At 33.8% G+C, this 72,089-nt stretch overlaps 3 protein-coding genes across 6 annotated transcripts; 2 read left to right on the top strand and 1 right to left on the bottom strand.

Annotated features, from left to right (window-relative positions):
- Positions 1-2,969: 2,969 nt before the first annotated feature.
- Positions 2,970-3,958, bottom strand: LOC105775262 (uncharacterized). Its single transcript, XM_012597790.1, has 2 exons — positions 3,363-3,958; positions 2,970-3,165 (listed from the first exon to the last, which is right to left on the bottom strand). The coding sequence occupies exons 1-2, from the start codon at positions 3,956-3,958 to the stop codon at positions 2,970-2,972; spliced, it is 792 nt and encodes a 263-aa protein (XP_012453244.1).
- A 16,993-nt stretch (positions 3,959-20,951) lies between these two features.
- LOC105778404 (protein SEMI-ROLLED LEAF 2) lies at positions 20,952-24,756 on the top strand. 4 transcript variants are annotated; one of them, XR_008189851.1, is made up of 8 exons: positions 20,952-21,112; positions 21,219-21,293; positions 21,858-21,973; positions 22,065-22,120; positions 22,718-22,811; positions 23,488-23,535; positions 24,074-24,146; positions 24,391-24,756. XR_008189851.1 is itself a non-coding variant. In XM_012602091.2 (6 exons), exons 1-6 carry the CDS (start codon positions 21,110-21,112, stop codon positions 24,454-24,456), a joined length of 402 nt encoding a protein of 133 aa, XP_012457545.1. In that variant the 5' UTR covers positions 20,954-21,109; the 3' UTR covers positions 24,457-24,756. The 4 variants fall into 4 exon arrangements, 2 of the variants coding, with proteins under 2 accessions (XP_052477882.1, XP_012457545.1); XR_008189850.1 differs by lacking the exon at positions 22,065-22,120 and having other exon boundaries at positions 20,954-21,112; XM_012602091.2 differs by lacking the exons at positions 22,065-22,120; positions 24,074-24,146 and having other exon boundaries at positions 20,954-21,112.
- Positions 24,757-44,398: 19,642 nt separating this feature from the next.
- Positions 44,399-45,693, top strand: LOC105778694 (protein RADIALIS-like 3). Its single transcript, XM_012602450.2, has 2 exons — positions 44,399-44,864; positions 45,436-45,693. The coding sequence occupies exon 1, from the start codon at positions 44,616-44,618 to the stop codon at positions 44,856-44,858; it is 243 nt and encodes an 80-aa protein (XP_012457904.1). The 5' UTR covers positions 44,399-44,615; the 3' UTR covers positions 44,859-44,864; positions 45,436-45,693.
- Positions 45,694-72,089: the final 26,396 nt, after the last annotated feature.

Genomic DNA, 72,089 nt, shown 5'->3' on the forward strand with positions numbered 1-72,089 from the left:
CTTGGCTGCATGCAGGCCAACTTCAACACTCCTCCTTAGCTTGCATGCTACTAACTCCCATTTTAGCTCTTAATTCCTTGAACCTTGACACACAAAGAGGCTTTGTCAAGATGTTAGCAAGCTGATCTTCAAAACTGCAATGAATCAATTTAACTTCTTGACATTGTTCCATCTCCCTAACAAAATGAAACTTTATCTTGAAATGCTTGGTTCTTCCATGAAACACTGGATTCTTTGCAATTGCAATAGCAGATTGGTTGTCACATTTGATCTCTATTGCTTCCCTTTGGTGTAGATTCAAGTCTGCCATGATTTTTCTTAGCCATATAGCTTGATTAACAGCTCCTGCAGCTGCCACATATTCAGCTTCCGAAGTTGATTGAGCAAAAACATTTTGCTTATTCGAACTCCAACAAAAAATAGCTGAACCAAGGGTAAACAAATACCCTAAGGTACTCTTCATATCATCTATCAATCTAGCCCAATCACTATTAGCATAACCAAGTAGCTTCATGCTATCAACCTTGGTGAACATCATTCCAAAGCTCAGTGTACCTTTGATGTACTTGAGAACTCTTTTGGCAGCTTGGAAATGCTTGACATTGCAGTAATGCATGAATCTAGATAGCAGACTTCTAGCAAATATAATGTCTGGTCTAGTGGCTATCAAATAGAGCAATCATCCAACCAAACTTCTGTAGGTTGTGTTATCTACCTTCTCGAAATCACCTTGGCTTGACAGCTTCTCTGCAACAACAACTGGTGTGCTTGTTGCCTTGTAGTTCAGTATGGAGAATTTGTTCAGAATCTTCAAGGCAAAAACATTTTGACTCAAGAAAATTCCTTGCTGAGTCTGTGACACTTCCATAGCAAGGAAGTAGGACATCTCTCCCAAGTTTGACATTTCAAACATGTTTTCCATTTTCCTTTTGAAATTAGCCAACATGGCATTGTTTCCTCTTGTCACCAGCAGATCATCAACATACAAAGAGACTATGAGCTATGTTTCCTCACCTTTTTTCTTCACATATAAGGTTGGTTCACTAATGCTTCTCTCGAACCCCAAGCTAGCTAGGTAGCTATCGATTTTGTCATACTAGGCTTTTGGTGCCTGTTTTAAGCCATACAAGGCTTTCTTCAGCTTGTATACATTATCTTTCTTGCCTGCTACTTTGAAACTTTCAGGCTATTCAAAACATATCTCCTCATCAAGAAAACCATTGAGAAAGGCAGATTTTACATCGAGTTGATGTATCTTTCATTGCTTCTGTGTAGCCAAAGCAACCAACAACCTGATTGTGTCAAGTTTGGCCACTGGTGCAAATGTTTTAAATTAGTTAATGCCATACTTCTGACTGAATCCCTTTACTACCAGCCTTACTTTTAGCTTGTTCAAAGTTCCATCAGCATTCTGCTTGGCTCGAAACACCCATTTCACTCCTATAACCTTCCTGTTGGCTGGTCTTGCAACTAGCTCCCAAGTCTAGTTCTTGTCAATCATGCTCATTTCATCGAGCATAGCCTGTTTCCATCCTTGTTAAGCTTCAGCCTATTTAAAACAACTTGGTTCAACAGTAGCCACATCTGCCATCTCTTATATTTCAGTCAATGGTCTAGTTCCTCTAACTGGCATATCATCAATGCCCATTTCAAGGTCATTTTGATCAGCTTCAGTTTGATCTGTCACCTAGTCTTCAATAATACAATCAGGCTCATTTTTATCCTAATTCCATCTTGACTTTTCATCGAATACAACATCCCTGCTCACAAAGACTTTATTGGATAAAGGGTCCAAGATCCTATAGCCTTTCTTAACACTACTATAGCCTACCAGGATGCCAGGTTGAGCTTTTTTAGCCAACTTATCTCTTTTTACTACTGGGGCATGTGCATAGCATATGCATCCAAAGACCCTCAGGTGAGCAATTGAAGGTTTGAACCTAAACTAGGCCTCAAATGGAAACCTTGGTTGGTAGTCTGTTTTGAAGATAAATAGCAGTGTTAACTGCCTCAACCGACAAGGTCTTGGGCAAATTCCTCTCAAACACTAAGCATTTGGCCATATCCATCAGAGTTCTATTCTTTCTGTCACTGACACCATTCTGTTAAGGTGTGTAGGTGTTGGTGAGCTGGTGCTTGATGCCTGCTTCATCACAAAAGCCTTGAAACATAGCTGAAGCATACTCTGTGCCATTATCAGACCTTAGTGTCTTAAGCTTGCATCCAGATTCAATTTCAACTGTAGCCTTGAACTTCTAAAATACTAAGGCCACTTCTGACTTGTGCTTTAGGAAGAAAATCCAGCAATACCTCGAGTAATCATCGATAAAAAGGATAAAATACCTGTTGCCATTCAAAGACTGTGTCTTCATAGGGCCACACACATCAGTGTGGACTAGCTGCAACCTTTCAGAAGCTCTCCAGGCTTTGTTTGAAGGAAATGACAATGTAGCTTGCTTTCCTAGCTGACACACTTCACAGATATCTTCTTTCTTAACTGATTTGGAGAAGTTTTCAAACAAGTCCTTTTTGGTCAGCTGAACTAGTGACTTGTAGTTGGCATGACCTAACCTCTTCTGCCACAGCTTAGATTCTTCTAAAATAGCTGTGTATGTATTGTCTTAGCTCTTGTTCCAATCCACTACAAAACTTCTCTCAGCCATGGTCACTGACATGAGTTTGGATCCACTTAGATCATTGATCAGGCATTCATTACATTTGAACACTACAGAATAACCCTTTTCAAGCAACTGAGCTATACTAAGTAGATTTCTGTCAATTTTAGGCACAAACAGGACATTAGAGACAGTTTTGGTACCTATAGGAGTGTCTATCAGCACATCTCCTTTGCCTTTTGCTTTAATGAAGTATCCATTTCTAATTTTTACCCTCATTTTGAAGCTTCTATCAATGTTCTTGAAGATAGTAGCATTAGGGGTCATGTGGTTTGTGCAACTATTATCAATCAGTCATCCTTTTGTGGCTTTTCTTTTGGCTACTGAACAAGATACTGCAAAGACTTGTTCTTCTTGGTCACTACCTTCTTCTGCCACTTGAGCTTCAGTTCTAGGCTGTTGAGGCTGGTTTTGCTTCAGCTTACCTTTGTTTCTACAAACTTTCTCAGAATGACCCATCTTTTTCCAGACTTTCCACTGCACATCAAACCTGAACCAATAGTTTACTTCTGGATGACTGAGCTTTTTGCAATATGGGCAAGGTGGATATCTTCTTCTTGCTCCATCTCTTCTAGGCTTGTTGACTAGGCCTTTTTCCTTTTGTACCTAGAGAAGCTCGAGCCGGGTCTGCTCTTGGCTTAGAAGGCACCTTCTTGATGCTCTTCCTGTCTGCTAGCTCTTCTTTACTCTTGAGCATAAAGAGCATTGATCAGCTCAGTCAAAGAGATTCTAGACAGATCTCTCGAGTCTTCAAGGGAAGAGATTTTGGCTTCATATCTCTTAGGTAAGGTTGCAATAACTTTTTCCACTATTCTTGCTTCACTGAGCTGGTCCCCAAGCAATCTAATACTGTTCAGAATAGCCATAATCCTGTCTGAGTATTGCTTCATTCTTTCTTCTTTCTTCATCTTTAAATTTTCAAAGTCCCTTATCAAATTCAATAGTTGTTGCTGTCTCGTTCTTTTAGTCCCTTGAAACTCCTCATTCAGCCTATCCCAGGCTTGCTTTGGTGACTCACAAGCCATGACTCTTGTGAAAATTACTTCAGACACATTGTTTTGGATGCATGACATATCCTTGTGTCTTTTGATTCTTTCATCTGTGTGCTGCCTGATCTGAGCCATATTGGGATTGGCTCTTAGAGGTGCTGGTTCAACATCCGAGTTGACAACCTCCCACAACTTGAATGCCTGTAGGTAGCTCTTCATTTTCACTACCCAAATGTGGTAGCCTTCACCATTGAACACTGGTGGTGGAGCTGGAGAGAATCTGAATGAAGACATAGTTTTTAGACTTGAAGAATGATAGGTCCACTAAGAAATAAGCTCTTGATACCAATTGTTGGAACTAAGAAAATAATTTGAAGAAATTTGACAGAAACTTGAGCTTAAAGGCTCGATCTTGTTGAGCAAACAAACAGAATCAACTAAGGCTTTTGAACAAAAATGCTTGAGTAAAACCAAAAATGAAGAAGAATTCTGATGATTTTCATTAACCATGAATTGAGGCATAAAGCCATTACATATACCAGTCAATAAGCTGGTCAAAATGAGACAAACATCACCTAATCATTAACCTAACTCCACCAAATAGCAATGAAAATTGATAAACATAACTTGCACACATAGGTAAGGTGATTTATCAATCTATCAGCACCTAATCATCAAATATGTTACCAAATTAGTTCAAATCTAACTAAGTTACAAAATATCAATTAAAGTAACAAAACAAAATGAAACACAACAGCAGCATGTGCTTCAGCTACAACATGCGTGGCTCAAGCAGTCCTTTTGTTTCTTGGTTGCATGTAGGCTAACTTCAACATATTCAGATACGTATTTGACATGAATCTCGAACACCGATACATGAAAATATATTTATATATAAAGAAATGTCATAAGCAACGTTTTGTAACTGCCAAAGACCAAAATACGAATACTTCCATATTAATATTATAAATAACTTCGAAGAATATGCATTTATGAACTACTAGAAGTCACTATTTTGGCTAAAGGGAACGACTACTAATTTTTGGGAATTTGGAGATATAAACCATTATGGTCATAATTGGCCATTAGACCTGTTCGATTTCTACCTCTTTCAATGGGCTATAACATATGGAGTCTTCACTTTTTTTCCAAATATAGCTCTAGTATTTTAAACTTATTTCTTTGAACATTTCATTGTTCATTAAAATTATATTTTGAGGTTTGGGCCTCAAAATTAATGTAAATTTTGTCAAATACATAACAAACCATGTTCGAAATCCTATCCAGAATCCATGCAACACGGTGGACAACAAGCTGACATTCATGAACTAGACCTAGCTTGTTAAAAATAAGCAGCTTTACTCTTATTCTGTAGTAGCTAAGTTATAAGCCAAGTTACTTTAGAAAAGGGATATCCCCCCAAAGAAATGGAAAGTCAAAGCTGGGTCATGTGATAATGAAGAATGAAACACTTGGAGGAGTGGACAATACAAAACCTTATAGGCTTTTGAATTTTAACAACATCTTAAGAGGCCCGAAAGGCTAATAAGCCTGCAGGTTCAAGACCAATATATAGCTCTAGAAGATAGAGGCTAAATGAAAAGAAAGTACACATTCTTGTACCTTTGCTTTACTTGTTTTCGATCCCATTTGCTTTGAAGAAGCTGCAAAACAAAGTGAATGGTGCAAAGCTATGGAAGAGGGGCTGATGGCTATATATATTTTGGATTTGGTAGATTTGCTGAAAAGGAAGAATGTTATTGGACCTCCAATATGTTTGTTCAGGACCAAGTACCATGTATATAGAAACATCCAAAAACACAAGGTTGATTTTAAAAGGTTATTCTCAAGCATCAACTTTAACGAAACCTTTTCTCTTGTTGCTTGTTTCGAAACAGTGAGAACTTTTTTAGTCTTAGTTGCTTAATTACATTCATCAATGTATTAATTTGATGTTTCAAATAGTGACTTGGAAGATGAAGTTTATATTTATCAACCTAAAGGTTTTGTTGTTAACGATAAAAAGATAAAATTCACATGGTGAAAAAGTGTTCTATGGATTCAAGCAAGCCCTAAAGCATGGTACTTTAAATTGATGCTTATTTTCAAGAGTATGATTTTGAAAGAAGTACCAATGAGTACACACTTTACATAAAAAAAAGTAAAGATGATATTATTGTGGTATGCTTTTACGTTAATGATATTATTTATATGGGTCCAAATAAATCTATTGTTGATGATGTGATAGAAAAAAAATTTAAGATGCCTGATTTGTGTTTATTGAGATGTTTGATTTGGGTTTATTGCATTACGTTGATGCAAGTGATCTTTTGAATAAGTTTAATATGGTGAATTATAAAATCACAACTACATTTATGAATATTAGTAAGAAGTTGTGTTGTGGCAATGGTGTTTAAACAGTAAATGTCACATATTGCGAAAATCATGTTAATAGTATAATCTAATTGCCCTTATAAGGTTAGACAATGCTTTCTCTGTCAAAGTTGTGTTAAGATTTATGTACAATCCAAGCAAGCTTCACGTTAGAACTTTTGAAATATGTTAAAAAACAATCGAATATCAAATTTCAAATAACTAGCGTTATAGATAGTGATTGGGCAAGTAGCAATGGAGCAATTGTGTGGAGTTCAAAAAAGCAACAAGTGGTGGCCTTACCAACATCAAAGGCTAAGAAAGTTGCAACAACTTTTGTAGCTTGTGAATGTAACACCTTGAAAAATTTTTTTGATCAAATTTTGCTCAAGATTAGTTTGATAAAATTTTTTAAATAAATTATTTCAAAAATTTTGGATGGAAGGATAGAATTTAGATTTTTTTGATAAGGATGAGAGAGGATGAGTGCGAAAGAGGATTGTAAGTTTGTCCAAGTCACGAATTTTACTTAAGATTCCAGACGTTTGAAAAAAACTTGGATTTTGACATAACCTAAAATGCAAACGAATCCAAGTTAGATAAAAAAATTAAATAAAACAATTAAAATAAATAACTAAGATAAATAAAACAGAATAATAAATCAAATATTAGAACAATCAAAAAGATAATAAAGAAGATAGATGAAAAAGATGGAACGTGGCATGTAGATACCCTAAGGAGCCTTGGAAACAAGAAGGATCCACAACCCCCTTCAAACGACTCTAATCTCCCCTCCAAGAAAGAAAACTTGGCAAGAAAACTCAAAGAAAACTTAAGAAAAATTCTTGAAAAAAAAACTCAAAGAGAATTTATTAACTCAAAAGAGAAGTTGTTGAATAATCATGAATTGATTTGTGTACAATAAAGAGACCTTTATATAAACTAGCTAAATATATCCAAATAAAACTTTTAAGTATACTGAAACTCTAATTACCCTAAACAAGAAGTAGTTTTAAACTAAACTTTTTTATTAACATATAACTTTTTTTATTAACTTAAAACTCCTAAATAACTTAAAATACTTAAAAAAATTATCCGAAATTCAGAATAAATAAATAATAAAACTTAATAAATACAATATTGAGCTTGTATATAGAGGTGCTTATGGGTCAGGCCTGACCCAACCAAAATTTTAGGCCCGTTTGCTAGGCTCGGGCCCGATTCGACTTGAAAAATGGGCCTAAAATTTTTTCTAGAGGTGATTATGGGCCGGACCAGGCCAGGTTCGGGCCGGGCCTAGACAAAATTTTAGGCTCGTTTTCTAGGCTTGGACTCAGCCCGACCCCAAATATGGGCCTAAAAATTTGTCCAAGCCCGGCCTGAAAGAAAATTGCTAAGCTCGAGCCCGACCCGACCCATATTTGATTAAAAATAAAAATATATATTTAATATATAATTCGGATTAAAAGTCCAAAAAAAATATATTTAATAAAAAGTATATTTGATTAAAAATAAAAATAAAAATAAAAATAAAAATATTTAACATATAATTCGGGCCGGGCCGGACTGGGCCCGGGCCAAAAAAAGTCTTTCCCGAGGCCCGACCCATTTTCTAAACGGGCCTCATTTTTTACCCAAACCCATATTTCGGGCTTATATTTTTACCCGAACCCTCCCATTTTTTGGGCCGGCCGTCGGGCCGGGCCGGGTAGCCCAACCCATGATCACCTCTAATTTTTCCCAAGCCTGACTTGAATAAATATGCTAAAACCCGGGCTCGGCCTGTCCGTATTAATTTTTATATTAATTTTATATAATTTTTAAAAAAACTATAATACATAAAAATGCTAAAAAAATTAAACTAAATGTTTTCCAACAAATTGAAAAAAAAATGTATACTTAAATAACACTAAGATAGGTGCAACTTAAGAAGCAAATTCCTTTAAAATAGTAACAAAATTAACAATAAAACAAGAGTTATACGATAATAAAAAAATAGTAGCAACATAATAGTGAAATGGTAGCAAAATAGTGGAAAACAACAAGAAAATAGCAACAAAACAATAAAAAACAAGAAAACAGTAAAAAACAACAATTTTTTTCACATTCGGGTTGGATTGGGCTGAGCTTGGGCCAAAACAACCCATTTTTTGAGCTTATATTTTTACCTAAACCCTTTTTCTTTTCGAGTGGGCCTTCGAGTTGGGTGGCCCGAGCCATGAGCAGGTCTACTCATATATAATAAAAATTAATCATGAAACTCAAACCCAATATGATTTAAGCTCGAATAAGAAGCCTAAAACTTGTAAGTTCAATAATAATCTCGTCTAGAAATTTTGCTCACACAATCTTCACTAAAACGACCATAACTTGAGCTCTTGAACTCGAAATCGAGTGATTCAAAGTGCATTGCGAAGTTAAGAGATAGATATTCGATCAATATGAAGATATATGGGTCTATAAATGCCTAAATTCCTTCAAAGAATGCACCACAAGTTAAATGATTATAACATGGCTAGGTGTGTGGGATTGATTGGGGTCCTTTAAGTGTAACGCCTAAGGTTGTTAACATCTTCCACATGATCTTGTCATCATAGATTGAGATTTTAGGCCGACGAACAAAATTGGTCCCTTCTAATTCATTTTTCCTGCTTATTGAAATCCAAAATCCATTGTCTTAAAGCTTCAACTCTTCTTCTCGGATTTTTTTTGGGATAAAGTCTTGAACGAATAAGTTGAGTTTTGACTTTAACTGCCTGGATTTGGATATCGTGATTGGGCCTTAAGAAAATTTAAGTACATCTCTATTATGGCCTTTGAATTAGATCGGCTTGCTGGAATCATTTTTGGTATTTTTATTGTTATCAATTTATTTGAATTTTCATTTTGAGAGTAAATTGAATTTTGATTAGTTTTTATTTTTAATGTGTATAATTGATTGATGGTTCGAGTCGGTTGATTTGATGATCACTGTGACGCTTTGGATCTGACCAAACTCTGATGCTATTTACCTTACTTCCGAATAGATTCGAGATGTCTAACAATTATATTTCTGATCGTTAAAGGCTTGTTGAATAACAGTTTTAAAATTTAATATTTTTTTAAAGTTTTTCAAGACGTTTTAAACTCTTAAATATTTCACAGATACTTTTAAACAAGTCATTAAATGTTTTAAAAAAACTCTTATTTATATTTATATTTTTATTTTTATTAAAGGTTTTGGATAAATGGAGTAAAATTTGGGAATGTTTTTATAAGGAGAGGAGAATTGCAATGCTTGAAATTTTGGTATTGGATTTCGCTCTAATTCAAGATTAGTTGAATGAAAATTTTTGAATAGGTTATTTTAGAAATTTAGACGAAAGTATAAAATTTAGATTTTCAGTATTTTTTGAATTTTAATTACAATATTAAATTTAATTTTGATTAATTTTTATGTTTTAATCTGCATAATTGAATGATTGTTCGAGTGAGTCACTTCAGTGACCACTATAACACTCTGGATTTGACTGGATTTTTAGACTAACGAGACTTCATTTACATTTCAATAAGAAGCAGTTTAAAACAATAGAGATTTTTTGTGACAATAAATATACTATTATTATGACAAAGCACTTAGATTTTCATGAGAAAAGCAAGTGCATCAATATTTTTCTTTATCATTTTATTCAAAGTCTGGTTTCTACTAGAGAAATTATTTTGAAAGCTTATGCTTTTCTTATGAAAATGACTTAGTGAAAATCTCTAAAACTTGCTCAATTGTATCACATGTTGAGGTCTACGAAATGAACTAAAAATCCGACAAACGCAAGTCCACCTATCAATTAATAGTATAGTTACGGTGAACAAAGATATCGTTCCCATGTAGACTAAAAGTATTAGTAATTACCGTTTTTCTATTATTTAACCGACAAATTTGGGTGATTGATGAAAACTAAAATTAACTAAATTAATTAACTAAAGAACATGACAAAGAACAAATCAGGAAAATAAACGATTAACAACCAAGAAGCAAGACATACGCAAGAAAGAGTTCACCTAGACTTCATCTATCATTATCAATCTAAATTACGTAATTTCTTCACTTAGTATATTGATCTGTAGAAATCCCTAAATTATGCTAATATCTCTCTTCAAGACTGAGAGCAACTGACTCTAGGTTGATTAATTAAAATTTCTTTCTAATTAAAACCCCTATTGTTGCAGTAACTCGATCTATGGAACCCCCTATTAGATTTGAATCTATCCCAGTAGATTTATGTAGTCCTATTTCTAAGATTGCATGAACTTTACTCAATTATGCTGGATCTACTTTTAAACAGGGTGTATTCCTCCTCAGATTTAAGCACATCAAACATAGATTAATAGTCTAGAAATATTAAACCAAGAATTAAGCACACATAATTGAGAACAATATCCATGTATTTATTGTGTAAAAATAGAAATCAAATAACATAATTCATTCTAGGGTTCATCTCCCTAGGTATTTGGAAAATTAGTTCATGATAGCAAATAAAAACAACTCAAAGATAGTATAACCACAAGAAATAAAGGAACTCATAATAAACTTCAAAGAAATCAAAAGGAGATCTTGAATCTTGATGGAAATATACTTCAGAGTTAGCTTTAATGGTGTTTTCCGAGTTGTTTTCTTGAGTATTCTATGACGGTTCACTCCCATCTTCTTATCTTTGTCATATATAGGCATTAGAATGCCCAAAAACCTAAAATTTGCATTTTCCCACATGTTTGGAGTACAATTTGCGATTTTGACACAGTCTAGCACACACCCGTGTTGCAGTCGGTGTAGCTCACACGGCCATGTGACCACTGTACCTCACTCCAATTTTCTAATTTTCACCTATTTTTTGCTCTTTTTGCTCCCAAATGCTCTACCAAGTATAGAAACATGAATTTAAAGGATTAGGAGCATGAAATTCACCATTTTACATCGAATAATCATCTAAAAACGCATTAAGAATAAGGCTAAAAGATGTTACTTTTGGCATTTATCAGATATCCCACACTTACCTGTTTGCTTGTCCCCAAGCAAAATTCTTAACCCACATTCAAGTTAACTTTTCCCAATTTGTCATTCCATCAATAATGTTTCAAGATAATTCGCAAATAATCATGCATTGAAAACTCAACCAAAAGAACACTGAAGATTCAAGCAGTCCAAGCTTAAATTTTTAAAGTGTAAAATCGTAGGTGTCTCCCCTTATCTAAATAATTAAATTAAATTATAAACCAACAAGATCACTCAATAGTCGAACGAAAAATGCTATTACCATAAGCTTGCTTGAAAATCAAATATCCACCACTATAAAATGAGATGACACACAAATCAAGAGGTCTGTAAAAGGTTGTAATAGGGCTTAGGTTAGGTGTATAAGAAATATCAGAAAACTTGGTTATAATCGAGATCGAGTTGATAAGTTATCGAACTAGAAAAACAATTAGTTGCTGAATTAAAAGAAACTCATCAACAAGAATACTCCCAAATGGAAACGAGCTTTTCAATAGAATATGACATTAATTATTCAAGTTCAATCAAAATTTTTTATGTTTTTCTTTTTTTTAGAACAAACACTAATAATAAAATAAATTTTATAAATTCAAAAAATGAAACATAATTAGGAAACTAACCAAATCGAATCTAAACAAAAAGGGAGTCAATAAAAGAGATAATTTACAACATTGATGCAAGTTACGGGTTAACATTAACGGGTTAGAAAAAAATGTGTTAGGATTAACGGGGTTTACTAATGGTTAATTCAATAGGTAAGTTTTTTACATGTTAAGTAGGTTAAATCCTAAGTGCCTCTATCATCTTAGTATATCAAATTAATAATGTAGTTTCAAAATGCATAATTGAAGCTGTAACAACCCGTTTTTAGTGAAATCGAAACAGTGGTTTCAAGACCACAAATCTGAAGTCAAAAAATTTATTTTAATATTATTTTAATATCTACATCATGATAATATGATATTTAAAAATTTTGTTAAGAAATTTTACCGTTTGTATGCTCAATTTGTGAAAAAGGACTAAATCGCATAAAGTGCAAAAGTTGTGTTCTATTAGCTAAAAGTGTTAAATAGCTATAGGAGATTAAAGTGGAGGTCCTTATATGGTAATTAGGCCATTAAATGAGTTAGTGAATGTGCATGGCTTGGTATTTATGAAAATTTTAAAGTTAGGTAAGGGTAATTTAGTAAATAGGTAATTAAAGGTTAAAATTTAATAAACCAAAATGGTCATCTTTTTCCCCATATTCAACTGAAATTTTCAGCAAGGTTTATCCATTGGAGAGCTCAAATTTTCAGCTAAATAAATCCCTTACATGTAAGTGATCCTTTGTCCCGTTTTTGTTGATTTTTATGTTTTCGGAACCGTTGTAGCTTAACCTAGCTAACTAGAGGATTAAATTGCAAAACTATTGAATAGTTTGAGATTTTCCATTGATTAATATGTTAAGGTTTTGAATTTTGATGGAAGAAAATGAATCCTTGTTTTTAAATAAACAACTTTTGTTAAGTGATTTTTTGTTAAATTGTCAATTAGGGGTTAAATTGAAAAATGTGAAAATTATGTGTTAAATATGTGAAATGGTGAAATTTATGGGCTGTTATAGGCTTATAAGATATGCAACTAGGCTTGGGTGTGGGGAAATTACATGAATTTCATGTTTACGAGCCTAGGGACTAAATTGTAAAGAAGTCAAAAGTATAGGGGCAAAATAGTAATTTTTCTCAAAACTTGAAATTTTGATTGAATTGAATAGAATAAATATTAAAGTAGTTAAATTTGATTATATAGATCAAGAAAAGCAACGTACGAAATTAGATCGGGGGAAAGATAAGTTCATGTAAGTTCATGTAATTAAATTGTGTATTTATATGCTTTAGTGGAATGATATGTATGTGGATGGTTTAACTATTATGTATAATTATCGAGTGCATAACCGACGATGTATGAAGAATACAGAGATTAGTTTGAACCTTAGAAATTCATAAGATACAAATGACATGTCATTAGGGTTACCGATTTCAGCTCTTATTAGCTTACTGTTACACAGCTTGTATGAGCTTATCGTTATTCAGCTCGGAGGAGCTTATCTTTTATCGCTCATAGGAGCATACATGTACAAGAATTGACGAATTACAGTTCAGTACACCTTGTGTGTACTACCCGCATATCTAACAATATTATAAATGGTTCAACGAGCATAGTGGTATTACGAGATTATACAAGTTCGATACGAACTAGTACATGTATTTACACAGAAATGGTTTATATATGATATATAGATACACGGTATAAATGTTACATGTACATGGAATTTAATAATTGTTAAATTTATACATCATTCTCGGTTTTATATGAATACATGACTAACTTGGTTATTGATTATGTGATAGGCTTTGGCCATTTTGAATTGTGTTGTGCTTTGAATTACTTACCTAACTTGTGGTTAAATGGGAAGTTTAATTCTGTGTTAAACGAACTTACTAAGCTTAATTGTTTACTCTGTTTATTTTCCATGTTTTATAGTGATTCGGAAGCTCGCTTGGATTGAAAGTCAGCAGGGATCTCATCACATTATCAAACGTTATTTTGGTACTTTGGACTTTATATTTTTGGTTAAATGACATGTATAGGTCATTTTGGCTAATAGTAGCCTATATGTTTTGTTGTGTTTTAGCCATTTGTGTTCGCTTGTTTTGTGAACATATTTTTGTTGTGTAAATATGTAAATAACCTTTGTATATGTGGTGTATGGTTTCCATGTGAATACCTTGTTTGTGAATTGGTATTTTGGGTACCAAATGGTTGAAATGGATAAGTGGCATGCATGATAAGTTAGGCACATTGATGCATATATGTGTTTGACCATTTAGGTAGATTTTGGAGCCATAAGTGACAAGTTCTAAAATGGTTAATTAAGGTGTCTATTAGTATCATACTTGTATGTGATGTTTAAACAAGTTATAAGCTTGATATTGGTTGGTTTTGAATGTCTATTTATGCCATGGTTGTATGCAAATTGTTGTGTTTAGCTTGGTACCAATTTGGGTGAGAAATAAGGCTTGGAAAATGACCTATTTTTGTCGACATGGGTAGAGACACGGGTGTGTGTCTCAGCCGTGTGTGACCTATGGCCAGCTGACACCGGTGTGTGTCCCCTGTAACTTCAATAGAAATCAAGCTAGTAGCTTCACACGGCCTAGCACACGGGCGTGTGGCTTGGTCGTCTGGCACAAGTCAGTATACCCTCCAGTTTTCACACGGTCTAGCACACGGCCTGACATACGGGCGCGTGAGGCCATTTCAAAGGGTACACGACCTGGCACACAGACGTATGGTTTGGCCATGTGACCCAAGTCAGGGAGTTACATGGGCTAGGACACGGGCGTGTGGTCTGGCCGTGTGACCCAAGTCAGTGAGTTACACGGGCAAGGATACGGGCGTGTGGCCCCATTTCGAAATCCCACACGACCTGAGATATGGGCGTGTCTCTTGGCCGTATGAGACACATGGCCTGGCCACATGGGCGTGTGTCTCCTACACTTTGAAAATTTTCTATGCTTTTCGAAAAATTTCTTGAATACTTGGTTTAGTCCCGAACTATTTTTTAATATTTATTTTGAGCCTCGATGGCTCGTACTAGGGACCATATGATTGTTTAGAAAGGATTTTTAATTTGAATGAGAAATGTACATGAAATGTTTGCTTGATTGATTTATAAGTTCGGTAATGCTCTGTAACCCTGTTTTGGCGTCAGATACGGGTTATGGGTGTTACAAAAGCAATTTCTAGAAAAACAAATCAAGTTGGCATACTCACAACCAAAAATAAAATGAGCAAGAAATAAATCACTACACCAAAACAGGCTTTTAGCGGCATTTTTAGTGGCGTTTGGAAGAAAAACGCCGCTAAAAATTAAGCATTAGCGGTGCTTTTAAAAAAACGCCACTAAAGATCGAGTTCTAGTGGTGCTTTTGAAAAAACGCCGCTAAAAATGAGTATTAGCGGCATTTTCCAAAAAGCGTCGCAAAAAACCTAAGGCCAACGACGTCGTTTTTTGAGTTTTCGGGGGCTTTCGCGGCGTTTATAAAAAAGCGCCGCTAATGCTCAGGGTTTTAGCGGCGTTTTTGAAGAAGCGCCGCTAATGCTCGGGGCTTTAGCGCCGTTTTTGAAGAAGCGCCGGTAATGCTCGGGGCTTTAGCGGCGTTTTTTAAGAAGCGCCGCTAATGCTCGGGGATTTAGCGGCGTTTTTGAAGAAGCGCTGCTAATGCTCCGAGATTTAGCGGCGTTTTTGAGGAGGCGCCGCTAATGCTAGGGGCTATAGCGGCGTTTTTGGGGAAGCGCCGCTAATGATCTATTTTTAGCGGCGTTTTTTGGAAAGCACCACTAATACTCAGATTTATCATATTAAATATTTTTTGGGATTTTTTAAAAGTTTTTTGGGTACATTACTGAGTGTTTTTTAATTTATATATTAAAAAATTTATTATATAATCATAAAAGAGATAGTATTAATTTTAAAATATTGAATTAATTATCACTATAATTTAGGGTTTTTGGTTTAGGGTATATGATTTATTTAAGATTTACGGCCGGTTTAGGAGTTCATATTTTAAAAGGTTTAGGGAGTATGGGTTTAGGGATTATGAATTAGGGATTATGGTTTAAGGGTTGGGATTTAAGGTTTATGGGTTAGGGGGTTAGGGGTTAGACATTAGAGGTTAAGAGTTAGGGATTCAGGGTTTAGGGATTCAAGGGTCAGGTTAGGGTTTTAGGTTTAGATTAATTATTTTTTAATTTATATTTTAAATATGTTCTTATATAATTGTAAAAGAGATAATAATAAATTTGTTTAGGGTTTTTAGTTTAGGGTATATAATTAATTTAAATTTTAAGGCCGGTTTAGGAGTTCATATTTTAAGGTTTAGGGAGTATGGACTTAGGGATTATGGTTTAAGGGTTGATATTTAAGGTTTAGGGGTTAGAGGTTTAGGGGTTTAAGGGTTAGACGTTAGGGGTTAAGAGTTAAGGATTTAAGGTTTAGGGATGCAGGGGTCGGGTTAAGGTTTTGGGTTTAGATTAATTATTTTTTTAATTTATATTTTAAATATGTTCTTATATAATTGTAAAAGAGATAATAATAAATCAAATATTTTGAAATTATGGGTATAGTTTAAATTATTTAAGAGATATATAATAGATAGACTTTATATGTATTGAATGGTTAATTTAGGGTTTAAGGTTAATGTTTACTTGAGATTTGTTAAATGATTAAATTTTATACAATTAGTTAATGCTTTTATATTTAAAAAATTTAATCTAAACCATTTGATATATTTAAATATTAGTTTAAATAGAATTAATAAATAAGTTAAAAAAGTAATAGATTGATATGAATATTTAGGTATAATTATTTATTTTGGAGAGGACCAAATTATAAGAAAAAATAAAAATAAAAATGAAATAAAATGATATGTATATATAGGTAATTACTTAATTTGGGTAATTCTAACTTAATAATTAATTACAGTCATTTTATCATTTACTTTCTTATTAAAATATACAATAGTTATTTTGAGAGTACTTGATTTTTTTATTTATAAAAAATTAATTTATAAAAAACAAAATAAAAAAATTTAGCATAAAATAATTTTTTGCGGCATTTTTATAAAAAAACGCTGCAAAAAATAATTTCAATTTTAAAAATGGCTCCGTTTTATCCCAAAATTTCCCCCCGAAACCTCTAAAATTTCCCTCCTAAAATTGGTATCCTCGAAACACCGAAGGGCACGTTTGGTTCGCTGTATTGGATTAGAGGTGTATTGGATTAGAGGTGTAATGTAATAGAGGTGTAATGGAATAGAGGTGTAATAGCAAATCAACTGTTTGGTTGAATGTAATGGAATAGAGACGTAATAGTAATCTTGTGTTTGGTTGAATGGAATAGAGGTGTAATAGCATAATGGAAAAAACTAAAATGACTAGAATACCCTTAGCATAAATTTATTTTGGTAAATGATTATTGTTATTGTTATTTAAATTTTAATAAGATTATTATTATCAATAATAAATAATTTAATCATATTTAAACATAATTATTATTAAATATATTATAATTAAAATATATAATTTAATAAAATTCTTAATAATTAATATTCTTATATGAATTTACTCAAATCATAATATAGATAATTTAACATAATTATTATTAAATATATTATAATTAAAATATATAATTTAATAAAATTCTTAATAATTAATATTCTTATATGAATTTACTCAAATCATAATATAGATAATTTAGCATAATTATTATTAAATATATTATAATTAAAATATATAATTTAATAAAATTCTTAATAATCAATATTCTTATATGAATTTACTAAAATCATAATATATGATACTATAAAATATAATTTGAAATAATTAATATTAAATATATTTTAATTAAAATATATGATTTAATAAAATTTAAAATAATTATACCTAATAAATTTTCTTATATGAATTTTTATAATTTAAAATAATTATTATTCACTAAAATTTAATAATAATATATAATTTCATAAAATTCTTGATAATAAATTTTCTTATATGAATTTATATAATTTAAAATAATTAATATTAAATATAATTTAATAATGATATATAATTTATACATTTAACCAAATGCCAAGCATTATGACCTTTAAGCAAAGTTGAACTTGATCACCCAAATTTTCACAAATCTGCTAATTACTTAATTCAAACTGCATTGTACAAAATGTCGGTCACGATCATTTCAACCTTCCACTACCAACTAATATGTTTTCCAATTTTCTAGCCCACCCAAAGTTTACAAAATGCTAGATAGCATATTAGTCACAATCATATTCACATCACTAACTATATCCGAAAATGAATGACCCCGGAAAAATTACAAATATTACATGGATTTCATTCAATCAATGTTGATGTAGAAGCATCCTTGCCCTCTGTTGAAGTTGAGTCAATGACCTAATACAAGTGCCCTCCTCGCATGTCTTTAAGCGTGTAAGGTGATTAGTTCCCAAATAAAACTACAAGACTACTTTGCATTGGCAACTTGTCTTCGATCCCATGCTTCGGTGTTTCCGTATACGACCTCAAATTCTCTAGACTTCTTGGCATTGTTCATAGTCTTGAGTCGAAGCCCGAAATGATTACCGGTCGGTGACATTCATCATAGCAGATGCTAAAATTTTGCAATTCAATCGATTCTTTATAAACAAAGATGTAGATAAATACAACAAAATATATCTACATCTTTTGTCCTAAAAGTTCTTAATAATGAAGGTATTGATTAATGCACATTTCAATAATCGAGAATATGAACTAAATTCAAGGAAAAATCAACACTAAAATAGCAATGAGCCCCTGCATTTTACAAATTTTCACTAAACAAATTGGCAGATAAGACTTCAAACCGATCTTGTACAACTCAAAATATCTCATTCACTCTCTCGCACCTAATATAATTTTCCAATTATAAATGCTATAAACTTCAGTTTAAAAAATATATTATCCAACAAAAAGCAGACACACCTTGGAATTGTTCCTATAGTCCACAGCTAAACGGTGGTAGTGTGTTGAAAACATCCCTCGGCATTGCACCTAATATAACTCATATTTTAAATTAACTCATATTTCAAGTTACAGCAAAAGGGTCAACAAAGAACTTAATTTGGAAGGTTTCAGAAAGATGAGTGAAAATTTTTGCTTGGACTGATGGAAAAAGTTGCACCAACTTACAAAATGGAGGACCTAATGTACATGTTTAAAGAACTGCTACAAATATTTGATCGTCAGTCAACTAAGTCCGTCCATGCCAAAGCCCATAATTCAAATATCAGTTAAAAGAAATGAAACAAATGACACTCACACTTCTCCAATATCAGATTGACAAGCAGATCAGACAACTAGAAGAACAATAAATAATTGAAATGGCCAAAGAATCCTACTTTCAGTACCAACGCCATTTTATTGGGCTTGAATTGGTAACACAAACACACACAATCAAGAAATTAAATGTAGATGAAATCTAACCTTGAATAACATTGTTATCTTGGTCAATTTTTCCAATGCAGAATGCAAAATCTGCATTTTCCAGTTCCATTTTTGGCTCTAGCAAGAATATCACTTCCAGTTAAAGCAATGGGAATACTCTCTTCCTGAATAGGAGATAGTCTTTCAAAGCCCTTCTCATATATTCCCATAAGAAGTTCACGTTTGAAAGTAGTCTTCAAATTCATTTCCTTTGGTAGCAGTCACATCCCGCACAAATTTAATAGGCGATCAAGACATAAGTGTCAAAATTAAAATTTTAAAAATATCCAAATACCAACAAAAGCACCGCCATGCCCTGTGTGAAATTTATATCGAGAAACAAGATAGAGTGCTATCGAGGATAAAGAAATGCAATTGCAAGCCTAAAATGGCCCTTTGTTCGAAGGCCTCAACATCAAGGAACTAGTATCGGTGTCCTTAAGTTATAATCTTTGGAAGCTGTCCATTCAAAATCATATACCCTATAGGAAATTAATGAGTAATTCACCGCATTGCCTAGATAACATAAGCCAGAAATTTTTCCTTCGAGAATTTTCATAGTTTAACGAAGGTATGGCAATTATATATAGCGAAATAAACAAAACCAATGCTACAATTTTTTTAACCATAACTGGTAAAAGCAGAAACTTCAAGGAATTTTTAAAACGATAGGTAAGCTATGCAATATTATTAAAAAGGTTGTATTAACTTCAATATCTACTCGATTAATATCATTAACAAAAATACCTCCGTTTTGTAGCGTGTATCTGATGGTGGCATCTTTAGCCTTGCCTTCCAATCTTGTGAACTGAAAGATGAAAAAGAAAATTCAATAAAAAATCAATAACTGTAAACAATGCACAAGAAATTTAATTTGTGAAAAAAAATATAATTATGAACATTCAATATGTAACATGTACAAGAAAATTAAATAAAATTAATCACAAATGCAATTAAAAGAAGAAAGGAGAAGAAACAAAAAGAACCTTGAGTCGACGGCTTCAGATTGTACGGTCTTCTCGACCTCATCATGACAATGGAGTCATTTTCACGGCAATTGGTTTCATCCGAGCCATCTTTGTTGATGTTGTTGTTATTGCAGATGATGATGATGATGTTCTTGTTGTTGAAAATGATGATGATTCGCACCAAATTTCTCTGCAAGATATTGCGGTTGCTCGACCTCGATTGAAAGCTAGGGTTTGCGTTAAGCTCTCGCCACACGGCCGAAAGCACCGATGGATACCTCCTCTATTATTCATAGCACGCCCTAAACTCCCAAAAATAAACAAACTCTAAAACCTAGGAAAAAGAAATCTATATATACAACCGCAAAAAGGAAGTTAAAGAGTGGAGTTTCTTCCAATGGGTTAACGCCAGTAAATAGTGGCAAAACCGAGGGTCGCCCTACTGAAACAACGCTTCTAGGGTTGTTAGATGAAAAAAAAAACCGGTTAGATGGGAAATTTGAAATGAAAATGGTGGGTGCTGCTGCGCAGATCTATTGAGAAAATAATAATACAAAAAAAATATATAACAGGGAGAAGGAGAAACGGCGAGGAGAGTGGAGAAGAAAGGTAGAAGGAAGAAACAGAAGACTTTGGGTAAGACAGAAGCGTCAATCGGGAGGCTAAAACAGGGAAGAAAATTGAATCAGGACCTAAACTGAGCAAAAGGGATGTATTACAAATCGGTGGATTTCACCGATTAAGTAAGTATCGTATTACACCCGTAATAGCATTACCATGAACCAAACAACAGAATAAAGGGGGCTTAAGTGGGGCCCACTGATTAGAGGTGTATTGGCTATCCCAATACACCGAACCAAACATGCTGTAAGTGTTTCTCTCTGCCACCACCGTCTTCATCATCATCTTCCCCTCTCTCCCTCTTTTTGCTTACATCTCAGGTGCTCCTCCACCTCCTTCCCTTCTTCTTCAAGGCATGCTTCTGGAAATGGTCCTTAGGCCCTTTGAATGGTAACATACCTCTTCATCCCAGATTGTGGGCAGAAAACATTATAAAAAGGAAGAAAAACGGGTATTTGTATGCTTACCAATTTTCCAATTACATTTGACTTGACAGGATGCAGAATCAAATGATAGGAAATCTGGGAAGCTCTGTGAATATGCTTCGAGGAACCCATTAAGAATACCAAAGGTATTGTGGGTTTTCTTTTAGTTCATTTATCCTGGAGGAGTTTGATTCTAATATGGAATTCTTAAATGTTAATATTCTGTTTTCCACTATTTTGTTGGCGAGTTCTTATCCCGATTTTCAAAATTTTTTACAATGTTGGTTTCCACAAATTTTTTTTTGACAAGTGCTTATCTTTATCTCTGCTAGTCTAAATGAAAATACGAAACTTGTAAGTGAAAACAATTTTTCTATTATATTGGCTTCTCTAATAATAAGTTTGGTGATGTTTTATATCTTCTAGTTGTTTAGGATCCAATCTTGCTTTTAAGATGGTTATTTTATATTAGTTAAATTTGAGATGGTTTGCAAATATTTTCTGAAATGTTGGTAAATTTTGTCAAGAAATGTGCAGAACTGATTGAAAGGTTTTAATTGGCATTAATCTTCGGAAAGTTCAAATTAATGCAAGTATCATTGAGATGTTCAAAATTAGTTTGAAATTTGCTAAATCCTGAAATGCATATAACTTTACTGAATTGCTTGCTGATTTGTTTTTTCACATCTTTAAACAATTTGTCTGCACAGATTACAAGTAACCTAGAGCAAAGATGTTTCAAGGATTTACGGAATGAGAACTTTGGATGTGTGAAAGCCGTATTGTGCATTTATAGGAAACTGCTATCGTCATGTAAGGAGCAGATGTAAGTTTGATGTGTTGAAAGTTTAACATTTAATGATATAAAAATCTTTTGGCATCAATTTTTCAGCCACATTTCATTTTGGGGTGTGCAGTTTGGAGCAGGGGAGTTTCAAAGAAAGAGCCACTGACTTTAATAACTATATGTTAGGTAGAGCATAATATTTGGCTTGTTATTGTAACTTATTGTTCAAGGGTTGGGGGACCATATTCTAGCAGGGATTAAAAGTTGGAAGATAACTACTTATTAATTTATAATCTAATTACTAACCTTCTTTGTTATTATCTGAAGTTTCACCTTGTCTTTGGTTGCATGTCAAGAATACTGGTAATATAAAGATTAACATTTTGGTTTTATCAATTAAATAGGTACATATGTTCAATAAATAATAATTTAATGCTTTTTATGTTTTGAGAGATTATATTACTAAGGTGCAGATGCTTCCTTAGAACTTTGACATGTCAACTAAACTTTTGAGTATTTTGTGATTCTAAAACTTAACCATATTTTTGCAAAAAAAAAAACATGGGTTTACGATGTAGTTCAAGATCATAATTAGTGAAGGATTATATTATTTAGAAAATTATTCTAGTAATTTTATCTACCTTCATGGATTCAGTTTTCATTTTTTGTATTTAGGGAACTAATCAGGTGTTTATGATTGTCTTCATTGTTTATATTTACCTTAGTTTATGAGGTAGCTTTTATTTTATCTGTATCATTCACGGGAGCACTTTATTCTTGCAGGCCACTTTTTGCAAGTTGTTTATTAGGGATCATTCGGGCTCTTTTGGAACAAACCCGACAGGATGAAATGCGAATTTTGGGTTGCAATGCTCTTGTAGATTTCATAAACCGTCATTGTGTTCTCTTTTATCTATTATTTCTTTTATCTAACACTTGTTGTAGTTGTCTGCATGCATGTCTTTCTGGTCATTCTTTTCTTCACAATTTTCCTATTCTGCTGATTTAGACTTGTTTCCAGTGAATTTGCTGGTTTGATTACCGGAAATGACTACTGTCTACGAGTTTTAAGGATAGGCTCGGCAAGATTATCATACAGCTTATTTAAAATTTTCAAGTAGCTTCTTCTTTTCTACCTTTATGCAACAGTCCGAATCCTCAGTTAGAAGACATCGTTTAAACTAAGTGGCTGACTTATTGCAATATTTTTCAATGGAAAGAGGCTTGGTTTTCGCTGCTTTGTGTTTCTTAATGTAGGATAAGGTTGAGCCTAGACTAGTTAACGGTTCAAATAGCTTTAATCCACCTGTAAATAACCTTATGTTGTAAAAAAAAAAGAGTTAGCATCCAGTTCTTTACAAGTCAAATTAATTCCTGCTTTTTTTCAGGGAGTTTCTCTTTTTAAATAATTTTATTCAGATATTGTATTCATTAATAATGTTTCATTTTCGGTACTTCTTTTCTCATTTAGTATTTTCTACTCATATTTGTTTACTTTGACCTCCAATTCTTGTCACTTACCACTTTCTCTTTTTCTCATTACTTCTGCCTAGGTCTGTTTCATGGGTGAACACTGTCATATATCAATGGACTTTGATAGTGTAAGTTATCTTTTCCAGTGGTGGCTTTCCTACCAATTCACTTTTGTATTCAAATCTTGATGCTTCTCTGATCTGATACAATTTAATTATGCAAATGTAACTAAGTATATTTTAGTCCTAGCTGCAGCTTCACTGAAAAATCTTGAAATAATTAAGTCTCTTTCACCCAACTAGAGCTTCATTAGAAAGATTGAAATAGAGCTGAAACGTAAAGAGAAGTATATTTTTGTCCACTCAAAATTGCTAAGTGCTAGAGACTATAAAGTTGCCACCCAGCTATCAGAAAATCTAAGAAGCTTGGCACTGAAGAGACTTCATTATTTTCAAACTTTTGAGGATTGACTTCGGCTTTCTCTTCTGTTTTTGCTTCTTTGATTCAGCTAATAGGTGCGTTACTATAAAAGTCCCTGCTTTGTTTCTCTTGCCATTCCTGTTTATCTATCGGGTTTTTATCCATGATTTTAAACTTTTAACTAATTTAAAAAAAAATTGTTGATTAGATAAATTTAGATTCTCTGATCATTGAATCTATATACAGGTTTGATTGTGGCATGTTTATGTTAAAATATATCAACTTCTATAGCAGAGGCTTAAGTCTTTGTTTTGAGGAGGTAAGTCCATGGAACAATTTTTTATCCTTGTAGTCCATGTTTTATTTTGATTTTTCTGTGATTAAACTCTAGTACTCAGGGCAGTTGTTGTTGGGATGTAAAATCTATTGTCTATCTGCCTAAATATATGACAAAATGCAGAAGTACATATTGGAGATACTCTCACATGCACATTCATTCGTTTGAAACTCGATATCTAGTTATTTGTCTTTGAACTGAGTTGGATTTTTCCATGCTTATGTAGGAACACATGCCCTATGCCCTATTTTCGTTTAAGGACCGTCAAGGAAATTCTGAAACTGAAAGCTGATTGATTGGATGTGTATGCCGGCTTTCATCAACTACTTTCGAAGGCCTTACTAGGAATTGAAATGGTGTGCAAATAGATTGCTTCTTCTGATCTGATTTTTAGATATAAATACTGGACAAAATATAGATATTTCTTGTCAGTTGCATTTACTGCTGTTAGTAAAATAGGATTCTCTTCTTAGGATCTTAGTTTCTTCACTTGTATTAGACTCAACAATGGCTTGCATTGCTTTGGTGTTGATTTTACCTAAATTTCAAGGTTTACAATTTTTTATTTTTATTAATTATTTACTTTTTCTCACTTTTATTAATTTTTATTATTATTTAAGCTTCCTTTATTTGCCTTCTTTTATCATTTTCATAGAAAATTTAATTTAAATAATATTTTTTTATTTATCCTTAAAAGTATATTTAAAGTTCAAATTAAAAAATAAAACATAATATAATATTTATCATAAAAATAAATATTATGTGATTAAAATAATTTTTTTGCATGATATGTTTTTAGCGGCGTTTTTGCGAGAAGCGTCGCTAAAAGTTTGTTCTATAGTGGCATTTGTAAAAAAAGCGCCGCTAAAGGTTGTGGTCTATAGCGACGTTTGTGGAAAAAGCGCCGCTAAAGGTCCTGGTCTTTAGCGGCGTTGTTGAAAAAGCGCCGCTAAAGGTCCTGGTCTTTAGTGGAGTTTTTGGAAAAGCGCCGCTAAAGGTCGTGGTCTATAGCGGTGTTTTTGGAAAAGCGCCGCTAAAGGTCATGGTCTTTAGCGGCGTTTGTAGGTAAAGCGCCGCTAAAGGTCGTGGTCTATAGCGGTGATTATTTCTAAAAACGCTGCAAAAGTTAGCGACGCGTTCAATAGCGGCATTTTATGTGCCAAATACTTTTAGCGGCGCTGCTAAAGGCCTAAAAAAGCGCCACTAAAGGCCTGTTTTGGTGTAGTGAATATAAGCTATATAGGCTCAAAAGCTCACAAAAAATTATGGTTTTAATGTCAAACTTGCAATTTCAAAATTTCAAGATAACAATTTCATTTAGGGAGACACCCTAAAATATTTATTTTTGAAAAACAATTTATCATGCTTGACTCTTTCTTGTCTTAAAGTATAAATCAACCAATACATAAAATCCACAAATTACTCCAAAACAACATCAATAAAAAATTCAAATAAAAAAAAATCACTCTAATGGAGGGTATGAGAAAATTACTTAAACACAACAAATAATTCAGAGATTTTATTGCAAATATATAAACAAATTCCCCGCACTTAAGATGTACATTGAGGAAAGAATAAACACAGATATAAGTACAACATCAAAAGAGAGGGAGAGAACAAAAATGACCCTGAATTTGGATGAAATCGCCAAAATAGTGAAAATCAGAATTGTGGGCAAATCTGAATGTAGTGCATGTTTCCGAGCAAACTAATAAGAAGATAAAAAAAGAAGATAAAGAGATTAAAAACTCAAACAAAAACAACCATCAAAATAATAAATTAACAACAAGGTTCAAAATAAAAATAAAAATTAAGAAGTATTACAAATAACATAAAAACAACTAAAAATAATAGTACAACCGAAAATAAAAATTAAAATAGATAGACAGAAAATTAAATCATGTCATGGATCAGCGTCGTGAGAAGTGTCAAGATTGTGAGGCGGATGATCAGGATGAGAGATATGGAGATGCTGGTAAATCTGATGCAAATACGCCTTAATGTTATCAAACTGATTAAAGCATTGCTACTCTAAATGGTCAAATCGCTTGGAGAGGTCCTTGAGTGTAACAGTGGGAGCATTGGTAGGGTGAATCAGAGGCGGAGGGGAATGAGGTACGTCTGCATGGCAAGGAGGATCATCATCTGGAAAATCCTCGTGCTCATTCCGTGGATCTGAATGAGACAGTATATATCGACAGGAACCCACTCGATGCTGTCGTTTAATCATCCTCATGTGACTCATAATCAATTATCTTTACAGGATCATCTGTCCAACTAGTGTAAATGAGGATGTCTACTTTGAAGTATCAAGGAGGCCAAAATACCTCGCTAGGTGAGTCACATAAGGGCCAAAACAGATAGGACCCTTCCTACTACGGTCAGACTGGTGGCGAAAAGATAGGATAATAAAGTATGCAAGATCAAATGGGCGTCACATCGCCATGATCTAAACAAAGTATGCATCATAAGTACCGACGAACCCGATGCTCTCCCTTTGACTGGTCAATGTGTGTGCCAAAATGGCATGGATGTAGCACAGTGCTGAAGGTAGAGAAGTTGCCTTCCACTGATTTGGGTTGTATGGGGTCGCAGTCTTAGCAATATCAGTCCAACAGAGAGAAGGTGACTGATGGATGTGGTGGTATAATGTGGGGAGCTCCTCGATACTCATGAACTCTTCGGAATAGAGTCTAAGGGCAGCTCTGACGCCCGGGACGCTCAGATAGCGTGTCACACCTGTAACAGCCCGTTTTTCAGTGGTGTCGGAAATAGTAGTTTTGGGGAGACAAATTCGACGAGTAAGTTCGTAAATATTATTATTTAATATTTACAGGTCAAATATGGTTTTAAAAAGGTTTTTGATTTGGTAATTTAGGTTATATAAATGATTCATTAAGTTCAAGTTGTAAGACCCTAAAGTCAAGTGGTTTTATAAAATGTGGTATCAGGACCTCGTTTCTATAAATCGAGCTATAAATATTTTTATAAATATTTACGAGTGTTATTAAGGTTTTATTAAAGTTTAGTTAAGAAATTTTAATGTTTCGATAGTTAATTAATTAAAAAGACTAATTGTTAAAATATGTAAAATTTGATCTCTATTTGATTTGAGTGATTAAATGGCTTGCTGCATAAAGGAAAAGAGACTTAAGTGGAAATTAAACCATTTAAGGATTTAGTAGACGTCTTTGGACAACTAAAAGCATGAAATTTGGATGATATTTAAATGGACAAAATGACAATTTTGTAATTAAATTAAATTAAATAAAACAAAGTTTGTATCATCTTTTATAATTCATTTCTTTGACCGAATTGGGGGAGAAGAAAGCCATTGTTAAAAGCTTTGAAGCTTGGGAAAAACTTCATTGTGTGCATGCAAGCCTGTTTTAGTCCCGTTTCTAATAAATTTTATGTTTTTCATATCGTTGCAACTAGGTCTAGCTAGCCCGTGCCTTTGATTTTGAAACTGTTAAAGATATTGAGTGTTACCATTGATTAATATATGTGATTTTATATATTAAATGGTGAATTTGAGTTATTAGTTATTATTTATAAGTACTTTGTTAAGTAATTTTGATGAATTTACCGATTAGGGACTAAATTGGTAAAATAGTAAAAATATAAGAATTTTTTGTGAAATTATTATAAATGTGGGCTGTATTGGATGCCATGAATATTCGGTTGGCACGGGTTTGCATTAAAAATTGGTTAATTTGCATGTTTTAGGCTCAGTGACTAAATTGAATAAAAGTAAAATGTTAGGGGTAATTTTTTAAAAATTTCAAAAATAATTAAATTGCATAAAATGGAGTTATTTCACTATCTAAATTAATAAATTGAATGAAATTATTAATTTAGATTAAGATCGAGTGGAAAATCGAGGAGAAAGGAAAATTACCAAAAAGTCTTTGTACTTTGACAGTTCTGTATTTTAGCCAAGTAAGTTCGTATGAATTATAATCACTTAAATGTTGATTAAATTACATTTTTAATATGTGGTTCTATTGTGATTGAATCAATATATATGTTATTATGCAATTTATCATGTAATGAGACGATGGAAATCCAATGATGTTTTTGACAACTATCGACCCTCGTTTGAACCTTAGGAATTCATAGGATACAAAATGGCATGTCATTAGGGTTTCCATGTTTTCGGATGCTGGTCTTGAATGTCCTCCTGATGGCTGAGGTTGGCATATGTTGCGGATACTCCACAGCTCGTGTGAGTAATATCGTGTAGCTTACATTCCGAACCACAGTTCATGTGAGCAAGCCTATTTCAGAGTTCATGTGAGTAGGTCCATTTCACAGCTCGTGTGAGCAACGATGTAAAAGAAAAGAAAAGTTATGATTATATGTTTAGCACACTTTGTGTGAGCTATCCCGCGTATCCGACGATATTCTAAATGGTTCAACGGGCATGAATTTAAAAAGAAATGGTAAGTGTTCAATATGAAACAAGACATGTATGTATAAAATACATTGAAATGGTGAGCTACATGGAAATCATGTTATGTTATGATGGATGATAAATCCAATTGAATCATGCTCAAGTATAATGGTTATCCATGTTAAATTCATATGAGTTATGTTTAAATGAACTAACATGTGTTATTGATGTGCTTAGGCTTGTGCCAAGCTTGTGGTTATGATTGATGTTTATGCTTATGGCTGTACTATGTATATGAAATGGGTAAGAAAAGGGAATGAAATGGTAAGTTCATAATTTGGATGCATTATGATGTTATAAAAGGTTTGATGTGATGAATGATGTACTTATATGTGTGAAGTCTATTTATGCTATGAAAGAATTTACCTATAACATGGATATATACACTAATTAGTGAAATAATAATGTTGTTTAGGCTTATGCTAAGCATTCGGAATGGAAGGAAAGTAAGTAAATAGAGTGATTCATGATCTTATGAAAAGGTTGATGATTATGTATTACGACTTATAAATCCCAATATGTTATATATGAAAAGTATATGTGATGTTGATGAATATACTCAAATGTGAATTGAATGGTGTTCAATAGGATTATACCAAGTTTAAAGTATAGGTGTTAATCTATGTACTATAGTATTGAAGTGATGAGTTATGTTTCATGTTCTACAAGCTTACTAAGCATTCATTGCTTACGTAGTTATCTTTCTTTTACTTTACAGATTATCGGAAGCTCGATTGGTTTGGAAGCTTGTCAGAGACCTATCATACTATCCAGAGATTAGATTGGTAGACTCTAATGTATTGATCAAGGTTATAATGGCATGTATAGGTGGACTTGTGGTTTATAATAGTTGATGAATTTGGCATGTATATGTCATTTTGGTCGATGTAACCTTGGTACTTTTGATGCCTTATTGATGCGTGTCATTTTGACAATGTGTTATTGTATGTTTGAACGACCAAAATAGTAGGTAATGAATTAACCTCAACATTGTCAAGTTATAGTATGCTTTGGAAAGGTTTTGAATAGATGTGCATGATTGAAATATGATATGTATATATATTGGTTGTTGGAACCATTTGGTAATGTCTATATTGGTGTCATTTAGATGACTTTGATGCATGTGAGAAGTGGTCCAAATGGTAAGGTTATTTTGATTTGGCATGATTCTAATATGGTATGCTTAAATGTGCATATGTTTAGGTATGTTTGGTATGACCATATTTGGTATGTTTATATGAGACTAAGTGGAGTTATGCTTTGAGGTAGATATGAACTATTTGTAATGGTATAAGTGTAGTTAAGTTATGATGTAATGGAAAATGAAATAAGTGTTGATGAATGAAATGTGTTAAGTACATGTATATGTTTAGATAAATTGTATGTTTGCATTTGAGGTGCTTATATGGCATATTGGTTGAATAGAGTTTGGTATTCGATTTGATCTTATTATGCATGTTTTAGGTATGTTTTAAGGATTGATTATATATGCAAATGACTTATAAGCGTGTGCTTGAATTGGGTGAAAAAATGACTTGAATTTGGCCTATTTCTTGTCTACACGGTCTGAGACACGGGCATGTGTCTCAGCCATATGTGACACACTGCCATGTAACACGGCCGTGCGTCCCTTGTAGGTTTTAAATGTTGCATTTTGAGTGTTACACCACCTGGCACATGGGCGTATGGCTTGGCCTTGTGATCCAAGTTAGTGAGTTAAATGGGCACGAACACGGGTTGGGACACGACCATGTGTCCCTACTTCGGACGCCCACATGGCCTGAGACACGGGCGTGTGTCTTAACCGTGTGACCCCTGCAGTATGAAACTTTCTATCTTTTTCCTTAATGTTTCAAATGTTTCTGATTTAGTCCTGAATCGTTTCTAAAGTGTTTCTAAGGCCTCGAGGGCTCGAATTAGGGATGATATGCATATGGTTGAATGAATTATGCTATGATATATAAAATTTTTGGAATGTAAATGTTTTTATGTTATACTGTTAAAGTAATACTCTGTAACCCTATTTCGGCGACATATACGGGTTAGGGGTGTTACAACATCCTCGAGTCTAAATGATACAGTACGCGGCTCATCCCACTACGACATCGCATGTTGAAGGAAGAATGTAGAACATAACTCCTGTGTGAGCTCTGAATAAGTCAGCTTGTGATGGAGAAAAATTGGTCCCATAGAGCTGTGTCGATTAAGGCCCTCCCAATCTAGGCAATGACCTAAACCCAATGGCCGCGCCTTCAGATGCTGATATTGGTCCTCATGTGGATTTAATAATGATTAGAGACACAGATGTCTTGCAATTGAATGAGGGGCCGAGGACGAAGTCGAGCACAATGTTTTATGTTTTTTCAAAATGGGAACAGAAACCTTAGATTTGCCTCTCGTGTTTGTCATGGTGTCCATGAAATGATTGATGGAAAACAACTATTTCAGTATCCAAGCAAAGTAAGAAAGCATATGCAGAAAAATATGAACATAATAAACCAATTGCAATGCATCTCACAATAAGCCGATTCTAACACAAATTTAACTGATAGGAAAGCATTGATGAATAAATAAATAAAAGATAAAAGTCTAAACTATAATAAGCCAAGCATGCAGAACAATGAAAAGCAGAACACTATACATACTACTATCTCTAAAGCTAATAACAATAAAGTAATAACCATATCTAATAATAATATAATAAAATAACAGTAACAATAAAATAATTAAGTATAAGAAATAAAATAATAACAAAAGAAAAAATGGTAAGGACCGAACGATGGTTGGGGTAGGTACTGTCGACGGAGGCGGAGACGAGCTACGATAATGGTGATCGGAGTTGGGGTTTCGACGAAAAGGAAAGGACAAGGGAAGGACGTCGGTAGAACTGAGGTCGTACGCATCGGTAGGGTTGGTGTGGGTGACTGTGACTTAGGGAGAGGATGGTTATTTGCGTCAGGGGGAGATCAGGGTTTTGGGTGTTGCTACGGGCTTGATCTTTGTTCATTTGTGAAATTGGAAGGGGTTTAGGGGAAAGGGGACTCGACTGCAGTGTCGGTTTGGAAGTGGGAGGTGAAAGGGCTGTTCACGATGGGAGAAGGATGAATGGTGGTCGAACGGAGGGAATGACAAAATCGAGGAGGATAGATAAGGGGCATGGGCAAAGAAGGTCGATGATGGGCATTTGTGGAGTCTTGAATGGAGAAACACGAGGGTGTAAACAACAGTCATAAAAGGCCGACCAAGGAACGGTGGGCGATCGGTGACGAGGTTTGAAAAGCACAACGACGATTAGGGTTTAGAAAGGGGGCAAACGACATGACTAGAAGAAGACAATAAAATATTTTAAAAAATAAAACCTTAGTTTTAAAGAAATGACACGTTCTTGTATAGGCCCATGTTGGGCCACACGACCGTGTCTATAGCCCGTGTGTGCCTTATCAGCACATGTGCAAATCAAAATTTAAAGAAAATTAAACTTCAGGGTACACACGGCTTAGGACACGCCTGTGTGACCAGACCGTGTGCCTCACACAGTCGTGTGAGTCATTTTTAGCCCGTGTGATGCTTCGAAAGAGAATAAAAATACAGCTAGTATCCACATGGCCTAAGACAAGCCTGTGTGTCCAAGCTGTGTGCGATGATCCTTCGCTTCTCCCATGCACGTGTGCTAGGCCGTTTGTCGCACACAGTTTACTACACGCTCGTGTGGCAGGCCATTAGGGGGAGAGAAATAATAACTTGTAATGAGTTAGGGGGACAGTAATTTGAACCAGAAGTTCAACAAGGATGACTCATTATAAGTTAACTATCAGATGTATTTACAAACTTAATGAGAATAACCAAGTGTTATATACCATCTAATATTTTAATTTGAATCAAAGTTCTAGTAGGATAATCAGTTATAATAAATAATAGATTGATCGGTTCCAAAGATAAAAATTCTATTAGATGGTCATATAGTGAAGGCGAGTGCTTCATAAGAGATCCAAGACATAACTAATAAGTAAAACTCCAAAAGAGATTCAGGCACCTGAAACTGAAGATTAAAGTAATAAAAATAAAGAAATCTCGATAAATTATGTCAATTCGAGAAAATGTGGACCGAATAAATAACCTAGTCGACAATGGTTTTGCATGCAATATTATTGTTGAAATAATGAAATAAAAGGAGGATCTTGAATAAATCTATTGAGAAATATAGATGTGGAATAAATTGGTCAAAATAAAAAGACTCTACTCAAGTACAATTAAATTCATGGAGTTTTTGGACCAGTAGTCCAAATATCTAAATGTATAAAGCCAGTAAGGGTACAAATGAAGTAGTTTTGCAAAAGCGGAATAAAATTATGAAGTTTTTCGCTAAGCCCTGGCATTGATTATGAAAAGATATAGTATTCTTTTGTGGTGGATACAATAACCTTTAGATATATTATTAAACTAACTGTTCATAAAATATTTAACTTGCGTGTAATGGTCGTTGTTACAACATTGTATGGATTATTATATAGTGTAAAGTTTATATTCAAAAATCCTTAAAGGATTTAGAATGCCAAAAGCATATTAAATTATCGAGAAATTGTTCATTTATATGAATTGAAATAATTTGAACATATGTGGTAAATTTGACTTAGTGAATAATAGTTGAAGGAGGGTTATAAAATGATCCAAAATACCTATTCGTGTTTTTATAGAGGAATCATGATTAAAGTTTGCTATGATTATTGTTGAAACTCCTGAAGAGATCAAAATATATTTCCCCCAAAATTTCCCTCAATCATTACTTTCAAAAGAATGGTGATATAAATGCTTAGCAAATACATTCAAATAGTCATTTGAAAAACTAGTATTCAAGATTGAATACATTGAATATGAGAAAGTATGTGATATTTTCACAAGGGGGAGTAAATACGCGTTGTACTCTTTTTCCCTTACCGAGGTTTTGTCCCATTGGGTTTTCCTGGTAAAGTTTTTAATGAGACAACATATTACATGTACTCTTTTTCCTTCACTAGGATTATTTTTTCCCACAAGGTTTTTATCTTAGTAAGGTTTTAACGAGATATATTATCTCAAAATGGACATCTAAGGGGAGAGTTATGAATATTTTATTAAGTGGATGTCCATTAAGATCAAAATAAGTTTTGATGTGCTTTAAATTCTAATAGTGATTTGAAGTAGATCTCTACTTCATTTATACTTATTATGCCTATAAATAGAGACTTTAGAGAAAGCTTTGTAAATATTCGATTGATTAATAAAATACACTATCTCTTTTGCTCTCCTATTTTCTTTGTTCTTTACTTTCATCTTTTTATTTTATAACAATTAGTCATTTTTCTAGTAATAGCAATGCTATTTTCAAACATGATGAAAAATAGGAAAAATGATAATAATGATAATTATATTTATGAAAATTATAATTGAATATATTAATAAATGAATGCACTGCTTTTTAATATTACCTTAATAGACATTACTTGACATTTTTATAAATTTTATAAAAGTATTAGTAAAATCTTTAGAATATATTTTTTAAAAAAATTAAAACATTTCATTGAGTCTTAGCTCGATTGGTATGGATGTTGTTGTCAATGTAGGAGAATTTGGGTTCAAGTGCGTTAAAGCACATTATCCCCTTATTTAGGGGTTATGGATAGTTCTAAGTATTATGCCAAAAAAAGCATATATGACTTTGAAGTGACTACTCTCTAGATAAGCACATCATGATATATTTTTTAATTGGTTCAATTTAAGAAAAACCTAAAGTTAGGGATTTATCAATCGGTAATGTTGCTCCAATGCGCAACCAAAGGGCTACTATAGTACCAATAAAAAAAAACGGTTGTCTCTAATAGACAACGAAATGAATCTTGGAATTTATTAACATTTTTCAAAAACGGTACTTTTAATAATCTCGCGGGTATTGAATCATTAAAAGAACACCCAATAACTTGTTAGATACTGTACAAAGTATTTGAAATACAGGAAAGAAATAACATTCAGGTAATATTTCCAAAGGAGTTGAACTGGATCCGTGGATTCACTGATCGTTGAAGGTTTTAGAATCATTAAGCCCATGTTACAAGCAATAGTACCGAGAATTACTATTAGAAAAATATATAAAAGATCATTGTGATAGTTCAAAAAAAATATTTTTTAATTTTTAATTTGAGAAAAAAAAAACCCTCATTAGGCTTCGATTACGCATGCAACAGACATACAGAAACCATCATCACATTTCCATATTTGGGTAATTTCAGCATGGATTGATCGACTATTATGGACAAAATATTGGGGTAAGCAATCCAAATAGTTGCCTTGCAGAACGCCTCCATTAAGGATTTGATCCCTTTGATACTCCATTCCAACAAGTTTACCTACAAAACTTCAATTGCTCATCTATGTACCAATACCCAATTTAAAACTAGATCTACCACCTATTCTTGGTCTAGCAGTGAAAATAACTATACTGTGCCAATACCTGTGGATCGATCCGATCTGTTCATATCATTTTCATCATCTCTGAAAATAGCTACAATATCACTGTTGTTGCTGGAAAATGAGACTATAATCTGTTGTTAGTTTTGAATAGTTTTATTTCATCATTATTGGAATTAACTTTTTATTTATTTATGATTTTAAACTTTTATTTTTATTTTATAAAATTTAAGCCATTTGTTGAAATGATATATAAAATAAAATAGTGCCAAAAGATTAAGGCCAATTTGGTCAAAATAAAAGAATAGGGACTAAATTGATTAAAAGTGTAAAATTTGAGGGTAAAGTTATTATTATGCCTCATATAAAATACCAAAATAAACATTCAACACTAAATTTTGATGGAGAGACTATTTTGCTTCTTCATCTAAGTACAATTTATTTATTTATTTTTTTGTAGAGGGAACAAAATGCAATCTAGAATGTAGTATAGGGGCTCCAATAATATTTTGACCCATTTTTTCACAATAATTTTTTAAAATCTAAACTTTTTCTAAACCGAATAGCCGTAAGCATACGCCTTTTATGTATCCTTTGTAAAGAAAGAAAGATAATTGAAAGTTCGTTTGCTTCCTCGATCAGAATCACTGGTTATTAACATTTTCCTAAACCATGTGTTCTTTTGTCCTAAAAAAGAGTTGTTTCCATGCTTATGACTAGGCAAAAGTAGTGGATTTACTTTAGTATATATAAACGACTGAATTTGAGAACGGGTTTGCAAGCATCTTCAGTCCTTGGAGTAAGGAATCTAACCACAAGAGAAACCAAACGGCTATCGAGGCATCTTCTTTATGTAAATACAAAGTCAGAACCATTAAATGAGAACAATAGCTAGCAAGGGAAAATTGGGAATCCATCTGTGTTTCCTTTACAAGACATGAGGTGATAAGGATTACAAATCTTAACAAGAGGAGATACTAAAACACTATAAGTGCATCTTCTCTACACCTTTACCCAAGCCATTGTCATCCAATGATTAGTAAAAAGAACTATATTCTTATTATATTTTACGCCAACTAATAGGATTTTGTGCAGCAAAAGAGAACTATATTCTCACAACCATGGCTACCGGAACCTCGTTTTACTGGTCAAGTACTCGTGTTAAAGTGAGAGGCAAGTGAAGACAAACAAGTACTTTCTTATTCTGCGAATTTAAAAAACGGTACAAAAAACCGAATAAAAATGTCTGTACCTCCTATACTCCGAAAGCAATTCCTGGAATCTAGCTGTGATTGTGAAACATACGCATGATCAAGGTTCCACTTGAAAAAGGCCTCTGCATAGTAAATCAAGACATTATCAGTGGTTGAGAATCGATATGCATCACATTCTAATCAACAATTTGTGTTCCGGTACGAATTGGATTGAGATCTTGCGTGCAATAATAATGAGTGGAAGAATCAAAGGTCACACTCTGTTGACAGACTAAAAAAGACGCAAAATGACAACATTCATTAGCGAGATCTACCAAGATTTGGTATCAGTCCAGTAAGATGCTCACCCTTTGACAAATTCCCTACTCACCTTGCTTTTTTAATGTTGGACCTCAAATCTAACCAAAATTATGCCTTTGTATGTATAACCGGAAACCTTACGAGTAATTAAGAATGAAGCTACATTATATGCACAGTCCTGATTCCATGGAAGAAGCTAGCGTCTGCTGGCCTTGGATGGTTTTAAGAAATAATGTTTTTATATATATTTGACTTAATAAATGAGTGGACGATCCTAACAAAACTATGTGTTTAAAAAAACTGAAACAGGCCAAGTGACCAAAAAGATGATGCATGTCTTGAAGAGTAGAAATATTCTGAGCAGGTTAAGTGTAGCAAAATTCACTTTTAAAGCAAAGCTTTTTGATTTTCCGACTTACCTTAAGGTAAAGTTTTTTTTATGACTTCAGCTTGCCTTGAAGCAAAATTGTTATGGATTGAAGGCAGATCTTTTTGATGATTCAAACACTTCTTGAAAGCAAAGTTGTTACAGAGCGAAGCTTGCTAATTATATATTATATAAATTTTGACAAATTAATAATAATTATGTAGTATTTTTTATCATATTTTAATTATTTCTTTAATATTATGGTTATGTTACATATTAATTCTGCTTATCTAATTAATCATATTTAAATGAAAATTCATAATGAAATAATGGTTTCCCTCGACATTTTTGTTGGTGTATGAAGATAAAAATACACTTATGAAAATTTAATCAAATGCTTTAAAACATGTAACTATACCACTTATTTTTAAGGTTCTATTCGTCCCACTTATATTTTAGTATGCAAAAGAGTTATTGGCAAATGAACCTGAAGCATACAATGAAACTCAATGGTTATCTGCGTTTTGCACTAGCGAAAATAATCCATTGAGCATTACGCGGAGCATAATAAGAATATCAAATTCTATAGAGAATTCTAGAATAATCTTTGAACACTAGAATATGGAGGAGAACAAAGAAACTTTTTCTGAGTTTTTTGATGTAGAAACAAATGAAATTTGATTCCTGTTTATAGGAATTCTCGTGTCTCTTTGTAAAAATATTAATATATGATAAATGTTTATTTGGATAGTCAATAGATATATACTTGAATAGTTTCAATTTTATCAATTAACCAAGTGACATAACTTTCAGTATTTAAGAAACATAACTCATCATTTTAAATAGTGGCACTCTTGGTTAATAACAAAGTAACATAACTTTTGATTACTTATAACTTTTCATTTGCAACTATTGAAACAATATACATATTTTGAAAATGTTTCAAAAATCTCCTCTATTTTAAAAATATTCTAGATTTTGATAATCTTGAAAATCAATTGCATAAATGAATGTGTCTTACTATTGAACCTTCACTTAGTGAAAACATGTTAAAATTAATCGAAATTACATAATAGACTTTGAATTAACTATTCGATATAATTAACCAAGCACATCTCATAGGCGACTTCAGTACCAATTAATACATAGTATCCAGGGATACTATTATGGCTATGCGTTTGTAACTTCTTTTCATAAGTGCTGTTAGAGCCAAACCCTTGAGCTCTTAGAAGCGATCACACTTTCACTCAAATAGGTAGATCCCATCAAGAATATTTTCGTAATTATAACACTCTAACACATTTATGTTATGAATCTATTAAGAATATATTACTCATCCTTTTCCTTACAATATGGATATCTAAAACTTTTTATCGTGGGTGATATATTATTTTATAGTGCTAGCAGCCACATACTAATGATATTACTTTGTCTCATTAAATTCAAGACTTGACGTTATACCAAGCATTAAGTCAAGCTTCCATCATGGGTGACTCAAATAGTATGGGCTTGAACTCCATCCCTAAATTTCCAAATTTCCAACATGTCTATATTAATTATTAACACTACATGGTGAAATTTCCTATTTATTTGTGTCTTGAAAGTTCATAAAACCAATATCTCCACCATGCTCAATTATCTATTCTTTCACAAAAAAAAAATGCTATGAAAGATATTACTTCTACTATTATAAAGTTGCAGTGATCACTTTTATCTTTTCCTATCATGATTATTTCATATTTATCCACATTATTTATATCTTGATATCCAAGAAATTAATTTCACAATATGGAACTATACATCATGTCCTTTTCACCAAGTAAGTTGTTGTAAAGAGGCCTCAAATCCGGTAATGAAACAAGAAAATATATTTATTATTTTTCATAGCTTCTTTTCATGTCCAATGAATGATCTTTAAAACTTATCACATATGCAAACTCAAATAGCATTATTTTTTCAACACAAAAGCATTCTATATATTATTTTAGAGCATAGTTATATTAAAAAGCCATCAATCGTCCAATCATTTGATTATAACATCACGTATTTATTCAACAATTATTATGGGCATTATTAGTCAATTTGTGACTATGGTCAAAACTATGTACACCACTTAAATGGGTCAACTAACATTAATATTGCTATTACCTTGAGATATTTGATTCATGGGTGAATTTCAAATTTTCACTATATCTCAAAATTATATAACCATAAGATTATAGATCATACCCAAGCTATATATATATAAATACCATGTGCACCAATACGATCTCGATTTTCAAATATTTAATTATCAAGTTCACATTTTACTAGAAGATTTCATATTAGAATAGTGATTTTGTGATATTAGCTAATGTTTTCCACTATTCTACCTTGACTAGAAATAACCATGCATATTACATACGACTTATTTCATTTCTAGTCAAAATCACTTTTAGTCCAATTTTGTAACGTAGACTAAAATATGTGCAATCATATAGAAAACTCATTTGTCTTATGATTATTATTATTATTTTAGAATAATGGTTATTTTTAAAACCAACCAAGATTATTCATATTATATGATAGATCTACAAATTTTCATTTATAGCAATGAATACACTTAACATAATGTCTCATCAATAACATCCAAATGCGGTTACTTATATCATAATTTGAATAAACAAATAATTTCATATATCAAATTAAATATATATCAAGAAAAGAAAGAATAATTTTATACTAAAAGTCTCACTCACAAATTGAATAGAATTAATTAAATTTCAATTATCCAAACTTATTGTCTATTTTTTTTGACAAATAACTTATTGTCTACTTATAATGCACTAATAGGTGCCTAAGTGACTCTTTAAAACAACATCACTTATCAAGTTGTACTTTTAGATTCAAGAAACCATTCCAATCCAATCTTTTAAAAGTATATATTGGATCTAGTGAAAAACTTTTGATTTGAGAAGACTCACCGAATGGTCATAATACTTCTACTAGATAGAAGCCTGTTTAACTAATGTTTAAACAATGACATCACCGTTCAAAAATACTACTTTTGTCCAATTATAGAGTCTTTCTAATTCATAATGAAATAATGGTTTCCCTCGACATTTTGTTGGTGTATGAAGATAAAAATACACTTATGAAAATTTAATCAAATGCTTTAAAACATGTAACTATACCACTTATTTTTAAGGTTCTATTCGTCCCACTTATATTTTAGTATGCAAAAGAGTTATTGGCAAATGAACTGAAGCATACAATGAAACTCAATGGTTATCTGCGTTTTGCACTAGCTTAAAATAATCCATTGAGCATTACGTGAACATAATAAGAATATCAAATTCTATAGAGAATTCTAGAATAATCTTTGAACACTAGAATATGGAGGAGAACAAAGAAACTTTTTCGAGTTTTTGATGTAGAAACAAATGAAATTTGATTCTGTTTATAGGAATTCTCGTGTCTCTTTGTAAAAATATTAATATATGATAAATGTTTATTTGGATAGTCAATAGATATATACTTGAATAGTTTCAATTTTTATCAATTAACCAAGTGACATAACTTTCAGTATTTAAGAAACATAACTCATCATTTTAAATAGTGGCACTCTTGGTTAATAACAAAGTAACATAACTTTTGATTACTTATAACTTTTCATTTGCAACTATTGAAACAATATACATATTTTGAAAATGTTTCAAAAATCTCCTCTATTTTAAAAATATTCTAGATTTTGATAATCTTGAAAATCAATTGCATAAATGAATGTGTCTTACTATTGAACCTTCACTTAGTGAAAACATGTTAAAATTAATCGAAATTACATAATAGACTTTGAATTAACTATTCGATATAATTAACCAAGCACATCTCATAGGCGACTTCAAGACCAATTAATACATAGTATCCAGGATACTATTATGGCTATCGTTTGTAACTTCTTTTCATAAGTGTTTGTTAGAGCCAAACCCTTGAGCTCTTAGAAGCGATCACACTTTCACTCAAATAGGTAGATCCCATCAAGAATATTTTCGTAATTATAACACTCTAACACATTTATGTTATGAATCTATTAAGAATATATTACTCATCCTTTTCCTTACAATATGGATATCTAAAACTTTTTATCGTGGGTGATATATTATTTTATAGTGCTAGCAGCCACATACTAATGATATTACTTTGTCTCATTAAATTCAAGACTTGACGTTATACCAAGCATTAAGTCAAGCTTCCATCATGGGTGACTCAAATAGTATGGGCTTGAACTCCATCCCTAAATTTCCAAATTTCCAACATGTCTATATTAATTATTAACACTACATGGTGAAATTTCCTATTTATTTGTGTCTTGAAAGTTCATAAAACCAATATCTCCACCATGCTCAATTATCTATTCTTTCACAAAAAAAAAATGCTATGAAAGATATTACTTCTACTATTATAAAGTTGCGTTGATCACTTTTATCTTTTCCTATCATGATTATTTCATATTTATCCACATTATTTATATCTTGATATCCAAGAAATTAATTTCACAATATGGAACTATACATCATGTCCTTTTCACCAAGTAAGTTGTTGTAAAGAGGCCTCAAATCCGTAATGAAACAAGAAAATATATTTATTATTTTCATAGCTTCTTTTCATGTCCAATGAATGATCTTTAAAACTTATCACATATGCAAACTCAAATAGCATTATTTTTTCAACACAAAAGCATTCTATATATTATTTTAGAGCATAGTTATATTAAAAAGCCATCAATCGTCCAATCATTTGATTATAACATCACGTATTTATTCAACAATTATTATGGGCATTATTAGTCAATTTGTGACTATGGTCAAAACTATGTACACCACTTAAATGGGTCAACTAACATTAATATTGCTATTACCTTGAGATATTTGATTCATGGGTGAATTTCAAATTTTCACTATATCTCAAAATTATATAACCATAAGATTATAGATCATACCCAAGCTATATATATATAAATACCATGTGCACCAATACGATCTCGATTTTCAAATATTTAATTATCAAGTTCACATTTTACTAGAAGATTTCATATTAGAATAGTGATTTTGTGATATTAGCTAATGTTTTCCACTATTCTACCTTGACTAGAAATAACCATGCATATTACATACGACTTATTTCATTTCTAGTCAAAATCACTTTTAGTCCAATTTTGTAACGTAGACTAAAATATGTGCAATCATATAGAAAACTCATTTGTCTTATGATTATTATTATTATTTTTAGAATAATGGTTATTTTTAAAACCAACCAAGATTATTCATATTATATGATAGATCTACAAATTTTCATTTATAGCAATGAATACACTTAACATAATGTCTCATCAATAACATCCAAATGCGGTTACTTATATCATAATTTGAATAAACAAATAATTTCATATATCAAATTAAATATATATCAAGAAAAAGAAAGAATAATTTTATACTAAAAAGTCTCACTCACAAATTGAATAGAATTAATTAAATTTCAATTATCCAAACTTATTGTCTATTTTTTTTTTGACAAATAACTTATTGTCTACTTATAATGCACTAATAGGTGCCTAAGTGACTCTTTAAAACAACATCACTTATCAAGTTGTACTTTTTAGATTCAAGAAACCATTCCAATCCAATCTTTTAAAAGTATATATTGGATCTAGTGAAAAACTTTTTGATTTGAGAAGACTCACCCGAATGGTCATAATACTTCTACTAGATAGAAGCCTGTTTAACTAATGTTTAAACAATGACATCACCGTTCAAAAAATACTACTTTTGTCCAATTATAGAGTCTTTCTCAACCGTGCATTTGCATTTTATCCATATTTTTTCCTTCCTGCATGGTATATAATATATATTACATAATTTTATACCAATAATAATTATGCATGTTAAAATATCATGCATATGGTAAATTAATATTCGATTTTATCAAATAAATAATCATGAGACAACCATACTTTTGCATAATATAATTAATATCAATATAACTTAACCATTAAAATATAATTCATGCAACGCTAGTAAAATAATAAATTTAACATATCTTTTCTCATAATAAAGATATCTTCTAATAAGATCATTGACCTCAATCCAACCACATTTGTTGATAGCCATATCATAATATCATACTTATAGAGGCATGTGAATGCGCGGTGAAAAGACACTCCTTTTTTAATTTCTCATAAAATTGCAAAAATAGAACCTTACAATTGTTGGTGCATAGGGATAAAAATACACTTATAAAAAATTAATCAAAGGCTTCAAAACGTGTAACTATGCTACTATTTTTAAGGTTCTATTCACCCAACCTATATTTTGGTGTACAAAAGAGTTACTAACAAATAAATCTCGAAGATACAATGAAACCCAATGACTATATACGTTTTACACTAACAAAAATAGTCTATTAAATATTAACCGGAGCATGACATTAATATCAAATTTTATAAAGAATTTTAGAATAATCTTTGAACATTAAATAATGAAGGAGAATGGAGAAACTTTTCCTAAGCTTTTTGGTGTACAAAATAAACGAAAATTGAAAATGTAACTATCCAATAATGCTTATTAGATTAACTACATCTATTAAAAATTAACTAGATTAATTACATCTATTAAAAATTAACACAACTTTCAATAAATATATATTTAAATAATTATAAATTTTTCATTTGCATTTATTACAATACGAGTGACGGAGGGAAGCAAGAAAAGAAAGAGGTCAGTTGTAAAGAAGTGAGACCGATTGCCACTTATCCGAAGGTCAACTGCGTATTAGCTATCTTTACTGGGAACTGGTGGGATAACGAAACTCCCCCTATACAGCCTTAGCACAGCAAATAATTCAACAGCTATATCACCATCTTAACATTTTCCTTTATTGGATGAATATGTTGTCTGCATTATTTCTTAGGTGGATTAGTCTAGACACTCATGGAACAATGCCAATGGGTTGTAAGTTCCTGAAAACTGGGTAGAACCATTAGCAAAGGGTAACCAAGAGTGGAATATTTCTTCACATGCTTGTGAAACAAGAATAGGATAAATAAAAAACAAAACTATGATAAAGTAATTATTGTACTTGCCAAGGAAAACCTTTCACTTTCGTACCAAAGAAAATGGATTAAATTATCCTCAGCTAATTAAGGAGTAGTTAGTTTAACAGATGCATCATTAAGAACACAATACTGGATGAGTTTGCTCCAGCTTATAGTATCTACATCTCTTATATTTCTTTTCACTGACAATAACTAAGAAAGCAAATTCCACTTGCCACTGACCTCATCAAGGAATAACGTACGGTTTGATTTAAAAAAAAAAAAAAACAAGAGATTGCCCTTTGATATTTATTCTTTTCTTCTTGTTCCTTGTGCTGCTCCGTCTTGTGGTTCACATGGGGACGGGTCACACTATAATCTGTCCTTTTGGAGGATATATTCGCCCAACTGTCTCAACCTCACCTCACTTTTCCTCCTGCTTATAAGGAGCTCCTTTCATAGTATCCCTCCCATACCACTCCCTTAACTTCAAATAAAATCTTCTTTTAAGAGTCCCTTCCATCACCTTGCTTTCACATTCAGGCACCTGCATACTTCTTTTACTTTTTCAGCCCTATAATTCTCTCACTTAAGATTTTCACCAATGGCATCTAATTCTCTCACTTCCTCACGTACCTCTGGCTCCTCCTGGACGGCAAAGCAAAACAAACTGTTCGAGAAGGCTCTGGCTAAATATGACAAAGACACTCCTGACCGCTGGCATAACATTGCCAAGGCTGTGGGTGGAAAGTCAGTTGAGGAAGTCAAGCTGCACTATGAGATCCTAGTCAGGGATCTCAAAGACATTGAGTCTGGCCGCTACCCTTATCCATATCCAACCAACTAAAGCGCTGTGAGTTTACTACTTACTATTCACTACCTATCCACAATCACTATAGATAACCAAGAAGTGAAGGCCACTTTCATATGCATGAATCACATTCCTAAAAATGCAGCTGTCAAGCTTTTTTGTTGATGTAGTTGTGGATTTAAAGAAAACGTGGTTCTTAGAATTATCATACATGCGCATATCCATGACGTCCTTGTCCTTCCAGCTCCACACACCCACAACCCCAAAGTCCTTAAGCATTGAAAACTCTCAAGTACCCAAGTGGGTCCATAAAAGAAAATCCAGAAAAGTAGGGAATCTTCATGTGCCCCCCGCCATTTCTTTCTGTGGTCTATCACTTAATTTCTGTGGTCTTTTACATTTAATGTTCTTATAGACCTAACTCCTTACAATTACTTAATCCTAATCTCAAATCTTTCGACTCTTTTGGTCTTTTTGGATTTTGGATAACATGCCGATGGTACTTTTGTCATTTCCAACATATTTTATCTTAATTATCTGCATTTGTTTTTTTCACAGGAGCAAATCAATAAATTCCTTTTCTAGAGACTAACTTGTCCTTCTCGTCTTTCAGGTTAGCTGAAGAATCAAAGACTATGAATATATATATATATATATATATGCATCTAGAGACCTCAGTTGCTGAGAGACTAGCCTAGTTCCCCACCTAAAGCAATCCATACAAAACTAATTATCCCATTGGTGTAATACTAAATGCTGTTACTACTATTTACCTTTTTTTTTCTTGGTTATTATCATCTATTTGTATTTTCCTTTGGCCTTTATCTAACTAAAGTAAATGATATATTTTGGTAACAGATTTCAAATTTCATTTGCTATATAACTTTCTTTGGTTCAAAGGACAGCTTCTGGATACGAGTTAGAAAAATAAGCAGGAAATAATCGAGACTAATTACAAAATTACAAAGAAATCTGGTTTGGTCATCATTGAAGAGAGACGAACCTGATGAGTTTCTAGAAAAAGAAAATCCAATCAAGAACCCCGTACATCTTGAACATCAACTTGATAAAGTACCACAAATAAATGCTTACTTCAAACGATATAACAACAATTTTAAAGTGTTTGCATATTAGAAATATAGCCCCGCCTTCTCTTATTAATTATATTATATTATATTTAAGGCTTTATTTACTATTTGGTCTTTGAATTATACTCATTTTTTATATTGGTATCTAAATTTTTTGTTCTATTTTAAGTACCTGAACTATAGTTTCATTACACTTTTTGACCCCTACCTTTAACGGTGTTAAGAAAAAAATAGTAACAAATCAGAACATGTCAGGTGTACTCGTTGACTTATAATTTGGTTTTGATGAACATTTAATTAATACAATAAAATGCATTAATACACAAAATAATATATGCAAATATAATAATATTATATATATGGAATAAGGGTGAAACTTAATATTTTTTAGGCTAAATTAAGTTATATACTTTTATGAGAGTTAAAATAAAATTTTAACATTTTAATTGCCTATACCTTTATACTTTTTTAAAGGATTAAATTAAAATTTTATATTTTAAATGATAATTTAACATATATTACCTTAAAAATTTACAAATTATAAAAAACCAAATGTTAGTATTTCCATTTTAGAACCGCCACACCCCTACCAGCTCCAGCGACAATCGAATTGGACAATTTTATTTTCAAAATATGGGATTGGAACAATTTTTACATTAAGAGATCTACTACTGAAAAGTTTAGAGTAATAATTAAGGTTAACATTTAAAATTAAAAATATTTATGAATAACCTCCTAACGACAAGACAAGAGTATTATGCTGTGAAATATGAAAATCGATTAATCTCAAATAACATTATCCTTCACTCTCAATTATTAAAATATAATTATAAATATTTGTAAATGACATACGTTAAAAATTAAAACAAAATCAATCAACTTTGGTTAAACTATCCAAATTGCCTTTACGTATTCCTTATTTATTTAATATAAATACAAAATATTATATTACGTCATATTTCTATATATTTATTTTGGTTTAATCTTTAAAGATGCAAATATATATTAATAGTTATGGTGTACACCATTATCAACTTGTGACTTGGGTACCCAATTGGGACCAACTCGATCCAGTTATGATAGCTTGCATAATTGGCTAACATGAGTTCGCACGTGAGGTGTTCGCATCCCCCATGATGGGTTCGTATCATCATGCAAGCGAACTCATGTTTAAGGAACACATGTTTATCCTAGAGTAGGGTATGTGTTGACGTACATGGGGGTCTACCTAAGACGTCACATCTAGGGGACGGTATCATATAAAAAGGAAAATTAGCCTCTTTGAAGGACAAACACATAAAAATACTCAACAATTTGGTGCAGTGAGCATGGACAAACTTCCGATCATCAGAAAAACAAGATGACTCACCCTAATGAGAATTTCCCCAGTAGCTTCCCATCGGACCAGACAGGAGGTTTTGACACTGGTAACCAACCTTAAGAGATGGATCTCTTTGCTGTCTGGTTTATTGATCGGCTAGAAAACTTAGGCAACTCAGGCCAATGAGGTGCTTCTAATTCATTTGATCTTAATGCCCCTTCTAGTGAGGGGACATCCTTCCCCATTGATCAGGGAGTATTGCTGCAATAATTGTTTGGTTTGCAGGAGCAACTAAGTTTAATGAAAAAATAGATGACTCAAAGAAGTTTCAGGTTTGAACAACATCAATTGTTTCACTAGGAGCTATTGATGCAAAACGAAGAAATAAGAAGAAAGATACAGTTCGACCTTTCTGATCTTCAAGGCAATGTCGCGCCTCTTCAAGAGGAGATTACGGAGGCACATGCAAAGCCATGGCAGAATGAGATGGATGCTTTACGTAGATAAGTTCAAGAATTACACCCTGATGTGCAAGACATGGACTGATTATTTTATTCTAACAACCTTTTGTCTCTAGAAATGCCAACTGTGAGCCTACCATCTGAGTTCAAAGTGCCGAAAGAAATGTTCGAAGGTAGAAGGGACCCCAAGGCACATCTTATGTAGTATAATGATTATATGAAAGTGTTAAGGCCTCAAATGTGGTAGAGTGTAGGCTTTTTCAATAATTCTTAGGCAACTCAGGCCAATGAGGTGCTTCTAATTCATTTGATCTTAATGCCCCTTCTAGTCAAGGGCCATCCTTCCCCTTTGATCAGAGAGTATCACCGTAAAAATTGTTTGGTTTACAGGAACAACTAAGTATAATGAAAGAACAGATGACTCAACGAAGTATCAGGTTTGAACAATATCAATTGTTTCACTAGGAGCTGTTGATACAAAACGAAGAATTAAGAAGAAAGATACAGTTCGACCATTTGATCTTCAAGGAAATGTCGCGCCTCTTCAAGAGGAGATTGTGGAGGCACATGCAAAGCCATGGTAGAATGAGATGGATGCTTTGCTTAGATATGTTCAAGCATTACACCCTGATGTGCAAGACATGGACTGATTGTTTTATTCTAACAACCTTTTGTCTCTAAAAGTGCCAACTGTGAGCCTAGCATCCGAGTTCAAATTGCCGAAAGAAATGTTCGAAGGTAGAAGGGACCCCAAGGCACATCTTATGTAGTATAATGATTATATGAATGTGTTAAGGGCCTTAAATGTGGCAGAGTGTAGGCTTTTTCAACGATTCTTAGTCAACTCAGGCCAATGGGGTGCTTCTAATTCATTTGATCTTAATGCCCCTTCTAGTCAAGGGCTATCCTTCCCTTTTGATCAGGGAGTATCGCCACAACAATTGTTTGGTTTGCAGGAACAACTAAGTTTGATGAAAGAACAGATGACTCAACGAAGTATCAGGTTTGAACAACATCAATTGTTTCACCAAGAGCTGGTACAAAACGAAGAATTAAGAAGAAAGATATAGTTCCACCATTCTGATCTTCAAGGCAATGTCGTGCCTCTTCAAGAGGAGATTGTGGAGCCACATGCAAAGCCATGACAGAATGAGATGGATGCTTTGCGTAGATAAGTTCAAGGATTACACCCTGATGTGCAAGACATGGATTGATTATTTTATTCTAACAACCTTTTGTCTCTAGAAGTGCCAACTGTGAGCCTAGCATCCGAGTTTAAAGTACTGAAAGAAATTTTCGAAGGTAGAAGGGACCTCAAGGCACATCTTATGTAGTATAATGATTATATAAAAGTGTTAAGGGCCTCAAATGTGGCAGAGTGTAGGCTTTTTCAATGATTCTTAAGGGAAGTGCAGAAGATTGGTACTTATCCTTTCCACAAGGTTCTATTGAGAACTTCTCGTAGTTAGGTCAGATGTTCTTACGTAGATTTCGTGTTCATAGGATAATAATGAACACTCTAATGGGTTTAATGTCACTAAAATAGAGAGATGGATAATCTTTGCAAGACTATGTGAAACAATTTTATGCAGCTACATTGAACACGAAAAATTTGGAAGACCAACGGGCTATTGATGCCTTCATTATGGGGGTTCAAAATGAGCACGTGCAATATTCATTTATTGAAAATAGACCGCAAAGTTTTGCAAAATTATATGAGAGGGCACATAAGTTTGTTGTGGCGGAGGAAATTAAAAGAGTAGCTCGCAGTACTTTTTAGAGGAATGATAAGCAGTTTAGGGGTCGCTAGGTTACGCGTGGTCAGCAAGGTTCTCCTTCTTAGAGTCTACAGCTCCAATGTGGGGGAAAAAATAGAGGAATCATTCCTAGAATGAATCACCAAGGGCATTCCAGAAGTCTTAGGGCGAGCACACAAGAACGTATGTTCCTTATGGAAAATTTGAAGCTTACACTCCTTTAAATGCTTTTTGTACCTGACCACCTCCAGACGTACTAACGACTAGAGTATGAATACTTCAACTAAAAGATATGAAATCAATGCAGTGTTCGCAAGTGTATGGGTCAGGTTGTAATATAGTTACAACGAAGTGGGTGAGTACTCCGAGGATTGTACCCAAGGGAGGCGAGTTACTAGTTTAATTCTAACCTATAAACAAATAGATCTAATTAATACTTTAAATAAAGAAATAAAAATAACAAAAACATAAATAAAAAGGACTTCGAAAAACTAATTTATAAACTTAATCAATTCTAGGTATGAGTGATTAGCTCGCTTTGGTGGTCATAACTAATTCCTATTTCGGGTTTCTACTCAATCAACTAGTCATTACCCTAGTAGGATCTCTCGATCTTCCACTAAACTAATGATTCGATAAGAACAACTTATCTCTTGACCTCACACTCCAGACTGGTTTGGGGATAAGATGTTCACAGATAGGCTATACCAATTTTGGGTTAATTCCCACCTAAATGACTTCCTAGGGTTGTCAAGCTTAGGGATTAAGTTCTTCCTCTTCTAAACAACTGATCCGCTAATAAAACCCTACATAGTAATTAGTTAATCACACCTCCACTCATTAATCCCCCATAAGAGGATTATTTCCTCATGATCTCATGAACACAATAAACTTGATGATAAAGATAAACATAAATAAAAAATCAAGAGAAATTTTTAAGAAAATCCTAAATTGTATTGATTGAAGCACACAAATAGAAAACAACTGAAATTAAACTAAAGCCTAAAATAAAGGAAAAACTTAAAACTAAATTTACAAAGAAAAACTTAGGATGTAAAAGTTGTCCTCAAAAAATGTTTTAAGAGTCTATTTATAGAGTTAAAGTTGTCGTCGCCTTCAACCCCAGGTTAGTTGACGTTCTCGTGTTTAATTTCCATTGTGTGGATTAAAACGCCCCTAGTTCGTAAATGTTTCCTGTACAAGGCTGATGCTACAACACCCTAATCCCTGTGTCGCAACATCGCAGACAGTCTGCATGGTTCAATGGTAGCTTTTGGGGTGTGTCGTGACATTCACCAAAGGCAGTATAGCAATTCTGACATTTTGCTCCCTATGTTACAACAATGAAGTCCTCGTTATTGCAACATAGTGACTAGTTTTAAGTTCCTACGCCTTTGAATGGTTTTTTCTCATTTACTAAATATTTTAGCTCGCATTTAGGCCTCATGTAGCCCCTAAGGTCAATAAAAGACTCAAAATACACTTTTTATTGAATTTAAATTAAAATATAAACACTTAACTAAAACATGATAAAATTGCTTGGATTCAAGCTCATCAAGTACGAAAACTAGTTTAATCTACTACATTGAATTACAATAGATTAGTACCTTCATTCTTAATCAGGTTAGAAGTTTGGACATTTTGCTGAGCCCATCACGTATGCAACATTGTCAGTTAAGATTTAACTCAAGGGATATATGTAGTTTCCACAATGTCAAGGGGTACAAGACTGATGATTGTTTCTCTTTGAAGGATATTGTAGAGGAGGCTATTAAAAATGATGAGCTGAGAGATTTTGTGGCTCAAGAGGCTTCACTTTCGGGTCAAAGCTCGAGAGGTGCTAATAAAGGTAAACAAAAAGTCAAAGACACGATACATGACATAATTGGTACAAATGAGGAGTGGGCGACCTTCAACACGAAAAAAAAGGCTCATATCAGGAGTGTGATGTTAGTTAGTTCGCCTAAAAGGTTATGTTAACAAAAGAAATGAATGGTGGAATTTAATGAGGAAGATGATGATTCAATGTGTGATAAAAAGGGAAATGACCCTATGGTTGTGACAGCAACCGTTGTAAGATTCGAGGTTAAAAGGATTTTGGTTGATAGTGGAAGTGCTGTAGAGGTTTTAAATTGGGATACTTATCAAAAGATGGGGTTGAAAAAGCAAGCTTTGAAGAAGGCGAGCCTTTCATATGGCTTCATTAATTATCCAGTTGTAGTAAAAGGGTGTATTACTCTGCCTATTACCTTTGGGGATGATGAGTATAACACCACAGAGTATGCTCAATTTTTTGTGGTAAACTATCCTATGACTTACGATGCCATTTTTGGGCGTCCTATTATGAGAATGACTAGAATGATGATTGCCACATTTTGTATGAATATCAAATTCCCTACCAGGATGGGGATAAGTTTTCTAAAATCTGACCAGCGGTTAGCCAAATAGTGTCATATGTTGTTAGTTAAATAGACTCGCAAACAAGAGGCACAAGGACAGAGTTTGCAACAGGTAGAGATGACTAGTCAGGTTTTAGATCGGGATAGCTTGGATGTTAGAAGCTAGGAAAGAGTTCGCAAGCCAGAAGCAACAGAGGTCGCAGAAACCCTGCAATTGTTTTATGATGACACAGAAAGGTTGGTAAAGATTTAGCTACATTAGTAGAGGAAGAAAAGAAAGACTTAGTGCAATGATCGAGAGAGAACTCAGATGTCTTTGCATGGCAAGCAGTGAACATATCTGGTGTAGATCCTCAGGTGATTTTCCATTGGCTAAATGTGTCCTTTGAGGTGAAACCAACCAACTAAAAAAGAAGAAGGTTTTCTCCACAGGTTGTAGAAGTCATTAGACAAAAGGTAGGCAAATTGTTATTAGTGGGGATCATTAAGGAAGTGGCATACCCAGACTGGGTATCAAATGTTTTCATGGTGAAAAAGGCTAATGGTAAATAGAGAATGTGTATTTATTTTGCCAGTCTTAACAAGGCTAGTCCAAATGACAATTTTCCTTTACCCTCTATTAAGAGAATGATAGATGCTTAGTTAGGGTGTAGGTTTATGAGCTTCATGGATGCATTCTCCAAGTACAATCAAATCTCTATGGCTCTAGAGGACTCGGATAAAAAAGAACTTTATCACATAGGAAGGTTTGTTCTACTATAGGGTTATGCCTTTTGGATTAAAGAACATAGGTGCAACATATTAGAGGTTGGTTAATAAGAATTTCAAAGAGCATATTAGTCGTAATGTCGAGGTCTATGTGGATGACATGTTAGTAAAGAGTACAACTTTAAAAGGGCACATTGAGGATTTTTCTGAAGCCTTCGCTGTTCTGCGAGCGCATAACATGAAGTTGAATTCTGAGAAGTGTGCCTTTAGGGTAAGAGCAAGCAAATTTTTATGCTTCATGGTTTCAGAAAGAGATGTAAATGCGAACCTTGAAAAGATTCGAGCTATTCTAGATATGCCTCCCCTAAAGACTATTAAAGACATTGAATGTCTAACAGGGAGGGCTGTTGTATTGAATAGGTTCATTTCTAGAATTGCAGATAAGTGTTTGCCTTTCTTCAAGGCTTTGAAGACTTACTTTAGCTGGACAGAGGAATGTTAAGCTGCCTTTGATCAACTTAAATTGTAATTAACATCTCCACCACTACTGATGTTGTCGCAAGTGGGGGAGACTCTTTCTCTTTATTTGGCAACCTCTGAATAAATAGTTACAGCTATCTTGGTCAAGATAGAAGGGGTTCGCCATTTTCCAGTATACTATATTAGTAAAGTTGTAACACTCCAAAATAGGACCTAAGAGTTTTAGGGGCATTTTAAGAAGTTTAGCCTTAGAGTGCTTGGAATGTAGTAGCATGGTAAATCAGAATTATATTCGAGTATGACATCTTAGTTGTTAAATCAAAATTTGAAAATAATTTTTAAAAGTTTTTCAATTTGGGCTTAGGGACTGATTTCTAAAAGGGGCAAAATTGGGTGTTTTTAAGAGGCAATTAGCCTAGATTTTAAAATTTCAGCCTATTTCTTTCCCGAATAGCGGTTTCACGTTAGTTTCATCCTCTCCCCTCTCTTATTGCCGTCCCTTTTTCTCCCAACACTAAACCACTTTATTTTTATTTCCAAACTATAAGCTTTTGATTTCTCTCAACACCCAAGCCTTAAACACTCATAGAATCACTTTGAAAACACCCAAAATCCATAGATTTCATCATTCTCTCCAAACGTGGGTTTTTTGGATTTGCATCAAAACTCATTTAAGCTTTCATGAAAGGTAATGTTTCGAATTCTTATGAGTTTTTCATGATATCTAGTCCTTAAAATTGAAGTATTAGCCAATGAATCGCAAGTTCTTAATAAAAGCCAAAAATTGGGGCATTAATGGTGGATTTTAAGATTTTGAGTAAAAATATGGTTTCGAAGTGTTTTTAAACTTGTTTTGTCATGATTAGAAGGTTTCTAAACTTACCCTGAAGTTTTGTTAATGATTTCTTATGTTTTAATAAATTTTGGGAAAATTGTCGAAAAGATGTCGAAAGATTTTGATACCATGAATTGGGTAGTTTTCAGTGGTTTAAGGGTTGAGGGTTAGGCGTAGATGACTAATTGGGTGAGCATAATTCGTTTTAGGTAAAAAGGTTAAGCGTAGATCTAGTTATGATCATTGTAAGTTTATTATGTTAAATTTTGGTTACATGAGAATTTAGAATAGGTTGATGTTTTAGTTGGTTTAAGTGAGTCCTTGGCTACTATCTGATTGTAAATTTTGTATGGTTAATATGTTTAAAGCCTCAGATTCATTTGAGCCTTCTACAAGTTAAAGGAAGAACTAGTTTGAGCTATCGACTTCTCAACGAAAGCATAGTGGCAAGTGTTTGGAATCACTGCTCGTAGACACGAGTCATGTGTCCTTTGGGAATTTAGTAGTAGTCTAAACCCCTACTCTAAATTCTGAGTGTAAGTTTTCTTGTAACTATATTTGCTTTATGGCTTTGTGCTTAGATCAATATGAAATTGTACATGGTGATGAGAAGCTCAAATGTGTGATATATGGATATGGTAACTGTTGTGAAAGGTGCAAATGTATACCTGGTATATATGTTATATGATAGTGATAGCGTTTTGCAAATGATGCTAACATGCAGTGATAGTGCACGAATAATAGGTAAGTGTTATGTGTTTAATTTCGGATATGTTGGCCTTGTGATTTTGAAACCATTGGATATAGTTGGCATGTCATAGGATAGTGAGTACTCAACTATATGTACAGTGATTTTGGGCGTTGAGGCCTTGGGATATGTTGGAAGGATAATGGAATGTGAGCTAAGTTCCATTCAACGGAACATGTAAGTAGAAATAAAGAGAGTGTTAGCTTTATGCTACACTTTTGGGACATGTTTGACTCTATGTTTGGCGTGTTGGAGATCTGTGTATCCGATGTGTGATAGTAGAAATCACTATATATTTCATAACTCAAGTGCCAATCTATCATATTATATGTAACTGTGAGGAACATGTTGTATGCTTAATGGAGCATGTGCTATATTGCTAATTTATCATTATATGTGACTTGTGTGAAATGTGATATATGCTTGATTAAATATGTGTTACATGATATATGTTTGCATGAGTATGTAAATGTTGTGTAGATGAACCAGTAGATAATGCATGGATAGGTATTCAATGATACTAGATGTAGGACTATTATAATTGTACTTATAAATGGTTGCCTTGAGGATGCATGATGACATGTTTGCGATGTGGTTATTCTAATCATTCACTGAGCTTGTTAAGCTCACCCACTCCCTTCTTTACCCATTGTAGATTAGTTGTGTGTCGGTGTGAGCGGTATGGTTTCTGAGAGATGATCTAAGCCAGTTTTGTGTTATTTTGTAGGTGTTTTTTATTTATTTATATTTTGGGAAAAAGGCATTGTGATAGACATGTTTATGAACATGTTATTTTCTAGACATTATGCTGGTTATAGCTTTTGTTTATAAGGTTTAAGAGTTATGGTTATGCTTAGGTTATAAACATTGATGATGCCATTGTGTTCCTATCTCGGACATATTTTTAACGTTTTGAACTACCGAATTTTAGCTATTAGATAATTATTTGTCTAAATATATGGTGCACGGTGTTTAGAAACTAAATGGGAATAGATTATTTGCTTATATATACTGTATTTTTGAGGTTTGGAGTAGGGGTATCGATATTCGTGCTGTAAGATCAATACCTATGTGTTTTGAAACGTGCAGGAATTCAGATTAGAGATTTGGTATCGATACCTTTGCTCGAGTATGAATACTTGGGGTCAAAATATCGATATTGCATGATAGATACAGATAATTTTCCAGACTTTGGGATTTTGGTCGAGAAATAGAATGCAAGTTTGGTATTGTTTTTCCAAGTGGTATCGACACCACCTAGGGAAAATATCAATACCAAGTGTCAGTATCGATAACTACGGATCAGTTTTGGAACTTTTGTTAAATAGACCTGACGCATGTTTAAGTATTATTGTACGACTATTTGTTGAGTGGTTAGCATGTAACATTAATAACTAGCAAATATTATTGACGTAAAACCTATACAAATGATAATATGAAAGACGTTTCTTTTAGAATGAACTTTCACTCGTTGTATATGACATGAGGCGGTGGTGTGGCATCCTGTATTTGGGCTTGGTTACTAGGCTAGGTATAGGGTGTTACAAAAGTATTGCATAATGGTGAGCAGAGATATTCAAAGATGTAGAAGCTCATTTTTACTTAGTAGTGGCAGCTCGCAAGTTGTGACCATATTTTCAAGCTAATCTTGTGATAGTGACGGCAAACCAACCTTTTGAAGACATTATCTATAGTAGATACTTTGGGAATAATGACTAAGTGGGGAATTAAGCTAGAAAAATTTGGAATAGAGGATGCCCCGAGAACAAAAATCAAAGCTCAAATCTTAGCCGACTTCATGGTAGAATGGTTTTTTGATAGATCGCTAGACTCTACAGGTAGCCCTTTAATTTGAATCACTATTGCTCACATAGATGATATAATAGTATGTCACATAATTTATTGAAAATTTATTTCACAAGTACTAATTTTTCCTCATGACAATTCATTAGAAATATACATTTTGTTCTAATTTTTTTCTATGTTGACTATACAAGATATAGTAGTTAGCTCATTATTGGGACAAGCTAGCCCAATCGCGAAGTCGAAATGTTAAACAGTTTATGTGGATGGCTCAATAGCAAAGACGGGATCATGAGTGTGCATTCTCCTTATAGACCCTGATGATAATGAATGGTAGTATGGACTCTCATTTGGCTTCCAGGCATCTAACAATGCTACAGAATATGAAGCATTAATTTTTAAGCTACAACTAGCTCGACAGTTAGGGGCAAGAGAGTTGATAATATACACTAATTCTTAGTTGGTAGGAATGAAAATGAACAAACAATATGAAGTAAACGAGCCTAGTCTAAAGAAGTACCATGACATAGCTGCCCAACTACTTACTCAATTTGGTAAGGCAGAAGTCAGACAGTTATCCAAGACAAAGAACACCAAAGCTGACATTTTATCTAAGTTGGCATCCTCTATAAATATTGAGCAAAGAAGGAAAATCCTATTAGAACATAGAGCCACCCAAGCTGTGGTAGTCAACAAGTGCTTGATCTAAAGCAAGAACAAACATGGATGACTCCCATAATACAAGCCTTACAGGGAAAAGTCAACAGCTAAACAAAAAAGAGTTAGCCAAAGTACAACATAAAACTGTAATGTATGATGTTGTTATTTACATTTAATGCATCCTGGTATCTGCAAGTTATTTAACTTTCATTCAATTAAAACTGTTCGATCTATCACTTTTAGATATATTATGTTAGAGGGTGTACTTTATAAAAAGGGTTACTCCCAACCACTTTTGAGATGCCTCATTCCCACTAAATCTAAGTATGTCATGAGGGAGATATATGAGGGAATATATGGCAATCACCTGTGTAAAATCCCGTTTTTTAGTGGCGTCAAAAATAGGAGTTTTGGGACCACAATTTGATGAGTGGGTTTGTAAATTTTATTATTTAATCTTTACAAGTCAAGTACAATGTTATAGTGAATTTTGATTTGAAAAATTTTGATAATTGGTTGGTTAATTAAAGTACAAGTGGTTTGGTCCAAAAGTTGGTGGTTTTGGAAATTTAAGGTATTAATACCTCGTTTCTGTAAACCAAGCTCGTAAATATTTTTATTAAATATTTACAAAGTCATTATATATGTGGATTGAAGTTTGGTTAGAAAAATTTAGTGATTTGATAGTTAATTTAGGTATAAGAACTAAATTTTAAAACTGTAAAGTTAATTGCTTTATATTTTATTATCTTACATGTTTAATTAATAATTGTTTAAGGTTTAAAGTAGTAATTTACCATCTTTTGAATGTGGGTGGATGGTCAATGCTTGTTACTAATTAATTTATATGTTATTTTAATGTTAAATTAAATGTTTAAGTAAAATATTATAAACCTTAAAAAAAGGGGGAAAAAACATTATCATCTCTCTTCTTTCCCCTTCATCACTGATTCTCCATGGATGAGAAAACTTAAGCTTCGGCCAAGCTTCCAAGCTTTGCATGGTTTGTTATTTTAGTCTGTTTTTCATAAATTTTATGCTTTTGAGATTATTGCATCTAGGTCTAGCTAACCCGTATCTCCATTTTTAAAATTATTAAAGATTTGAAAACTTTCCATTAATGAATTTTAGATGTTTTTGATAGAAAATGGTTTATTTGAAAGCTATGAAATGTTTAAGGATTTTTTGATGAAGTAATTTTTGTTAATTTTGCATTTAGGGACTAAATTGTTAATATTTTACAAGTAACATTTAAGTCTTATAAATTTGGATTTTGAGGGTTGTAGAAGGACATAATTGAAATTGGAATGAAAAACGAAGCTCAATTGTGAAAGTTATACTTGTTTTGGTTTTAGGGACTAAATTGAATAAAATATAAAAATTAGGAAACTATGTAAAATGAAATTAAAAGATTATAAACATGAATTTTAGTGTTATCATGAGATTGATATTGATATTTTGAATTTTAACAATTATATAGATCAAGTTGTTAACTTAGGTGAAAAAGGAAAATTGACGATTAGTCCATAGTATCTAAAGTGTTACCGTTTTGTAAGGTATTTTCATATAGTGCAATTTAAATTGCTTATGCTAATGTGTTATATTTGAACTGTTAATATTGAAATTTGGTGAATTGAAATTGTGTTATAATGTAAGATAAATCCCGAATGGAATTAGTAAAAGTCTCTTATATGAGGTTATGGGTTATTTCCCAAGTTCTGAGTTCCTGTATGTGTCATGGAATCAAGAGTACATGTATAGGTTCCGAGCTCCAGCAATTGTTGTAGACTTGAGAAAATAGGCTTAGGTTCCAAGCTCCAGCATGTGTTGCGGACTCGAGAATACAAGTTTATTAAGCCTTGGCCAAACAATTTGTTTTGTAGGTTCAACCCTAACGAGTGACCAAACCCTAACGGACAAGAAAGTGAGACATTGTCGTTGATATAGTAAAATAAAGGAATAAAGTGACAAAAAGGGAAATTTTGAGTTATGTTAACAAAATCTATTTGGGAAGTATATTATGATATATTAATTCAAGAAAGAACTAAATTAAAAAAGTGAGAAAAGTTTTGTGGCCCAATAGTAACTATTCAAAATTTTAGGGGTTAAAGGTAAATATGAAAAAGTTAAAGGACCAATAGTGCAAATATTTAAGGGTGGAAGTATCTAGAAACTAAGAAAAATGGATGAATTGGACCAAATTGAATAAGTGGAAAAGTATGAGGGGTTAAATCACAATTTTACTAAAATGAGTGATGAATCAATGGAGGAATTTTGAAGTATCATAAGGGGCAAAATGGTCATTTAGCAAGGAAGATAATTTTGAAGAGTAATAATGATGTTGATGATATTTTAGAATAAATAAATAAATATTAGTTTATTAATATGTCGATTTGACAGTTATTTATATTTATTTATTTTTGTTTAGTATATAAGGAAAGAAAGATGAAAAATTATCTTCATCTTTCCATGCTACTAACGTGAGAAGAAGAAAAGAAAGAAAGAAATTTTCTTTTCTTTACAATTTGGTCCTTTCACAAAAATTCACCATTTTCACTTAAAAATAAAAAGAATTTCTATAGCTACCAAGAGAGAAAGATAATAAGGAGACTATGGGGAGCTATAATATCAAGTTAGATTCAAGAAATAAAAACTGGAGGAGAAAGAAAGTTAAGTTAAAGTTTGGTTTCAAGAGAATAAGGTATGGATGTTAAGGTTTTATGTTATTTTTAAGTTTAGTAGTGATAGAAAAGCATAAAAATGGGCTGTATTGAATGCCATGAATATTTAGATAGCATGATTTTGCATTAAAAATGGTTAATTTGCATGTTTTTGACTCAGGGACTAAATTGAATAAAAGTAAAATTTTAGGGGCAATTTTGTAAAAATGTCAAAATGACCAAATTGCATGAAATGAATTGTTTTATTGTCTAAATTAATATATTGTATGAAATTATTAATTTATATCAAGGTTGAGTGGAAAATTGAGGAAAATGGAAAATTTCCAAAATTCCCCTAGATGTTGGTATTTTTGCAATATAACCAGGTAAGTTCGTATGAACTGTATTCTGTATAATTTTGATTAAAGTGAATGTTAATTGGTGATTGGTAATATGTATATATGTTTTGTTGTTGGAATTGAATTATTGTTTGAAAATTATTATCGAAGTTAATACTCAGTTTGGATTGAACGCGGGATTTGAGTACATTTGTGATTTGGCATATTAATGAAATTTGAGGAAAATGACGGCAAATTACCCAAGTAAACTGGGGTTTAGCATTTATTGTGAAATCTCGTGTTTTACTTTCTGTTAAGCTCTTTTGAGCTTCTGTTTAACTCATATGAGTTTCCGTTCAGCTCTTTTGAGCTTTTGTTTAACCCTTATGGGTTTCCGTTCAGCTCTTTTGAGCTTCTGTTTAACCCTTATGGATTTTCATTCAGCTCTTTTGAGTTTCTGTTTCACCCTTATGGGTTTCCATTCAGCTCTTACAAGCTTCTGTTCAACCTTTATGGGTTTCTATTTAGCTCTCATGAGCTTCTGTTCAGCTTTCGAGCTTCTGTTAATGATGTACTCAAATTTGTAAGTCGTTCTTCGAAAGGTAAAATATCGGGAGTTATCTTGAATGATATATGTATATGAAGAAATTGTAACACCCCAAACCCGACCTAGACGTTATGACCGTATCTAGTGTGTCACATTGAAGTGTCTCTCGAAAACTTGGCTTGTTGGCAAACTCATTACTTATTTTTGGAAACCTCTTATTATTAAACAACGGAGCACTTATTCATATGCTTGCCTTGTTAACTACTTTTTGTTATATTAAGTTCATTTAAAATGCGGAAGCATTTTAAAAACTCTAACGTTTAAAGCTTGTCTCTTTGAAAATAGTAATTATTTTGAAAATCCATTTTCAAATAATTAGCAGTATAAAATATAAAAGTAAAAACCCAATTAAAAATTCTGCAAAAGCCAAGGCTTGAACCCAGGCTTCTCAAACACTCCCATACACACCCAAATCACTTAGCCATTAAAGCAAACAAGCAATTTGTGTCATAACATGCAGAAATTTAAAACTTATATTTTAGGGCATTACAACTCTACCCCCTTAACGAAATTCCGGCCTCGAAATTTACCTGGTCAGAATAGATGAAGGTATTGTTTTCGCATCGCCTCTTCGAGTTCCCACGTGGCTTCTTCTGAACTACGATTACGCCTAAGCACTTTGACTAGAGGAATAGATTTCTTCCTTAGTACCTTAACCTCACAGTCGAAAATTTGCACTGGTTCCTCCTCGAAGGTTAGATTTGGCCTAACCTCGATTTCCTCAACTAGAACAATATGTGCGGAATCAGAGTGGTAACGCTTAACATGGACAAATGGAACACGTCGTGAATCCGGTCTAGCTTTGGAGGCAACTCAAGTTGATAAGCGACTGGTCCCACACACTTCAATATACGGTAAGGCCCAATAAACCTAGGGCTAAGCTTACCCTTCCGTCCAAATCTTAGTATCTTTTTCCAAGGAGAAACCTTGAGAAATACAAAATCCCCCACAGAGCACTTAATCTCTCAACGTTTAAGATCTGTATAAGACTTCTGCCTATCAGATGCTTCCTTCAACCGGTCTCGAATCAATTTTACCTTTGCTTCTGTATCAAAAACTAACTCTGGCCCCAGAACTCGCCGCTCGCCTAGCTTAGTCCAACTAGTAGGAGTGCGACACCTACGACCATATAACGCCTCGTACGGTGCCATTTGAATACTAGACTGGTAGCTATTATTATACTCAAACTCTGCTAGTGGAAAATAATCTTCCGAGTTGCTTCAAAAATCCAATACAAAACACCTTAACATATCCTCCAAAATTTGAATCACCCTCTCAAATTGACCATCTGTCTGGGGATGAAACGCAGTACTAAAGTCCAGTCTTGTACCCAAAGCCTCGTGTAACTTCATCCAAAATAGAGACGTAAAACGAAGATCTCTATCGATATGATAGAAATCGGTACCCTATGCAGTCTTACAATCTCAACCACATACAACTTAACCAACTTCTACAAGGAGTAATCAATACGGACTGGTGTGAAATGGGAAGATTTAGTCAATCAATCTACAATAACCCGTACCGAATCCTTTTTGGTAGGTGTTAAGGGCAGCCCACTCACAAAATCCATGGTTACTCTCTCCCACTTCCAAAGTGGAATGTCAAGCTTAACTTACTGGCATGTCAAGCACTTACTCACAAAATCAGTTACTTCACGTTTCAGTCCAAGCCACCAGTACAACTCACAAAGATCTCGATACATTTTATTCTCGCCTGGATGCATAGCATAAGGACTACTATGAGCCTCTCGCAGAATAGACTACCTCAAATCATTATCCCTCGATACACAGACTCTTCCATGGAAACACAATACTCCTTCATTATTCAACCCAAAAACTAGTGACTCATCCAACAACTGTTTACCCTTAATCTGTTCAGTCCACGTCGGTCTAACTTGTAGCTCAGCCAACAAGCTACCATCATCAAACTAGCTGAGACGAGCAAACATCGCTCTCAAATCAGATACAACCCTACGACTCAGTGCGGCGGCTACCACATTAGCCTTACCAGGATGGTATTCAATCGAGCAATCATAATCCTTAAGCAGCTCTATCCATCTTCGCTGCCTAAGATTCAACTCCTTTTGAGTGAGGAGATACCTAAGACTCTTGTGATCTGTATAAATAGAACACTTCTCACCGTAGAGATAGTGCCTCCAAATTTTTAATGCAGAAACCACCGCGTCTAACTCTAAGTCATGAGTAGGGTAATTTGCCTCGTGAGGCTTAAGCTGACAAGACTCATAAGCAACCACCTTAACCTCCTGCATTAGCACACAACCCAAACTAACATGTGATGCATCACTATAGACAGTGGATTCTTTTCCAAACTCTGGCTGAGTTAAGACAGGGGCCTTAGTCAAAACTTTCTTCAATTTCTCAAAACTTTCTTGCTGCTTATCAGTTTAACTAAACGGAACCCCTTTACGCAACAACTTAGTCAGAGGTGCAGCAATTAAGGAAAACCCCTCAACAAAGCGTCTGTAATAACCTGCTAGACGCAGAAAGCTTCGAATCTCAGATACGGTCTTAGGTGGTTTCCAATCCAGTACAGCTTCAATTTTTCGAGGATCAACCCTAATCCCCTCGGCAGACACCATGTGACCCAGAAATGTCATTTCTCGCAGCTGGAAGTCACACTTGCTGAACTTAGCATACAATTGTTTCTCCTTTAGAGTCTGTAGAACAATTTGAAGATGTGCATCACGCTCATCCTCGGTTCTCAAATACACCAAAATATCGTCTATGAAGACTACCACAAACTGATCCAAGTAGGGCTGAAATACTGGATTCATTAGGTCCATGAAAGCAGCTGGTGCATTCATCATCCTAAACGGTATCACTAGGAACTCGTAATGACCATAACGAGTCCTAAACGCAGTCTTACACACATCAGTCTCCTTAACTCTTAACTGATGGTACCCAGAACGAAGATCTATCTTGGAGAAAATCGAAGCTCTTTGCAACTGATCAAATAAATCGTCTATCCTCAGCAAAGGATACTTATTCTTAATAGTCAATTTATTCAATTGCTGATAGTCGATACACATGCACATGGTCCCATCCTTTTTCTTTACAAACAACACTTGTGCTCCCCACAGAGACACACTAGGTCGAATAAAACCTCGATCCAACAGTTCTTCGATTTGAGCTTTTAATTCCACCAACTCCTTCGATCCCATCCTATAAGGGGCGATAGACACAGGATCTGTTCCAGGTAGAAGGTCAATTCTAAATTCAACTTCGCGGTTCGGAGGCAACCCAGGGAGCTCATCAGGAAAAATATCGGGAAACTCTTTAACAGTTCTAACATCTCCAACAGAAGGATCCTCAGCTTCAGATATATTAACATAGGCTAGAAACGCCTTACAGCCCTTACGAATCAGTTTCGACCTTTAATGCAGAGATCACATTAGACAGAAAGTCCATTCGCTCCCCAATTACAGCCACTTCCTCATCCTCAGTAGTCTTTAATACCATACACTTAGCAGTACAATCTAAATTAGCACGGTGTTTTACCAACCAATCCATCGTTAAAATTAGGTCGAATTCACCAAACGGTAGCTCCATCAAATCCGCTAGAAATACAACTCCTTGAACCTCTAGGGGCACATCTCTAAATAACTTGTCTACCCTTACCGATTGTCCCAATGGACTTAACACAATCATTTCATTAGCAGTACTCTGACACATGATACCTAAAGTGCCAGACACAGTGCATGCAATGTATGAATGCGTAGACCCTATGTCAATCAAATCAGTGTAAGGTACGTTATGAATTAAGAACGTATTAGTTATAACATCCGAAGTGTCACCATCCTCTCGGCGACGAGTAGCATAAACCATTACTGGCCGCCTCGCCTCAATGTTACCAACCCCTCTTCCAAACGTTTCACAACCTCGTCCCACACCATTTACACCTCTAACTTTCCCACGACCTCTCGGTGGCTGTTGACCACCTTTCACTGGCTGAGCAAAACCCTGACCTGCAGCTTGCATCTGAGTAGGCCGCTGAGGATAATCCTTAACTTGATGCTCCCTAGACCCACATCTGAAATATTTCCCAATCTTCTTCTAACACTCACCCAGATGATGTCTCCCACAATCAACACAAGGCTGTCATCTTGCAACAGAAACCCCAGCTCGGACTGGCCCATCAAACCTAGCTTTCTTTTTAGGCATTTCAAAAGAACTTGAGGCCCCTGAAACCCTCTTAAACCTGCCCCTATCTTTCTCACGGTTCTAGCACTCAGAGCGCTTCACATCTTCGGTGATTTTCATTTTTTCCATTAGGGCAACAAAATCTCGCTCCCTCTGCGGAGCTATCAAAATTCGTAACTCATCTCGGAGACTGTCTTCAAACTGCACACAACGTTCATACTCAGTCGCCACTATCCCATGAGCATAGCGACTTAGTCGTAAAAACTCTGCCTTATATTCAGCCACAATTTTGTTTCCCTGAATCAAACTCAAGAATTCTTTTCTTTGGGCGTCCACATAACTTGCACCCACACACTTACCTTGAAATGCCGACTTAAAGAAATCCCACGTTAACCGATCGGCCTGAGTACCTTCTCTCACAGTAAGCCACCACTGATAGGCTTCATATCGCAGTAAATACACTGTACCTTTTAGCTTCTGCTCCAAAGTGCAGTTGAGGTCATCCATTATTTTTTCCGTGGCTTCCAACCAATATTCAGTCACATTGGGGGCTACTCTAGAAACATCCTATAAAATTTTTGCTACATTCAACCGGAGTCATTCTAAAATTGACCCACAGCCCACAGCCCTAGTACTTGTCCCTGCGACCCTTTCTAGAAGACGAAGCATGGCTTGGGATAGTGCATCATCCCCAGCCGCTTGATCAAATGATCCCGTTTCAGTCACCGGGGAAGATGGTGCTTCCCTAGCCTCAATATTAGGGATATGTCCCGATGCCAAAGACCCAACCCTACCACTTCCTCGGCCTCTACTGCGGCTATGTGTACCCCTTCCGCGAGTACCTCTAGTACTAATATTGGATAATGTGTTATCTTTTTTAAGAAATTTATGCATAAGTTTGAAATTCCAGTAATTATTAAGAAATGTCTTATGTAGAGCAGTAATCAGAGTTTTGTTTTTTCGAAACTTGGTCTCCCTACAGTTTTCAGTTCTTACGGTCTTAGTTTTACTCTAATCTTAATAATTTCAGTACAGTTCTACTATCTATTGTAATCCCTCAATATTTTCCAGTTTAAGCAGTCTAAAGTATATAAAAACTTACATATTCGGTGCTAGAGACTCGGTATGCCATACATGTAACCTTTAAGAATAATTCAAAACAGTTTTCCAAAACTCCCAGATATTTTCAAACACATTCCACAGTCGAGTTTTGTAACTTGGCTTTGATATCACTAAATGTAACACCCCAAACCCGGCCTAGACATTATGGCTGTATCTGGTGTGTCACATTGAAGTGTCTCTCGAAAACTTGGCTTGATGACAAACTCATTACTTATAGTTGGAAACCTTTTATTATTAAACAACGGAGCACTTATTCATATGCTTGCCTTGTTAACTACTTTTTGTTATATTAAGTTGATTTAAAACGCGGAAGCATTTTAAAAACTCTAATGTTTAAAGCTCGTGTATTTGAAAACAATAATTATTTTGAAAATCAATTTTCAAATAATTAGCAGTATAAAATATAAAAGTAAAAACCCAATTAAAAATTTAAAACCAAATTAAAAGGCCTTATTACAAAAACCAAAACCCATCTTATTAATTAAAATAAAAATAGAAGCTAAGGTGTACAACAGTTGTTGATTGTGTGGCCCTCTCGAGTCCCTCATTTGACCTTGAACCGCCTAAAAGGTGAAGATTACCGCTGCAGTTAGAAGAGAGGTGAGTTTACGAATACTTAGTGTGTAATTCTCTACCAAACAATCAACATGCAACATGCAGAATCAGTCTGGGCCTGAGCCCTATATAGTAACAGTGTGGGCCTTATCCCAAAATACTAATCAGTACAAATGCAGTAATACAACCCATCCCAATCTAGCCAACACACCACTCTGTACCACCAACACACCATGTGGGGATAAAATCGACCCACCCAGCCAACACACGATGAACGCAAAGAAAGTCGCCAAGATCTCTACGCTGTGACAAAGCTACTAATGTGATGATACAATGAGAGCCGCGAGATCGATATTGCAGCAAAGCTGCTAGTCACAGTATTGGTGGCAAAGCCATCAGAACAGTACACTTCCCCTATATCAGCATCCCAACCCTATGCAGTATGTCATGTCATAAATCATACGTGTATACAATATGTCATACTTAGTTACAATCATGTAATTATCATAAAGCAAAACGGTCATACATAGCATAAGGCCTTAATAGTTCTTTCATCTCTTAGGGGTATAACGGTCATTTTATCCTTTAGGGGTATTTCGATAATTTTACCATTCGTGGGTATTTTGATAATTTTCTCCTTTGGAGGTATTTCGATAATTTTACCTTTCAAGGTATTTTGGTAATTTTACCCTTTGAGGGTATTTCGGTAATTTTACCCTTCGAGGGTATTTCGATAATTTTACCCTTCGAAGGTATTTTGGTAATTTTACCCATCGAGGGTATTTCGGTAAAATTTACCTTTTAAGGGTATTTCGGTAAATTTTACCCTTCGAGGGTATTTCGATAATTTTACCCTTCAAGGGTATTTTGGTAATTTTACCCTTCGAGGGTATTCCGATAATTTTACCCATCAAGGGTATTTTGGTAATTTTACCCATCGAGGGTATTTCGATAATTTTATCCTTCGAGGGTATTTCGGTAATTTAACCCTTCGAGGGTATCTCAGTAATTTTACCCATGAATAACACGTTGGGCTTACCATTCGAGCGCTCGCACACCTATGTGGTCTCGAACGCCATGTTCACGACTTTCCTGCTCTTGTCGCTTTGCAGTTGAGAGAGGGTGTGATTGCACACCTATTTGTGAAAACGCACTAAGATTTGTGAATACCCCAAAATCTGCATTCAAAAACGTTTTCCATTAATCAATAAACATAAGGCTAAACCCCTTCTTTTACAACCTTGACCCAAAACTAAACTAACACTTGCCTCGACTAACAAAAATGGCTCAGCCCTTTTTTACAACCGATGACGATCGACTTCAACCTTGCTGACAAATATTTGCAATACAACCACTGATTAAAGAATATTATGTATTCATGTGGTTGGAAACCACACATGATCATATGTAGAACAATAGAATATTCGGCCATCAGATAAAAGAAGGCTAGCCTACCTACCTTGATTGAGGAATGAGAGAGATTTCGACGACTTTACAATGCTTACACTGCACCACACATCGTGGAAAACCTTAACACCGCAACAAGCAGCGTATCAAGAGAAAAACATCAGCAATCAGAAATCAAAGTATTATGGAGGAGGCTATTCAGTTTTAGGAAGAGAAAAGAAGAGGACAGAGTGAAAAGTAGCAGTTACCAGTAGTTGACAATACTTGCAACACAAAAATAGAGATGAGAAGAAGATATGAGAAGAGAAGGTTCGGCACAAAAAGAAGAAGAAAGAGGAAAAAGGATCTGGTAGAGAGGATACAAAAATTATTAAGCCACCCCAATCAAAAAGAAAAAAAAGGAAGAGTAGGAAAAGGTAGATGAACAAACCCCTTCCCCAGCCGATTTTCCAAGTTGAAATGCCCCCCAAACGGCACACCTTCCTCCTCTCTCACTAACTCCTTGATTTTATCCTAAAATCCCTCCCCTTATCCCTCCTTGATTTTCTCCATCAAATCCTTCCCAACTCCCTCAATAACTAGCAGTATACTAATCCAACTCCACCACCTACCCAGCTCATGCAGCAAAATAAATACTCCACTATGCAGCCCAGGACTTGAAACTCAGACCTTACAGTTACACAAACGCCACATTGCCACTAGAACACAAGCTATTTTTGTGTCATAAAACAAACACTATTTTTTTAAAGCTTATATACTAGCGTCCATGTTCATTTAAGAGAAAAATTAAAAATTATGCAAAAGCCAAGGCTTAAACCCAGGCTTCTCAAACACTCCCATACTCACCTAAATCACTTAGCCATTAAAGCAAACAAGCAATTTGTGTCATAACATGTAGAAATTAAAAACTTATATTTTGGGGCGTTACTGAAATGGTAAGAGAATGATATGTATTATGATATATATATATCAATATCTTGATATGTTGATACATTGAAATCATGTAAGTTGAGATGAGAAATAAACTCAAGTGTAACATGTTGAGATAGTAAGGTTATCGATGTTGAAATTATATGAATATGTTCAAGTAAGCTAACAAGTGTTGCTGTTTGATGCTTAGGCAAGTGTCAAGCTATTGGTTGAATGGTAATATGTTTAATTATTAGATGCATGGTAATGGTAAGTGCTCAAATGAAAATATGCTTGTGGTCATGAAAGAGTGGTAAGTTTTAAGTTATGCAATTTCTTATGAAACGACTTATTATATGATTAATTTGAAAAATGTTATGTTTAAATGCATTAGCTTGTGGCTATGGTTGAATGATATGTTATGACTAGTGTGTTATACATATGGAATGAGTGTAGAAACTAAAGAAATTCAGATGGATATAAAGAAATTTGGAAGAGTTAAAGTTTGTTTAAAATCCTACTATGCTAGGGATAATATGTATTAGTGATGTTGTGGATTTATTTACCTTGTAAGTTGATGAATATAGCCACATGAGTATTGTGGTATCAATATTAGATTATTCTTGATATTTATAAATTTCATATTTGAAATGAATGGATATTATTAAAGCTTATACGAGCTTACTAAACATTTATTGCTTACGTATTTGTTTTACTTTACTTTTCAGATTATCAGAAGCTCGATTGGGTTGGAAGCTTGTCAGAGTTATATCACATTATCCATCGATTCTATCGGTACTTTCGAATGTTTTGATTTTGGTTATAATGGCATGTACAGGTAACTTGTTTAATGTTGGCCTATATGTAATTTGTTGAAATTAACCACTTATTTTAGCTTGTTTTGGATGCCTAATTATGGCTTGATGATAAGTACAATGTTGATTGTAGGTTGACACATAATTAGGTGAGAAAAATGGCATGTAAAATAACCTATTTTCGTCCACACGGTTAGAGACACGGGGTTTTGTCTCAGCCGTGTATGACACATGGCCAGGTGATACAGCCGTGTGTCCCCTGTATCTTAAATTTGCACAAAACAGAATGCTCACATGGCTTAGCACACGGGCATGTGACTTGGCTGTGTGACTAAAGTCAGTATGCACAAATTGTTCACACGGCCTGAGACACAGGCGTGTCTCTTGATCGTGTGAGCCACACGGCCTGACCACACGGGTGTTTGTCCCCTGCACTTTAGAAAAATAAAATTTTTGATATTTTTTGAAAAATTCTTAGAGTTCCCGATTTAGTCCCGACTTTCCTCCAATGTGTATTGTGAGCCTCGAGGGCTCACCTAAGGGACAATATAATTGATTTTCATTGGATTTTGATATGAATGCTAGATTAAAAGAAATGTCTGATATTTAATCTGTAATCTCTGGTAATGCTCCGTAACCCTATTCTGGCGATGGATACGGGTTAGGGGTGTTACACCTTACAGGTGACCAGACACTATGATTTGTTATTTGTGTAGGTTTAACCCGAATGGGTTACTAAACACTATTACTTTCACCTCTGTATAGAGTTCTTTTAGGAAGTTTCATTGGGTATTATTGTGATTAAAAAGAGATGTTGTGCCATTGAATGTTGACTAAGTTATACATATGAATTGAATATAAAGGATAAGTTAGATTGAAATGAAATTGAGAACATTTGGGGTTATATACGTGATTGAGCTCAAAATTTTATAAAGCAACGTTGTTTAAATCTTTATAGGTATATTTGAATTATAGAATGAATTGTGTGTTGTGTTAAGTGATTAAGGTAAGTAAATGTTTGTATTGTTTGAGTTTACTAAGTATTTTAAATACTTACTCGTATTACTACTTTTCTACAGATTTTTGGACGTTCAGAATGTATAAATTGGATCATCGAGACGCTCACACCTATTGTATCTCAATTCAGTAGACTTTTAATATTTCATTTTGGTTACTTGTGGCATGTACTTAGGTTGGATTATATTTTGTAAGATAATGTGAAATTTGGAGTAATATCCTTGTATATAAACCTATGTTTGTGGTTGGTTATTGGAGGTTTGGTATATGTCAAGTTTGGTAGTTTGAATGGCATTATACATATGTTTATGATGGTTTTCTGAAATGGCTATAGAATTTGGTCGTGTTAAGTAAATGCTTATGTTTGGTATGATTGAGTTGTGATATGAAATAGTTGAGACATGAATTGAGTTTATTGAATTGTTGGTTCCAATGAAAGCATATTAGTTGTATGTGAAAATGGTTAGGTGAATTGGTTCTTTGACTTGGAAATATTCATGCTTTAGTGTTGGTTTGAATAACATGAAATGACATCATAGGTCACTTGAAGTAATGATATGAAAACTTGCTCAAATAGTTCATTTTTGTTGCATAGGGGCAACCACATGGTTGTGTGTGTCACATAGTTGGATGACACGGTTGTGTATTAAACACGTTCAGGGTGGATTTTAGTTCGTACGACCACAATTTGTTACACGGCTTGGTGACACGACCATGTGACTCTGGATTGCACGGAATCAAGTTGTTGAATGGTTTAGAGAAACAATTGTGTGATAGCCCGACACGGCCTCGACCTTGTCACACAACCTCAAATAGTTAAAGTACTTGAAAGAGATAATGGATGGGTATAGTAAACTTAAAAAGGGAGACCAAATTAACATAGATGCATCCTGTAGTGCGGTAATCACTAAGTAGATACCCCAAAATTAAAAGACCCAAGGAGTTCTACAATTCCGATAGAGATAGGGGACATACAGTTTAGCAAGGCCTATGTGACCTAGGAGCCAGTATCAATTTAATGCCCTTATCAATATATAAGAAACTCAGGTTAGGGGAACTTAAAAACGCAAACACCACACTACAATTGGTTGACAGATCTTCGGTACAACTGAAAGGAGTGCTTGAAGAAGTGTTAGTAAAAGTGCGTAATTTTATCATCCCTGTGGATTTCGTAATTTTAAATTTTGAAGAAGGCTGTGAGAACCTATTTTGCTAAGGAGACCCTTTCTAGGCACATATAGGTCCACCATTGACTTAGAAAATAATGAACTAATAATGAAAATTAATGGTGAGACCGTATAACAGCCAAATTTTGACCCTAATCGAAACAATGGTTTCGGGACCACACATTCGAATTTGGAAAAAAAATATTTAATATTTTTATTCTGTGTTTATTATGTGTGAATTGACATGTGTG

This window comes from Gossypium raimondii, chromosome 10 (assembly GCF_025698545.1).
Source record: "Gossypium raimondii isolate GPD5lz chromosome 10, ASM2569854v1, whole genome shotgun sequence".
NCBI lineage: Eukaryota > Viridiplantae > Streptophyta > Magnoliopsida > Malvales > Malvaceae > Gossypium > Gossypium raimondii.

Excerpts from the sequence above, each read along its gene's own strand:
- LOC105775262 (XM_012597790.1), bottom strand. The coding sequence starts at position 3,958 with ATGTCTTCATTCAGATTCTCTCCAGCTCCACCACCAGTGTTCAATGGT. Across the intron at positions 3,166-3,362 it reads AATGCTCTTTATGCTCAAGA|GTTTGATGTGCAGTGGAAAG; the intron begins GTAAAGAAGAGC and ends CTATTGGTTCAG.
- LOC105778404 (XM_052621922.1), top strand. Across the intron at positions 21,294-21,857 it reads ACCCATTAAGAATACCAAAG|ATTACAAGTAACCTAGAGCA; the intron begins GTATTGTGGGTT and ends TTGTCTGCACAG. Across the intron at positions 21,974-22,717 it reads TCGTCATGTAAGGAGCAGAT|GCCACTTTTTGCAAGTTGTT; the intron begins GTAAGTTTGATG and ends TTATTCTTGCAG.
- LOC105778694 (XM_012602450.2), top strand. The coding sequence starts at position 44,616 with ATGGCATCTAATTCTCTCACTTCCTCACGTACCTCTGGCTCCTCCTGG.